The sequence below is a fragment of the Drosophila yakuba genome, chromosome 3L (assembly GCF_016746365.2).
Source record: "Drosophila yakuba strain Tai18E2 chromosome 3L, Prin_Dyak_Tai18E2_2.1, whole genome shotgun sequence".
NCBI lineage: Eukaryota > Metazoa > Arthropoda > Insecta > Diptera > Drosophilidae > Drosophila > Drosophila yakuba.
The window spans coordinates 3,230,417-3,284,585 of NC_052529.2; the positions used below are offsets into that span (position 1 = coordinate 3,230,417).

Sequence of the window (54,169 nt, forward strand, 5' to 3'; positions counted from 1 at the left end):
AGCAATTAACACAACAACACGGCCGCGTGAAAAGTCACTCGAAAGTTACACTCACATAGGCTTATACTTGTAGATATATCTAGCGGTAAATCCCACTCGGTTCCGAGCGGAGGAGAGCCGATGGCGCCCGAAGTCAGCCGAAGGTGCACGAAGTGGGCCGAAGGGAGCCGAGTAAATCGTTGAAATAGACGAATTCAGCTGGCAGGGCACAGCAATTCAACGAAATACTCTTTATTCGAACGACAACGGGATCTCTTGTTCAGTAGATCACCAGCCTTACTCCGACGTTTATTACGAATTTTCTCGGTGACTCGGTGACAACTACAAAACTGCGTGCGGTGCTGTAGAGATTTTCGCTTGAGAGGAAACACAAATCATAATACTAGAAACGCGAACCGATCGCAACATTAATTTAGAGAATACAGAATCGAAAATCTGACCTAGCAAACATGTCGTCATCGCAGGCTGTCCGCTCCTCGAAATACTCCTACCGGGCCACGTCCACCGGACCCGGTGCCGCCGATGTGAACATCGAGTACATCCAGGACCTGAGCTCGCTCTCCCGCTTGGAGGTAAGGATCGTCCCGTCCCGTCTCGGAATCGAGATCGCAATCGAAATTGGATGCGGATTGGATCGGCATCGGATTAGAGCCCGAAATCCCAAAATCCCCAAAAGACGTTGGAATTTCGACCAGGGAATAGGAATACGAAATGCGTGTGCGCCAAATTTCTTCAAAATCTACGAGAATTTCTCTCTCTTGTTTCGGTGTCTGTGTAGAGACTGAAAAAGAATCAGAATATAATCAAGAAAAAAATAAGAAAAACAAACTAAGAAACCCGAAAAATTCATCTACACTCTATATCAAATGCACATATATACCGTAGATATATATTCGTGTGTTAAGTTCTCGGCGCGTTCTTGTGTGTGGAAATATAGAAAATTCGGTGAAGCAAAATTCTAGATGTCTATATGTATCTAAACGTGTCTGTATATACATATGCATTGCTAAAAAATTATGTAATGGCCACCTCTGGGCAATACATATACTCGTACATGCGAAAACATCGAAGAAAAATGTGTGAAGAAATCAATGCTGTGCTGTAAAGTGCTTTTTAATGAAAGTTTCAATCAAATCATATGAAATAGAAATAATGAGCCCATAAAAGATCACACTCAATAAATGTATCCACCATTTTCTTGCAGGACAAGATCCGTTTGCTCCAAGATGATCTTGAAGTTGAACGTGAGTTGCGTCAAAGGGTGAGTAATTCCAGATGGAAATATAATTAATAACAAAATATTATACTATTTTTTTTTATTTGTACGTGGTATTTTTAAGGCATTAGTATAGATTTATGTGGAATATTTCACCAATATGTAGAGTTTGAAGCTTTTTATTCCCAGGGTCATTGGGCTTTTTTAGTAAATAAAATGATCGGCTGATGAAATCAGCTTGAGAGATATGACATATCTGAGGAAGTTAGAAAAGATCAGTTCGAATTCCCTGAAACCCAATGGAAATGAAAGCGCCAGGGAAAAGCATTTTTTACGTTTTCGCCTCGCAAATGTCACCCTAAAAACAGCATAAATATGTGGAAAGCCAAAATAAAATCAAAATAGAGAAAAGTAGCAGAAGCGATAGAACCAATAGAAAAGTCAGCAAACAAATGCAAATCTAAGAATAAAGTACCCTTCGTAGAGTTTCGAAAGTGTGAAAGTAAATGATAATGATGTGCATTGAACTTCAATCGCTTTCGTTTTTGGCTTTTCCTTTCTTGCGGAGCATTGATAAATGATTTTTCCCCTGACTTTGCAAACACAGCGGCCGCCGCAAAGACAAAAAAGTCAGGAATAGCCAGATAGCCAGAGAAAAATGGGAAAATTCGCAGGCCGAAAGTGCACTTCATTCAGCGCGATCCTCTTGGGCATTACAAATTTAGAAAATGCGAAGAGCTCTTGCCGGAATGGAATGGGCTGGCCAGGAATGTTCTTAAAATTTGTTAAAAAATCAAATTTAATTACTTTGTGCCTTATGGATTAGCACGCACTCGCACACAGATACACCGCCCCCCACCAACACACTCGCAGAATATATGGAACAAAATGGCTAAAATTAGCGCACGACATTCAATACAGAGAAGCGAATGATTAACTTGAAAACAACCAAAATATGAGCAGAGAAGAAAAGAAAATAAAGTAGCCAAAAAGCCATCATCATCATCACCATCTTCACGATCAGCAGCGGCAGAGAGGAAAATTCGCTCACTCGCTCACTGCGGGAAAATCTTCCCGTTTTCTGTCTGTGGGCGTGTGTCTGTGGGAAAATTAAATAATTTTCATGCACATTAAAAGTCTTCACACCGCCTGGCATTCTTCCTACATATCCATACATGCATATATAGGCGGCAAGAACATGTATCTACAAGATACATATGGCGCAAATGGATTTACGGCCCGTACTTACGTGGCCTTTGTGGCAATCGGCAACTTTTTGTTATGCCAAATGAACGGACAAACACATGTTCGCCTAGGTATTATCAAAAACATATGTACATGTAGAAACATATTTAGCGAATGATATTAAAAAGATTTATCAGACCAATGCGCTCTCAATTTAAGCCTTTCACATTTTAGTTAGCTGATTTTTTATGATTGCTTTGGACAGCTCCAAATACCAGAAATCCCACTGGCCGCATCTAGCACATCGCTTTCATAAAATAGCATTTAATTGCAATTCGCAAAATTGACCAAACGAGGTCGTCGACAAAGGCGAAAAGCAAATGTTTAGATTCCGAGGGAGCCAACAAAAAATGTTTCTGTTCAAGCGAAAAATGTTCGAATGCCTTTTTGGAAATGCAATCTAGAAGAGCGGTGTGCGACCGCCCACAAAAGATATATACGCATATATAGACGCATATATCGTGGATGCAATCGGACTATGGCTACACACCTCTGCGTGGAAGATTTCTTGGCAAGATGCCATTGTTATTTTAGGTGTTGCATGTGCATAATTATTTTTGACTGATTAATGTGATTTATAATTTTTATTATGGCCCGTTTGAGTAGCCACCAGAGCATGGCTGGCGCAGGGTATTTATAGATATTTTGGATTATACCAAGTCCCCAATGGAATCTCTTCTAATCCTATGCTTAATCTCTACTTAATTCTTCAAATTTCAGATCGAGCGCGAGAAAGCCGATCTCAGCGTTCAGGTCATTCAGATGTCCGAGCGTCTCGAGGAGGCCGAGGGTGGTGCTGAACATCAAGTGAGTACCAAGTGCTAATCCGATAATATATCCAACTAATTGATATATCCAATTCCAATCCCAGTTTGAAGCCAACCGCAAGCGCGACGCTGAGCTGCTGAAGCTGCGCAAGCTGCTTGAGGATGTTCATCTTGAGTCGGAGGAGACCACTTTGCTTTTGAAGAAAAAGCACAACGAAATTATCACGGACTTCCAGGAACAGGTTGAAATCCTAACGAAAAACAAGGCCAGGTAGGCATCCTAACGCCATCGATGTCCCCATTTCCACATCCATTTCCATTCCATTGACCCAGAAACCATACCATATCCAAAACATAAACATCTCCATACCGAGCTGTCATGCATTTGCAGAACATATTTATTTGCCCCCAATGATGATGATCAAGTGGCGTCAGCTGGCGCTTGCGGACATTTCAATGTCTCAAGATCTCGTGCAGTAACTAAACAATACAATGCCTAACCTTGCGCTGCCCCGCTGACCCAAAAAAAAAAACTACAAAATAACAAAAACAGAGAAAATCGAAGCAGATTATAAACCATTCATCAAAATGCCATGACATGCGAAATGCAAAGCAGAAAAGTTAAGAAAACATAAACCTGCATGGCTTGCAAGTTCTATTGGTGCAAATTGCGGCCAAAAAGCCAAACGTATGGGAAAAAATTCGAGAAACTTTCGGTTGCTGGCCGCCTCTCATATTTCCAAATCGATGCGAGCGATTTCCAAAAATAAATTCCCAGGAATTTCGAAATCGCAGCAATTCAAGGCTATCCAAGAAGAACTAGTCACGTAGATTAATAAGCTTTCGAATAAATCAAAATCAACTTTGATCCCAAGCCTTAGTTACCTTAAATCAAGTTCAAAGTTGAGTTTCTTTGCGATCTTTAAGATTTCCACCTTTAAAAGAGGTGCGCCCGAGTTTGCGCACTTCCGTTTCAAGACAAGGACGGAAGGTCGGAAGATCAAGCAGCCGTCCCACTCTATCGAAAAGCTTCGCAAAGCTTTCGCACGGCGAAACTTTCTTCCATATGTTATGCCCACCACCCATACCATATTTTCTTTCTGAGCGGAAATTTATTTATAGAAATTTTGAAATTTTCATCCACATTCTTGAGCAGAGAGGCTCTTTGTTGCTGTTGCCATTCCGCTCCCACCGCCTCCCTGCATCGCTACCTCTCGCTCCCACTCACTGCCTCTCGCTCGCACCAATGCTCCAACCCAAATATGTCTTTGATTGAATCATATAGAAAATGTGTTTATTGTTTTTGTTGCTGTCCCGCTCCGACCCATCGCGCATTATGGAAATCCGATACGTGTTTTGGCTGGCTTCTCGACTTGTGGGTGGGAAAGGTCGGTTGCACCGACTCTGGCCCCCTGACAGGTGGAAAAGCTGGCAAATGCCACGGGTTGCACACGGAAAATTCGATCGATGCTCAAGGCGATATGTAAAGGGATTACTTTGATCGATCTTTAAATGCCTTAGGTATTTAGTTCATATACAAGATAAATACTCAAACTTATATAAAAGATAAATTCACAAATGTATCAAAATTGTATCAAATAATTGAAATTGCATATCGATTTTTGCCATACAAACAATGATCAGATTAATTCCTTTTACATATCCCCACTTTCCGTCCCAGCTTATGCACATTTATTTTACCAATCAATTATCATAGCTTGCTTCCAGGCAGACCCAACATGATCTTAACCCTTGGCCTGCTGAGCCTTCGACCAGCGATCGATAATCATTTACTGAACTTTCGATCGGTGGCCGAAGGCTCGCAGATCCACCCGAGCTTGCTAGCGATTCACAGCCCGGCTGATCTCACAAACCATGCCTAAGTATCGGGAATGTGATCGTAGACGCCCAAAACTAAACTGGAGAAACCTCTTCTCCCTATTTTTAATCGAATGCTTGCAGAGCCGAGAAGGACAAGGCCAAATTCCAGACCGAAGTCTACGAGCTGCTCTCCCAGATCGAGTCCTACAACAAGGAGAAGATCGTGTCGGAGAAGCACATCTCCAAGCTGGAGGTCTCGATCACCGAGCTGAACGTGAAGATCGAGGAGCTTAACCGCACCGTGATCGACATTAGCTCCCACCGATCCCGCCTCTCGCAGGAGAACATTGAGCTGACCAAGGACGTCCAAGATCTGAAGGTCCAGCTGGACACGGTCTCGTTCTCCAAGAGCCAGGTCATCTCCCAGCTGGAGGACGCCCGCCGTCGCTTGGAGGACGAGGACCGTCGTCGCTCGCTGCTCGAATCCTCTCTGCATCAGGTTGAGATCGAATTGGACTCGGTTCGCAATCAACTCGAGGAGGAGTCCGAGGCCCGCATCGACTTGGAACGTCAGTTGGTCAAGGCCAATGCCGATGCCACCTCCTGGCAGAACAAGTGGAACTCCGAGGTGGCTGCCCGCGCCGAGGAGGTCGAGGAGATCCGTCGCAAGTACCAGGTGCGCATCACCGAACTGGAGGAGCACATCGAGTCCCTCATCGTCAAGGTCAACAACCTGGAGAAGATGAAGACGCGCCTGGCCAGCGAGGTGGAGGTGCTCATCATCGATCTGGAGAAGTCCAACAACAGCTGCCGCGAGCTGACCAAGTCGGTCAACACCCTTGAGAAGCACAACGTTGAGCTGAAGAGCCGCCTGGACGAGACCATCATCCTGTACGAGACCAGCCAGCGCGACCTGAAGAACAAGCACGCCGACCTCGTCCGCACTGTCCACGAACTGGACAAGGTCAAGGACTCCAACAACCAGCTGACCCGCGAGAACAAGAAACTGGGAGGTGCGTTTTTGACTACTATTGTTCCTACGATATAATAATAACCTATTCCACTTTTTTAAACCCCCAGATGATCTTCATGAGGCCAAGGGCGCCATCAACGAACTGAACCGTCGCCTGCATGAATTGGAGCTGGAGCTGCGTCGTCTGGAGAACGAGCGCGATGAGCTGACCGCTGCCTACAAGGAAGCCGAGGCTGTAAGTATTCGCAAACACATTTCCAATAATTATATATCATTTTAATAACTGGTGTAATATCATTTTGTAGGGCCGCAAGGCTGAGGAGCAGCGTGGACAGCGCCTGGCCGCCGACTTCAACCAGTACCGCCACGATGCCGAGCGTCGTCTGGCCGAGAAGGATGAGGAGATCGAGGCCATTCGGTAAGTCACTGATCGGGGATGGGAAACAACTTGAATTAGATCCCCTTTTTGGAAGTAGCCCCACGCCACTGCCATGCGAGTGACAGCGAGAACAGACGAAGGTTTTCGCTTCCCCTGCCAAAGCGGAAGTCGCGAAAAAGAAAACACAAACACCAATCAAGGCCCCAAGGGGGAGGGTAATTATTCGATTGATTCGCTTTCCAATCGCTTTCCACTGCCAACACAATTGATAGTGAACTGACCCATTTAGCAATTAGCAATCAGTTCGAGTTCTTTAGTCGCACAAAAAGCAACGGCATTAGTTTTCTATTTCGGCAGCCAGGCACAAGATCCTGATCCCACGGAAGGTTCACAGGCTCAGCTCAAGAAGTGGGTTTCATCCATCTGGTTTTCCAAACCATATCGATTTTCTAAAAATCCGTATTCAAATATTCCGCAGAAAATTGCGCAGTTGCTGTGATTACACAATCAAAGTGGGTTCATTGTTGAAAATCGAAAGATCCCATTGAGAAGACTTTCGAGTTGCAGAGTGGCTCTACAGCAAGTGGTAGGTTTTTGGACATCTTATCATTCGCGTTGGTGGTCAGTGAAGGTCTGTGATCTTATATCTTTGGCAGAGATCTATCTATCTTACTCATTAAAAGAAAAGTGTGCATAATGCTTGATTTAATTAGCTAATTTTACACACGTTTCCGGTGATTAGAAGATAATGTCTCTCAACTTGTACAAATGCAAATATTTTGACTCGAAATGCTGAAATAACTTAACAAAGATAGATAAAAGAACATACCCAAAAAGAACATTTATAGTATGTCTTTTTTTTAACATTTTAAATGATGCTTCACCATATCTTATTCGTGATAACATTCCCTAGTTCTTTTGAGTCCTCCATGGCTATTGCATAAAATGCCTTGCTATTATGACATTGTCTATGAGCACTCTGCCAAAATGAATCAATCATAGCCGCACATTGACTGCCAACAAATGATGATGATAATGATAGTGATGATGATGTTATTGTCGTCATTATTATGCTCATACCTAGCCCGATGCCAACAGCTGAAAGCAACGAAATGCAATCTTTTTATAGATTTCGACAAATTTGAAAATTTATTTGCAAAGCAGCAGCAACTGCCACTGCCGCTGCCAACCGAGGAGAACCCAAGAGACCCGAAGCTACAGAGGCGACAAGGCGACACACAGAGGCGGCGACAATTGTAGCTTTAATGAGAGTACTCTTAAGAACACACACACATTAGTGCATTAGACCATCGCAACCCCCTTGAAAAATTCCCAGCCCTTGAACATACCCTTCCTAAACCATGGCCCTAGCCCTAAAACAAAGACCTTCCCGCTTCCGTCCGACGACGACGACCTATGAGGATAACTATGGCTACACGATGAACTTCTACCAGCCCATGCTGGACTATCTGGATGCGAAGGCCAAGGGACTGGAGGTGAAGAAGCCCCACCTGCCGTGGGTCAGCGAAAGGGGGCTGAAGCAGTACCGCCCCTCGAATGCGGTGCGACAATATAACGCCGACGAGATCGTCCGATTGTCGCGCACCTGCGCCGCTCGGGCCGACGAGATATTGCTTAGCTTTCGGGCCCAGAAACGCTCGCCGTTCAGTGTACAAAAGTTGGTCGACGCATCGCGAGTGACCAAGCACCTTGAACCGGACACAGTTGTCGAAAGATCGCGCCAGCGCCGCCGCCGCCGCCAGGAGGAGCTCGAGGATCTGATCAAACGCGACACTCTTAAGATATTGCAGCGCATCCGTAAGATTGAATTGGATAACGAACTCGACAAAATGTCGGACGATTTCAAGCGCTCGATTCGCGGCAAGTCCGCCAGTGCCATTGCCCAGGCGCTGCTCTCCGAGTCGGAGAAGAACATCAAGACGGCCAAGAAGGAGGAGGAGGACTACATCGCCCAGACCCTAGTGCGCTCGAGTCGCGCAGTTTCGCGTGCCCGTTCGCGTTCCTCCTCCCCCCTCGATGGCCAGTACCGCGCCCATGCGCTCCACATCGAGCTTATGGACGACCGGCTGGTGGACAAGCTGGACCATCGCGTCTCCTCCTCGCTCCACAATGTGAAGCGCCAACTGTCGACGCTGAATCAGCGCACTGTGGAGTTCTACGCGGACAGCAGGTGCGGTATACAGGATAAGTGCTGGATCTGTCGCAAGGTCCTGCGCACCCATCCCAAGCTCAAGGACTATAGCTACGTGTATTGGAAGCACTAGGTCCCAGGTCCCCAATGTCCTTAGTCCCAGACCCAGTCCCAATCCCCTTCCCAATTCCAGTCCCTACTTTCGCTCATTTCTTCATTCGATATCTTAGATTTCAAGCACAAGCTATGTATCTAAAAGGATATATTTTGTGTTTCTAGATGAATAATCGAGGAGGGGAAAACCTTTTAAAAATCAAATATATGATTTTTAGAACCCTCCATTTTGCTTACTTTTCATTACACCAAACAGCTCTTTACAAATACGAAAAGCCATGAAGTGGTTCCATATATTAATCTCGAGATATTAAAAGATCCGTATTCAGAAAGCCACAAGAATGTGTTAATATCAAGTGCATCTATCTGCGTTCCTCTGTGCACTTCCCATCCGGGCAGTTTGAATAAATGCGAACATTTTTGAATTGCAGCTCAATTTTTTGTCTGAGCATCCTAGAATCTCCTCCCTCGACCCGGCAATTTGCCATCTCTATTTGTCTGTTTGTCGTTCCTCGTCTGGCACAAAATGTATTTTTGTTTCAAGAGTTTTTGCGATTTTCTTCCACTATGTTGGCCATCTCTCCCATTGTGTCTGTTGTGCAGTCAAACGAAAATTATTTATACAGAATTATGCGCAGCATATTTGTCCACAGCTAATTGCAGAAGATCGCCAGCAATTTGGTCATTAATTACAAACTTTGTGGGTGTTTCTTGTGCTGGGCATCTAAACAAACCTTTGAGTGGGAAAATCTTTATAGTATAATCGTTCTTCTAATTGGATGGATAATCAACGCTCTTATCTATATATTATTTCAAGTTATGATAATCCTCATATGCCAAGTTAATCCAAATCCAAATCTATTCATCACTTCCCGCTGAATTGAAGACTTTTTAACCCGGTGCTATCATATTTCGCACCCGCACCTCAGAAATTTCGAGGCTGTCAGTTTGATTTGCGCGTAGATGGTCCGACCGACCAACTTTTTCTTCGGGTTTGTCCTTCAAATCGAGATTTATTTTATTTTCAACTGAAAAGAAAACTGATGCGCATGACAGCAAAAACAATCACTAGAAAAGGCGGCGCAAAAAAAAAAAAAAAAAAACAGAACAACATTAGACACAGCAAATATTTTTGCGTAAACATTGAAAACAATGGTGGGGAAAAATTAAAATCTAAATGGGAATGCTTAAGCTTTCTACCTAAGACACTAGAAAGCCAAATACCTTGGCAAGACGACAGCAATGGGCACACACACATGATTTTCAGATTAAGTAACCCACACAGGGCGGCTATAAGAAAACTTAGTATTCAACTAAACCAAAATAATCAGCGGAATTAGGAAATACTGAGTGATGGGGGACGCCAACGCTAATATGATTATATAACCAGGGAAGTGGAAGTGATGCTGCCAGTTGAGCATTATAAAGTTACTCCTTCAAAACTCAAATGTTGTTAGAAAGAGTTGTACCAACTATGTTTTCAATGGTAATATGTTCAATCACCACAGAAAATGACTACTGGCCAAAAAAATAGAATTCAGTCATAAATCACTTATCACTAATTGCAACAGGTACACCTCCTTGAATTAAATTAGAAAGTGAATCAGGTAGAGTATCAGAAGCGCAAACACAACTCAAATTTAGTTGGCATCGGTGCACCTTCGCCCAAGAATAGACGCATGATGCACTTACCCCAGAAACAACAAAAAAATTAAATTTAGGGGCAGAAGGAACTAACATAGTCGGCAAATAGTTTGGCATGTAAGACGCAGCTATTTGTGACAAGTTCGATGTCTTTATCATGCGTAAAAATACACCGAAATTCGCGAATGCAGCAGCCAGCGAAACAATGAAACAATGAACATTTTTGACAATGCCAGAGCACCTGAGTTGAGTTGAGTTGAGTTGACTTGAGTGGTTGAGTGCCCAAGTGCTGAGTGGTGCGAAAAATGTAAAATTGTGGGTCAGGCATTGGGGCCAAAAATAGAGCCAGCAAAGCGAATCGACGGAGGGTCATTGTGTGGCAAACTGGGGCTACTTCTTGGTATCAATTCAATCGATTGATTGATGGGCGATAAATGTGTCAAAGTTCTAATGAATGCATCCAATTTGTAGCAAGCAGACCTCCATCGAGATCGAGCAGCTCAATGCCCGCGTCATCGAGGCGGAGACCCGGCTGAAGACCGAGGTGACCCGCATCAAGAAGAAGCTGCAGATCCAGATCACCGAGCTGGAGATGTCCCTGGATGTGGCCAACAAGACCAACATCGATCTGCAGAAGGTGATCAAGAAGCAGTCGCTGCAGCTGACCGAACTGCAGGCCCACTACGAGGATGTACAGCGCCAGTTGCAGGCCACCCTGGACCAGTATGCCGTTGCCCAGCGCCGTCTGGCCGGACTCAATGGCGAGCTGGAGGAGGTGCGCTCCCACCTGGACAGCGCCAACCGTGCCAAGCGCACCGTGGAGCTGCAGTACGAGGAGGCTGCCTCCCGCATCAACGAGCTGACCACCGCCAATGTCAGCCTCGTCTCCATCAAGTCCAAGCTGGAGCAGGAGCTCACCGTGGTCGCTTCCGACTACGAGGAGGTGTCCAAGGAGCTGCGCATCAGCGACGAGCGCTACCAGAAGGTCCAGGTGGAGCTCAAGCACGTCGTCGAGCAGGTGCATGAGGAGCAGGAGCGCATCGTGAAGCTGGAGACCATCAAGAAGTCCTTGGAAGTCGAAGTCAAGGTGCGTATCTGGGTTTTTGGCTATCACTAACTTTCACTGGGTTACATTTGCTTCTATTCTACTACCTATCTGGTGCTATATGACTCTACCCATTTTGTAATCCGCTCCAGAACTTGTCCATCCGCTTGGAGGAGGTCGAGCTGAACGCCGTCGCCGGCAGCAAGCGCATCATCAGCAAGCTGGAAGCCCGCATCCGCGATCTGGAGCTGGAGCTGGAGGAGGAGAAGCGCCGCCACGCCGAGACCATCAAGATTCTGCGCAAGAAGGAGCGCACCGTCAAGGAGGTGCTGGTGCAGTGCGAGGAGGACCAGAAGAACCTCATCCTGCTGCAGGACGCGCTGGACAAGTCCACTGCCAAGATCAACATCTACCGCCGCCAGCTGTCCGAGCAGGAGGGTGTTTCCCAGCAGACCACCACCCGGGTGCGTCGCTTCCAGCGCGAGCTGGAGGCTGCCGAGGATCGCGCCGACACCGCCGAGTCCAGCCTGAACATCATCCGCGCCAAGCACCGCACATTCGTGACCACCTCGACGGTGCCCGGATCCCAGGTGTACATCCAGGAGACCACAAGGACGATCACCGAATAGAGCACCACGCTCCGCACCGAGATCATTTCATTATCAAAACGCCAATCGAACCGAACCGAACACAACCCATCCGAGTCCAGGAAGAAGACCATCTGGCTGGCGGATGGGCAGAGTTCAGAGTTCAGAGTGCAGGACGAGAACGAGAATTGCGTGAGAAAGTTTTTATAATTTAAATTTTTTTGTCAACCCCCCAAACGCCGCGGCAGCGATCAAGAACCCAGTGGACTTCGGCTGGGGGGCTCGTATAGGCTACACACTATAAATACATAACACTACACATCCTATCTATATAATAATAATACTATTTTGAAGTTCATGTAATTTAATTAAAATAATGAACCTGAAAACCTAAAAACAAAATAAAAACAAACCAACGAAAACTTGGCAGAGTTTTGCTAGCGATAGAGATATATACATATACCACATACGATATATGATACTTGTACGTAGAGAGAGATGAGAAATGAGAGATCATGAGAGTTGGCTGAACAATAACGTTTGATGGATATGGAGCCCATTTGAACGAAAAGCACCAAAACTTAATAACTTGAAATGGAAATGGAGTTGATAATCGTCACCAAAATCCCACTAAGCACGCCACCGCAGCATCGAGTTAACCGAGTTACAACCGCTTCTACTATTTGTTTTTAGTTCACTTTATGTTTAGTAGGTAAATATCTGTGTGCTCGTAACGAATTTGAATTTTACATTAAATCAGCATCAACAAAACTGAGCAATTTTCACATTTTTTACTTTGTATCTTGCAATAAAAACGAAATTCTATTCATAATAATAACAATAAGAAATTGTAAGTGAAATTCGGCTTTACTAATGGGGGTCTTCACTTCAGTTCTACGTGTTGTAGCTGTGCAACTTAGTGGACTTCAAGTTTTGCAGTTTTTCTTGGCCAACTTGAGTGCTAAGCAGAACATAAAATGCGAACTTTTCATTTCCCAATAAAGTTTCGATAAAGTTTGCTTTCCCAGCCCAATAAATAAGCTCCATTTAATTATATTGCTTTAAGCTATCACTATTTATTAACACTTTATGAGCTATACAATACAAGCTCTTAGATGGCCACAACACCCAGTTTGGATTCGGTTTTCAGAACCGCCTTCTCGCCATAAGATCCGCCGTATGAGCTCTTCGAGAAGACTGAAAGTTAGAGATAGAAAAGAAAATAAGTACGGTGGCATTACAGCAGTGCTCTGAAGTTATAGGAAAATCAATATAATCCAGGTATGAACTCCATATGGTTGCTTAGACTAGGAACCCACCTGGATCGACCTCAGCCACGAAGGAGCGTGGTGGCAGGGCAGCGGCGTAGAGCTTGTCCAGAGGACCGTAGGGCTTGACCAGAAGTGGACGACCCTGCTCCCATCCGTAACGGTTGAGGGCATACCAGTCAGCACCGTCCAGCTTGGCGGCGGAGGCAGCTGCTCCGGCGGCGTTGGTCAGGGCGGAGGCCTGAGCCTCGGCGGTCTCGGCAGCCTTGACCACATCGCCGTAGCTGGCGCCGTATCCGGATCCGCCGTATTGCGGACGATTGGCCACGGCCAGGGCGACGCAGCAGGCCATCAGGCAGAGAAGGCGAAGGGTGGCGGACATTTTTTTTTGGTGGTGGTGCGAGGAACGGACTGTTTCGAAAACTAATTAACCAGAGCGTGTGTCCAAATTGCTTTTATAGCAACACCATTTGAGCTGCTCCGCGATTTGTGAGCTCACCAGACGTGACCAAACCACCTCGATGACCAGTCACCAGTCAGTTCGGGGGGGCCGCCACTGGCAGCATCTCCAGCCCCCTCCGCACCCCTCGGGCCCAGGGCGATAAGGCCACGGGATCGTCTCCAATTTCTATGCTCATTGAAATTGCGCGCCAAATTGCGGCACTGCCCCGGGAACCCCGAGAAGCTGCTCCATTGATAGCGACTTCCCCCTGCTCGGCACGCTCTGTTCGCTTCTGGTGTGTGCGGTATCGGGGCTTTGGCCGTACTCCACGGCGATCCGGCCCATGCACGCATCGGAAATCGGGCCAACTGGGGTTAAGCCACCGATCAATGAACACCAACCGGAACCAGCAACGGCGAAAAGTCTTTGGGCGTCGGGAGAACTCTTATTTTAAAGCCTAACAAAATTTCGGAAAAGTTCATGGTTCTTAGTAACAATTCACTTCAAAATTAGGAACATTTTGCGTAGGTTTACAGAAGATTTTATGTTGTAAGTTAGATTAATTTATTGTATTACATCAATGTTGTAAGGTCCGCATTTTAATAAGTACTTTGTTCTTTAAATAAATGCGAAGTATTTATACAGACTTGGTCTAAGTTTTTAATCATAACTTACCACAATACAAAATCTGAAATTACCCGCTACTAACAAAAACAAATAACTAGTGGACTTACTTTGCCTAGTACAAAAGTATCTAAAACTTGAATTCACTTTTAAAATAAATAAATCTACACATGGTATTCATTTCACCGAGAAGTTTTCCCAAGAATTGTGCCGCACTCGAAGCCAGAATTTTAGCCGTGATTCACCGCTCGACTGTCGAATGTCAAGCGATGGCCAGCAGCATTGAAGCTCTTGGCCAAGAGTTTGGCCCCAAACAAGTCAGCAGATGCGATTGCTTAGCAGCCAGAAAATATATGAAAATAAGCGCGGCAATCGGCAAACTGGGCAAACTGGGCAAACTCGACGAACTGTGGCGCTTTCTGGCCACAAGATTATTGACTGACTGACTGACACAATAAATAATTGAATGTTTATGGCTTGTGACACTTCGCTGAGTGATTTGCGAGCGAACCGGAGCAAGCAAATCCGGAGCACGTTTCCGCCAAGCCACTCAAAGACATTCCCGGTGGCGGCTGCAATCAAATGAACCATGCTCCACCCGCTCTAAACAGCTGCTGCAGCTGCAAATGAGCTCGAAAACCCAAAAATTTGTTTGCTCATAGATATAAGCAATAGCTAGAAACCCCGAATAATATATACTAAAAATATTATGATTTTTTCTTCTGGTTTATTATGTACACGATCAGGCTGAGATCAAGTATCCGCCAGGTTGGCAGGGGATCAAGTATCCGCCAGGTTGGCTGGGGATCAAGTATGCGCCTAGTAGCCGCTGCTGCGGGGAGCAGAGTACTGGCTAACGTACTGGTTGCCATACTGGTTGCCATACTGGTTCTCGGGCACGAAGAGCTTGGCCACTGGAGCAGCGGGGCGGATGGGCAGGATCACCTTGCTGTACTCCGGGGGCGAGACATAAGCCTTGTAGTTGTTCTGGCCAGGGTACAGCAGGGTGGCTCCGGCGGGCTGGACAGTCCAACGGGGTCCGTAGCCGGCACGACGGTAGTTGCCACCGTTGTAGCCACGTCGCTCACCGCCATATCCACCGCTGACCTGGACGGGGCGCAGGATCTCGGGGGCATAGCTGCCGCGGTATCCACCGGCAATGATCTCCACGGGGCGCTCATAACGCTGCTGACCCTCGGCTCCAGCAGCGGCTGCTGAGCTGGCGGCGGAGGCGGCGGAGCTATCCTGACCGTAGGATCGTGGTCCGTAGCTCTGCTGGCCACCGTAGTTGGCGTAGCAGCTGCCCACGATGCAGGCGCAGAAGATGACGGCCAGAGTCTGGAAAATGAGGAAAACCACCAGTTAGCATGGGTCCGGAAAATGAAAGAGCGGCAGGGAATACGGAAGCGGTATTCAGGGACACTTACAGCGAACTTGTTCATGGCTATGATGTATGGGTTTTGGCACAGTTGACAGAATTAACATATTAAATGGCCAAGCACACTTCTTTATATAAGCAAATTCATTGTTGCACTCGAAACGTGATCTCGCCCAGAAATTTATCACGGCTCAAGAGCTGGCTTCGCCGTCTCTTCTCGGCCAGTTTGCTGGGCTACTTTCTGTGGATTTCTAGCTTTTCCTAGCCAGATATCGGGGCTCCACGTTGAGCTCGTTCCAACTCGAGCAGGTTGCTCACCGCAGCATCATATCGCCCACATTCGGCGGTCGACCTTCGTTGGGGGTGGCCGATGCAGATGCTCCGAATGAGGCCCAAAATCAATAAAGGTTTATTGGCGGGTTTGGGCTGCGTGAGGGAACGCAGCCAGGTTAATGGGATTACGGGCCAACAACGGGTTCCATCAACTTGCCACCAATTATAACTTATATGGATATCAAGTTCTTTCCATACTTTCAAATAAACAAAACCATTTACTTTCATGATGGCTTGTAACGTTTTGTTTTTGCTCTGCGACATATAATAAACTTATTTTCCCTAGTTTAAGTATTTTACCAAAGATTTTCGTTTTTTTCTGAAGATTTTTTAAGAAATAGTTTTTAAGGGATTACTGATTTGTAAAGTCTCTAAAACTCCACCGTTCAACTATGTGCCTTGAAGTGCATAGTTATTCTATAAAGTGAGATTCTCTGGAGTAAATAGCTGCCCTACTTTGGAACCCATCTTGTGTCTGGAATAATAATGACCCACCGCCAAATCGTTTACCCAAGTGCGCTGAAAAGTATGTCACAATGCAAAACACAATACGGATTTCTGTTCGGTATTTTCCATTGCGTTCAAGCTGCTTTTATTCGCTGATTCTCAGAGTTTCGCCATGACAGCCACTCGAGGAATTGAGCAAGGAGTCGATAGTTTAATTCACTGCCGTGGGACCAGGAATTAGTAGGCACGAGGTCCGTAGCTGTTTCCGATCTCGTAGCCGCGAGCACCGTCCAACTCATAGGTGGGAATAGCGTACTGGCCGTAAGTTCCGGGCTTCACGGCAGCGGCGGCTGCGGCGGCGGCGGCAGAGGCACTTCCTCCATTACCCTCCGATTTCAGGGTGCGGGGATAGCTGTTGTAGCCACGGGCGGGTCCGTAGGCGGGTCCATAGGCGGGTCCGTAGGCGGGCACCTCCTCGTAGACGACGCGCTGAACAGCACCGTAACCACCATAGCCGCCACCATAACCTCCACGGTTGCCGTACGCTGGGCTGGCGTTGATGTAGGCGAACAGGGCCAGGGTAACACAGGCGATCTGAAGGTGGGAAAAGGGGAAATCCGGAGGATCAGATGGCTGCCACTCCTTTTTGGGGACTACCACAACTTACCAGGTACTTCATGGTGAGTGCTTAGTTTTGTTGGTTTGGGGTAATCAATCAAACTATGATTTACCGACCAGAAACGCCCGCTTTTATACGCGAAATTTAGCCTGGACATTTACGTGACCTATATACACTAGTTATTCTGTTTCAGCCCAGAAATGGCATTTCATAATAGTGGCATTGCCCGGCTGGAATATACTCACATTTGATTTATGTACTTCCATATACTTGTTGTCGGGCCATTATAAAATCGCTTGGTTACGCGATGTGCTATTCCACCGGGCTTTGGTTAGTGATAGCTATACGAACACGCGACTCTCTCAATTGGGACCCACGAACGCGTTTATTTTCGAATGCACTCCAAAATTTGTTGAAGTGAACTTTATGTTTTCCACATTCTTGGGGTAATGGTTTCCAGGTCGGTTGTGCCCGGAACTGTGCTGCCCCAAGGGAGGATTCTTCTAGAACTGGTTCTAGCCGGTTTTCCCCACAAATGATTTAGTCATTCCCTTAAGTGAATAAAGCATTAAAATATAACTTAGAATTTTATTAACAATTATATAAAAATGTTACACAAATTAAAAAAAAAAACATTTAAAATAGTATTTCATGCGAAGCCATGTTAAATCAAATGCAAAAGTTTCTTTGATTTTGGGAATTATAATTGTAACTTGGCTCAACAGATGAAGTAATTTTAGTTTTCAGCTTTATTTGACTTGGCAATTTTTCTTTGGCTCTTCAACCATTTTCAGCATTTTCAGTTAACAACGAGACCAAGAAATTTTTGCTGGCTCAAAGTATCGCATGGCATTGCAATGAACCGCAAGTCAGTGCCAATTCAGCTAAGATAAGCAGATCCAAACTCTTGGCCCGAAACTAGAAACCCAGCAAGAATGATATACTCAAAATTTAAGTCTTGATGTTTTGGCTTTTATTATTATGACCTAGTTCCTTATTGGAAGTTAAGTTGTTGGTTCACTGTTCAACGTTATCCCACTTAGTAGGCGGGCCTCTTGTAGCCCTTCTTTCCAGCGGCCACGGAGCTGGCAGCAGCGGCGGCGGAGCCACCCTTCACCTTCTCGCTGTGTCCGTACTCCTGGGGCACGTAGCTGGTGGGGGGATACTGGGGCTGGGCGTAGCGTGGAGGCTCCTTCCAGACCAGAGGAGTTCCAGCGCTAGGAGCGGCCAGGGCGAGCTTGGCGAGGGCAATGGCCTGGGCGTCGACTGGTGGGGCACCACCGTAGCCGGAGCCGGAGTACTGAGATCCCACATTGGCACCGCTGTAGACAGAGGACACGGGCACAGGCACCGACTCGTAAGCACCGCCATATCCTCCCTGGTTTCCGCCGTATCCACCGCCGTATGCGGGAACGATGGCCTTAACGGTCAGGGCAGGCTGCACCTGGTAAGCATAGCCACCGACTGGGGCACCGTAGCCACCACCGTATCCGCCACGGGCACGTCCATAGGAGTTGGCCGAAACGGCAGAGATGGCGCAGAGGCAGATGCACTAAGGGATTCAAGAAAAAAAAACAATTAATGTGGGTATAACTTTAAATTTAGGGCTTTAGGAACCAAGAAAAGAAAACTCGAATGATATATCATTTATAAAAATATATTTAGTGATATACCATTGTAAGGATCATTCTGAATTACCAAAGAATCATTTGGGGTGTCAGTAGAATTTAAGACTTACCATGAACTTCATCATTCTGAGGCTGAGTTGGTTAGTTGATCGATGCGAAGGTAACTAATGTCGCATTCTGGCGCAATGTTTTGTTTTTATACCAGATCCAGGCTGCAGTCCAACTCTTACGTGACGAATATGATGCAAGTTTCGGCTCTCCGGGTGCCCGGAGACGCAGTTCCAGGCCCCTCGGCTCTTTGTCCAGCAATCTTGAGACGCCGCCGGAGACGTGCAGCCAGGCCGAATCCGTATTGGCCAAAATGCTGGCTCTCAATTCGGGCCGGTCCAGATAGCAGGCGTCTGTGCTTACGCCATCGTCTACCGGAGACGAGACCCCATTACGTAAGATTCCGACCGCATGACTCTTCGTGCTCCGGATCCACATAGTTTCGAGCACTATTGCAGGTAGTTTGCCCCACGGTGCGGACAACTTGACACCGATTTTTCAGTGACACAGTGAAGTCAAGGCAGTGGCCTGAAACTTCTGCTGCGTTGGTAGAATTTATATACAAAAGCAAAAAAAATTGAGATAAAATTACAATAAAATTATAAACACTTAACCGTTCCACTTTCCAAACTGCCGCACTAAGCTTTTTATAATATTCAAGTAAGTGGCGCTACACAAATTGTGAATGGCTCATAGGCGGGCGCAAACGTTTAATAATGAATAATAAATTATTTAGATGTTGGCCAGGCTCAGGGTCCCAGCAGCCAGTAGCCAGAGAACGGGTGAAAACCATCTTTCTCCGTATGCAGTTTCTCTGCCAGATTGCTTTATTGGGATTTAAACTAGTTGCTTTGCGCTTAGGAATTAAGTAAAAATATTATTGTAAGACTGGGAACTGGAACTAGCAAACGACACGATAAATATTAAATAGTAACAGTATTCGCAATGTAATGCAAAAGTAAGTCGGCTAAAACCTCAAGCCAAGATTGACGGATCTGAACATCCATCACAAGTCCGATATAGCTAGCTTGTTGAACAAGATATTCAGCGGAGGCTAATCTAGATAAACGACACGTTTGGGCCAGGGCCCTCAGACTTTATAAGAGCCGAGCTGCCGATGATCAGATCAGAAAACTGGCTCCAAACGTTTGCAAAATGAGTAGTCTGCGTTGCAAGGTGAGATGAGATGATTATGGTTTCATCGGGATGGGTACATTAATGGTGATTTCGATCTGCAGGTCCTACAGTTGGCGGTGCTGCTTGTGCTTGCTGCTTTACAGATGGGAACAGATCATTTGGAGAGCGACGATAATTGCGGCTGCGGGCGGCGGGGCTGAGATGAGACATCAATAAACAAGCGACGAGCAATGCATACAATTCGAACTGTTGTGGGTTCTGGGGTAAAACCTATCAGAAGACACGTACGGCTGGTCGCGGGGCCAGCTGTGTTTCGCACATGGCCCGTAGCCGGGCGAGCAGCATGTGCAAATGCTTTAAGCAAGCTGTCGACGATTGCTGGGCCCCTAGGCCATGTTTCCCAGTCAAGGTTTCCATATACATGCGCTTGTACAGCTTTGACAACTGCTTGGGATCCTTGCCGGCCAGCGTGAGCTTCGTAAGTGTCTTCAGCGCATTCTGCAGGCGGCTCTCAAAGAGCGTCAAATGGCCGGCAAACTCGTCATCGGCCACTTGGCCACTGTTAGTATCGATGACGTGGGCAAATATGAGCTGACACTGTAAACAAATTTCCAACGCCGCTTGCATTTGCTTAATCTTCTGTGCGGTGTGGGTGGAAACTGCCGAAAAATGGAAACAATGTATTTCTTAACTCCGGGTAAACTTAAAAATGATATACTCACGTTCGGCCAGAAATTCATGTAGGGAAATCCGTTCTAGCTGCACCACCAACAGGTCTCCCACCTCCTTAAGGCTCTCAAGTATTTGTGTGGCCTTCTCGTAGTGGTATTTACAGAGTTGTAGAGTAGGTTTCGGCAGCTGAGAGAAATCACAACAGCCATGAGAACGCAGCTGCGAGTAGTGGAAGGAAGCAATCCTGGAAGTCAACAATATTTTATTTCCCATTTAACAATATTGCAAGTCGAAGTCCTGGACCTACCTTTTGTGTATTAAGCCTGATCGGAAACTGTATAGTACTTGGCGCGCTCCAGCGTGTTCGACATCGCAAAGTCGCAATGATTTCTGTAGCAATTCCAGCACTTCTTTAGAGGCGTCAACGAGGCTGGATTTGTCTGCTGCACTATGGTCCTGAAGTTGTTTGGCTAACGTAAATGTGGCAGTGGATAATTCCCAATGGACGAGGTCCCATAGTTCGGGGTTTGCTTTACGAGTATCCAGACAATCCTTGGCCTTTTCATAATAGCTGAATGCCTCGTTATAAAAGGCTTTTTGGCTATCTAAGGTAATAGCGCTAAATGAAGATGATACAGCATGAGTTAAAAACAAAATGAGTAATGTATAATACACTACCTTTCATTGGGCATAGTAAGATGGGCGCGCAGGCGCATAAATCGACCAATATTGCAATATAGAAAAGCCAAATTGACATTATCTTCTACGGCAGTGAAGGCTTCTACGCCTCGACGTAGGCAATCATAAGAGTTGACTGTTAGCTTGACATACAACGGCTCGGAAGGATCTGCAGTTGGACTGTCATCTGCTTGCTCAGTTCCAGCGCCCTTTGTGGACTCCTTCTTCTTCATTAGCTCACTGTACTCCTCTGGAATATATAATTTGTATCAGTTTGTGTATATTTTAAATAGTTCTGCTACGCACCTTGAGCCCAGTACATGTACTTAAGACCTAGCTCGTTCCGCACGTTTCCTAGTCGCCGAAGCAGTTCATTGCTTTCCGCTTTCTGAGCATGCTCCAATGCTTGCTCGTAGCACTTGCAGCTGTGCAGCATCACTTGCTCTACGTTGTTAGAAGGTGCCAAGGAGGGCAGCTCGTCTTCTTCGCTTTCCAGTTCCTGCGCCAACTCTTCTCCAATGACGTCCATTGAGGCATCTCGTTCCTGAAACTGCTGCACATACTCCTCAATGCTCTCCCAGTTTTTCGACATCTGGAAAAAGCAGTCACCTGCCCGGCCTAGCAAGCAACTGTACTGCGAAACCACATTGGCCATATACTTGTTAAGCACCTGTTGGCAACGACAGGCCAGCTCAATGGATCGCAACGTAGATCCGTACCGGCGAGATTCGTAGTAGTGCTCGGCCAAGGTGGCGAATGTTAGGCAGGCCTTCTCCAACAGCAGAAGCTTTAAGTGGACGTTCCAGGAGCCGAAATGCTGTGTGTTAAACTTGGCACTCATCTGCCGATTGCTGGCATTGACGGATTTGGACTTGGCAGTCGTGGCAAGTTCCTTGGACTTGCTGCGTTTCGCCCTGGAGTTTAGTTTCTTCACAACTGGTGCCGGCTGCTGGCTCACTTTAAGCTGCTCATATGGTAGAGGAATGGCGCTACAAGGCTTTGCCATGTTCGGATTTTGCTCCTCGTGTAGAATGCGACGCTTTTCCTCTTGCTTAGCATTTGTCTCCGACTCCTTGAGTTTTTCCTCTTGACTTCCATTGAAATACTGCAGGCAGGATAGTCCAGCACTAATGTGCTCCAAAGAGAAGCTACACCGCTCAGCAGTGGTAGCTATTAGAGGAGCAGGCTTGGACTTCTTGGCATGAGATTTAAAGTCTCTTAGGGCATCACAAATATGACGCACAGCGACGTTAGCTCTGCCACCGCCCTGCTCGCTACTTTGGTAGCTCTTCTCACTTGGGTAGTCTAGTAGGTCGTCTTCATAGTCCTCCTCGTCCTCCTCTTCATCGTCATCATACAACGATTGATCATCTGAATCAACTTCCTCGAACTTGGGCGCCTTTGGATCGATGCCCGCCGGCACATGTAGATCCGAGAGTATGTAGTGGGAGGAGCTCACGATTTGTGGGTACTGTTCCTTGGGCAGGAGCTTGATGCAGTTATCCAGCAATGCACGTATGTTGCCCGCTGCCTTGGGACTTATGTGCGGCAGTGTGTTCTTCATGTTCCGAGCTACTGAATAAAGCAGCATTCCCACCGGGACGGTGAAGGGATTAACCTGCTGCTGGGGCGGATCTTTCTCCGACTTTTCAGATGCCTGACTTTGGCATAAAGTAGTTAGATCGTACAATTTGACTACGTCGTCGTTGCGCCCCTTGAAGAGCCAATAGGTGTGACCCGCCTTGGTGGCATTGGCCTTAAGAAAGGCCAGAATGTTCTGCGCAACGTTGCGAACCACTTGAGGCGAAAATTGCGAGTTCTCCAGATACGGCAGGTCCTCAGTCTTGATGATCTCGTACTTTTGGACAATGCCATCCAGATGATAACACATCACCACCTCTGGCACATTGCACATAAGATTGTCCAACCAGTAATCGATTCCGGTTAGCACATTTATGGGCTGAGCGGCATCCCTCAAACGCAAGCTGATGCACGGCCTGTTGGGTCCTCCAAATATGGGCATATCCGTGCCGATAAGCATGCGTATATCCTCAAATGTCCAGACTACGTTTCTATTAAAGGCATGGCTGGACTTCGGATCTGGCACGTTCTCCTCTATCTTCGGTTCTGGAAGAACTGGTCCCGTGATGGGCAATCCCTGTTTGCGGCTGGTTAATTGTGTGGGTGTAGTAGCCACATCGTAGTCCAGCTCATCACCAGTTTGCTTCAGGCTGTGATAAAGGAACTTGGACAGTAAATTCTTTGTTTGCAACGCTTCGCGGGACCGCTCCTTCAGGCAGTAGTTATGCTGTGTATCCCCATAGGTCAGGACGTGCTCCAGAATGAAGGATCTTAGCCACTTCCAATCGTCGTCCGCCTTTCGCAGCAGATACTTCTGGATGTCGAACTCATCCAAGAGCAGTGTGTTGCCCACCTTGTGCACAACCATGCTAATGGCACTCTGCGCACTGTAAGGCAACTTAAGCAGCTGCTTGATGTTCTCCGCGTCGCTGACCACATCCACCTCTCCCACGCAGTCCGGAAACATCTGGCCCAGTCGAAAACTGGCGAATCCGGCACTTTGATAAAGGGCCTGATGCAGTCCATGGCTGCTGTGCGACGTGGTTAGCCAGTTTAGAGGCGGAAGATTCAAGTTGGTGTTGCACTCCAGCCGCTTGAAGTGGGCGGGCACTGGTACGGGAGACAACTTAATCACCGCCTGGCTTTTCACCACGTCCAGCTCGTGTGGCCCAATACTCCTGCACGGTTCAATCTATCGAAGTAGAGGTGTTATTTATTAAATTTTCACAGCTCAAGATCTCACCTCTTCATTTCTATCTTCCATTATCGCGCTGGCTCATTGGAAACTCCCTGAAAATCCAACCCCGTCGAATATTCAAGAAACTTCGAGCAGATGTGTTTTTGTTTTGCCGGCTCAGCTGAGAGCTGTGGAAATTATTCAACACTAAAGGGCCGGCGCTGCCAACTTAGTGTAAGCACAGTTACATGGGAGTAGCAAAAGTTGAAACATTTATAGTTACAGGGTTTTACTCAAGCTACATTTTAAGTCTTATTATTTATGGCACACAATAGGATAAACTCTTGACTGACTTGTGTTGCAGTGCTTGCTCATAACTTAAGCATATTTTGCATTTCAATAATTCTTTGTGGAAATATTTTTCATATTTTGGAAAATCGACCCCTCTTTTACAACGCTGACCAAATCCAATCAGCTGACTTTCTGTAGGTTGTTATCCAGCACTGCCATACTATTTTGTTTTTCATTAGTAACACGATTTATGACAGACTATTGCAAATTTTCACGATTTTGACCAAGAACTGACATAAAAGCATGACGCTGTTTGTGCTCATTGCCCTGCTCAGCTTGCTGAATACAATCCTGCCAGATTTCATAAAGAACTACGTGAGTACCAGCCGCATGAGAAAAACCCCGTGCTCAAACTTACCCTGACCCGCAGCTCAAAGTGTCGCGATTGTGGGGCGTAAGGAACTCCGCGGAAGTCCGGCAGTTGCAGACAGAATTGGACGCCGCCCGGGAGCAAGTGGAGGTGGTGAGCAATGCAGAGCATTCCGGAGAGTACGCGAGGACCATCAAAATCATGCGCGCCGAGCGCAAAGTGTCAGAGGCGGAGGCGAAACTGAAATCCGCCCGGGGAATGGAGAACTTTATGCGGATGAGCATCGATACGGCCATGTTCTACGGATCCAAGGTGCTGCTGTCCGCAATAACCGTGTTTATCAGCATCCGGAATCGAGGAACGCCCGTCATGATCATCGATGAAGCGATCAGCTTGGCTCCGTTCACTGGTCTCCTCAGTTTTCCTACTGGCGTGGCCAATGCCATCTCTGTGCCCGCCTGGGCATTCTCCTGCAACCTGACATTTCGCCTCATTTACGGATTGGTGAAAAATCGTGGGGCGTGATTCAATCCCTCCATTTCATTTAGCTCTTAAAAAGCGCTTGAAACTATGTACTTTGTTGGTTTGCTAAGCTTCATCACGCATTAACCCTTAAATGTAAAGGCCCAATTTTATGTAAACACATCAAATAAATGTATTTTCACACAAGATTCACTTTAAATCACGCGCCTTGGTCTGGGAGTGTTTTCCAGCACTGCTCGTAAACATAGTGTTGCACAGTGTTCGCTCTAGATGAGTGCGTGTCATTTTCCCTATCCAATTTGTTTGGTGTTTTGTTAGCCGCAATGGACAAACTAAATGAAAATGCCCGAGAGCGAAAGCAGATCAAGCTGGGCGAGATCGACACGGGCCCCATACTAGTGGCCCTTCTGCTGGGCTTCATTGCAGTGGGTGAGTACGCCACGTGGAGTTGGCCTTTTGTCCCCGGGAGTCTCACCTGATGTCTGAAATCACATTCACGCATTTTCTCTTTTAGCCATCTTTGTGATCCTGCGAAGGCGCTCGGCTGGCCGCAAGGACTTTCTGCTAACTGGTCTTAGTGAATCCGGCAAGAGTGCCATATTCATGCAGCTGATCCATGGCAAATTCCCGGCCACTTTTACTTCCATCAAGGAGAACGTCGGAGATTACCAGGCGGGCAGCGCGTCTGCCAGGCTAGTGGATATACCCGGACATTACAGGGTGCGCGACAAATGCTTGGAGCTATATAAACATCGTGCCAAGGGCATTGTTTTTGTGGTAGACTCGGTTACTGCCCACAAGGATATCCGTGATGTGGCAGAGTGAGTTTTCAATTGCTGTTCAACCCAGTTCCCATGCTAATCTCGTCGCTTTTCCAGTTTTCTGTACACCATCTTGTCAGACAGTGCCACACAACCCTGCTCTGTGCTAGTCCTTTGCAACAAGCAGGATCAAACCACCGCCAAGAGCGCCCAGGTCATTAAAAGCCTATTGGAATCGGAACTCAACACAGTGCGCGATACCAGAAGCCGCAAACTGCAATCCGTGGGCGATGAGGATGGCAGCAAACCCATCACATTGGGCAAGCCTGGACGGGACTTCGAATTCTCACACATCGCACAGAATATCCAGTTCGCAGAGGCCTCCGCCAAGGATACTGAACTAAATACCCTCACCGATTGGCTTTCTCGGTTGCTGTGAATTGGGTACACAAAGCTCTCAGACTGAGAAAAACTGGATTCCTGAAGGAAAGAATGCGGAACACAAAACAACAGATTGATATTTATTCTACCGCTTAAAGCCATCAATGTCGTATATATGCTATGCCTATATATACCGCTGTTAGTGTATAAATCCGTGCATTGTTAAATATCCTCTTCTCCAATCCTTTGCCTTCTGCCCATTTTCCCGTCTAATTTTAGGTTATTGTGGAAATTTTTATACTTTTAGCATTAATTTTTCGGTAGATATGTGATAAAGTCATCTATAAACCGATTAAAAAAGAAACCCAAATGTGTTATTTATTTTTTTACGCAGATACTGATTGTGGGATCACTAAAGGCGTAACAGATAAGTTAGTCTTTGCGGAAGTGTTATCTTTAAAAATTAGAATGGAGGAAAAGGTTTTATTCACTTTTAGGAAATACCGCCAGAATTCAAACTGAGTTTATGTGTATTGACTATCGATACCTAGCGATATGTTTACATTTTTAGTTCAATTTCCAAACACAGTTTTGGAGTGGCGCCACTTTTAAAGCATGTAAAATGTTGCGTAGAAATCATGTAGAATTATCACAACGTTTACTTATTTTGAAACTTATTTTGCTCTTTATTAATAAATACGCTAAAAAATTCAAAATAAATCAAAATAAAATTTTACCGTGGCTTGGAATAACAATAATAATAGTTCTATGAAATAACAATTTATTTTTAATTGTTACAGAAATGCCAACAGTCTCATCTTTACTTAGTGGAACCCACTTACACATTATTTAAAAAAGCATATTATTTGAAAAACAATGGTTTAGCTGCTGCCAAAATTTTCTTCCCTTTGTTTCAACAGCTGTATTTTATTTGACTATCAAAGACGGAAATTCATGAAAGGGGTTTAGCCAGCTGGTGGAGCTTGTGCTGCTTTTTAGATCCCCACTAGCAGTTGGCATCCAGTTCCAGGCAAAAAGCCATACTTTTGGCCAACTGTCCCAGCAACGAGAATTATTGTTAGATCGCTGAGCAAATGTTTGGCGCATGCGCAAGCTTTCAAACCTTTTTCGCGATTTGAGACCTTTGGCGAGGCGATCCAGCTGAAACAGCTGTCGACGACGAGCTCGGGCCAGCCAGCCCATCGAGTCCATCAAAATCAATCCATCCATCGAACGGACCGAGATCAAAAAGCCGCCTCGAAAATCAATGAGCTGGCCTGCCCTCGACTCCGCTGACTAGATAGAGTTTCTAGGCTGGCTGATTTCTAAGAATCGGTAGCTTTTATGCCTTTAAGATTTGCCGAATTTCTTGGGGAAGTGAGCTGAGCGGATGTCCCTGCTCGCGATCGATCGATCCTCATCCTGATCCTCAGATCTTCAGATCCTCGCCTGGCAGCTGCCATCGATGCTGGAAGTGGTTAACTGGCCAGCTTCGTTGGTGGCCACTCGCGGCGGATTGATGATGGACAAAGCTGTGAATTTCGGGGAAAAGTGCGATTAAGACAAAGGCGGGTTCGCGCATTTTGAGTGCTCAATGGGCTCGCCTAATCTGGGGATTGTGACTGGGTTCGGGCTAAACACTGTATATTCCCCACTTCCTCTTGGGGTTTTTCTTTCATACATACATCATACATACATATATGAAGCGATGGGTTTCACAGAATTATTGTGAATGAGCAGAGTGCGATAACTCATTTACGAGTCATTTACGTTTGATAATATAATGTGGCTTTACTTTCTTCTAGTATTACTACTGCTACTTACTTTTGGATAAGATTATCGTGTCACATGTTAGTTTAGCTTTCAGCAGACTTCTTCACTTCCTGTCTAGACCCCTCGATCCCTAAAATCAGATTCTGATTCGGTGTCATGTGCATTGGAGCACGTGCTACACCCGAAAAAAAGAGCAGGCGGCGCAAAAAGTGTTCGAGAAATGCAAAGTGCAGCCAGAGCCAGACTTTTTACAGCTGCAGACGGGCTTCAAGGAGTCGGAGTTGGAGTCAGAGTAGGAGTTGGAGGCAGAGTTGGAGGCGAAGGGAACCATATGTTGCAGACACGCTTTAGCCAAGCGGAAGGAGTGCCCCTCTGATCCTCGATCCGAATGCCGGGGCGTACACAGTAGCTGCGAATTATTCACGACTGATTAGGCTGGAAAACGCAACAGGCAAGTCGAAAAAATACATACGATATCCTCGAACAGATCCAATTACCAGAAATTCAGAAATCTTTTTTCATTTTTTTTTTGGGCCAGAGGTGAAGCAAAATTCGCTGGAAGGCAGACAGACATTTTTGAGGTTAGACGGGGGGGCCAAAAATATTGAATTACGATCGCATCCCCAACCGTTAGTTGACCAAGAAATAAGAGAAAAAAAAACTAAATATATTAAGTTGAACTTGACTGGGCAATAAATCTGCGATTTTTAGAAAGTCTTTATGCGATTTATGGGCGGGCACACGCCTCCCCCTTCCGTCACACCCCGATGTTTTAATAAGCCCGCTCGCAATTACGGATATAAAGTGGGGTGGGCAAGGTCTATAGGGCACACCTACCTATATGGGTATGGGTATATGTATCTCGGCAGATGCAGCAGGCGCCCATTAAATTTTTATGTACACAGGCGCGACGTTTTGTGGGTTTTCACGGGCGGCCAGAATGGAAAAGTGAGGAAAGTGAGTGCGAAGCGGTCGCTCGCCGTGCACATATGCAATTTATTTTAACACATCGTTAAAGCTCAAAAAATAAATCTTGACGCGCCGGACACTGCAATTATCACCTCTGCATAATCAGCACTGCCGGACAACTGGACTGGTGGACAGGTGGACCGGTGGACAAGTGGACAGGAGGCCGAGTCAACGAGGTGAGCACATCGAACAAGGAGAGCAACGCATGCCCCCGGGTGGGGCAGCTCCTCCGACAGCTGGTTGCAGCACAGCCCAGCAAGCTTTCATTTTTTCGGTAACAGGAGCGGCATCATTAAACTGAGAGAAAATGTGTTAGCAGAAGTTGGTTAGATAATGCCAGTTGGCCACAGTTCATATATGGCTAACCATGATATAGGTTCCAAACATAATGGTACATATATGATTCTTAAATAAAAATAATAATTGATTTTTGTTTCAAGTGATTATATCCATTATACAATCATTCATTTGTCCATCTATCCATGTGGCATCAATTTGTATGCGAACTTTAAGCTTTTAAGTGATTTATTAAATATTTTCTCGCTGTGTGGTGCATCCGCCCAGCCCACGCGGCCCAAGTTGTGGCAGCAGCATAATGGCAGCCCATTTAGCACCTTGTTGACGCGGCATCTAATTAAATGGTGCGAGACAAGAGGACCAGCCCATCTTTGGATTCGGGTTCGGTTTGCCGGCTTAGTGCGGATGGAATGGGTTGGATGGTTGGCTTGGGTTGGGTTTGCTTTGGGTTCCCTTTCAGCTAATATTGAGTGCAATTTCCATGTAATGCCAAATTGTTGCGCCTTGTTGTTTGGGCTATCACGATGCTGCGAATGCTGCTGATGCTGCTGACGATTATGATGATGATGATGATGGTGATGATGGTGATAATGGCGGACACTTGACGCCCGGAGTTGGCCGTCAGCACGGGGAATTGGCTGTGGGCAATCGCTTTCAACAACTGCAACACTTTCTCATCGCATCACACAAAGGCATTGATGATTATTTTTGATTTCTGTGCATACATCTCTTGATTAATTATAATGCCCACCGATCTGCAAAAAAAGGGGAGACCCACCAGCGGCAGCTGCGAAATCAGCCTGGCAAATTGGAGCTTTTGGCGTGCCATAAACGTTTTTACTTCTTCTCATGTCACGACGCCTGTGCTCATGGATAATTATGGGTTTACTCGCCCATTCCCCGGGCTTCAAACTCCACATCCCAGATCCCAGATCCCAGATTCAGTTTCCCAGTTTCGGTTTCAGGTTCAGGTTGAGGCTCAGGTTCGAATGGATTCAGTGCGTGCAGCCAGTAGCCGTTGGAATCTGTGGGGCAAATTGTTTGCATTGCCGCAGTACATATCCATTGGATGCATAAGCCTGGGATCCAACACCGTGGCTCTTCGTGTCAATTGCACATCACGCGCTGTTTCATTAAGTTTATTTTTAAAGGAAATTATTTTTAAACGCAATAATTTGTTGCGCCGGCGTTTTAGGGGCTACCAAAATGAATGTGGTTAAGGGTATTTCTGGACTGCCCCCCATACTTTATTCGCGATGGGGGACTGTCCGGTGTGGTAAATTTAGACATTTCAAGGTTGGTATTATCCGCCATGGAAAAGAAAGTTGGCTCTGCAGCTGGATAATTATGGTCCTTTGGCAGGGAACAAGAATTTCTGGCGGCCTGCGAGCCTCAGTAGAGTAATTGAATTTCGTTCTATATATCCATACAATGTCAAACAATTATTAATGTTAATCAAGGAAGTTGGTCTTCGATAAATGAATGTTGCATAAATATGGCTGCAATAATTATAATAAATATATTTAAGACAGGCATAGTATATGAGTGCTTAGGATAGTGATATCGCACTCTTTTTTATAGAAATACTTACACTCTTAACTCAACACCATCGAAAGTGGCCAACGACATTCTACCAGTCTTTTGGTTTTGGCCATAAACAAGTGCGGCCTCCGTCATCTAAATGCAAATGCGCAACAAATTCACTTAAACGCGAAGGACAGACTTTGGGGGGGGGTGGTGGGGTGCCAGAGCTTGTGGCATGGACTCAGCGTTGCGGCACGCCACTGCTATCAAAGTAAGTATTTTGCCTTTGGCAAATTAATCACTGTAACAGGGCCAAAAGGGGGGGCGCAGCCAAGACGAGGCTACGTTCAGCTGTCCAAAGCGCCGCCTAAAATATACATAATAGATGACTGGCCAGAGGCGGTGGAGCCAAGGGATCTAAATGACAAGCCATGATAGTGCCATCAGTTGTACAGTATCTACACAGGGTAGTATCTAACTAAATGCTTAGAAGTATGCAACAATGTAGGTCATTTTATATGGCATACTTTTAGACACCTTCATAATTGACTCAAAAACTGTAGTACTACTATGCAATACTTCTGATTAAGTCAGATATTTGTAGTTCTAATAAATAAGCAATAAACGGGATATTTAAAACTTTGATGATCAAGAACTATAACTAAATGATTATTAATTGGAATATTCCGCTTTTCAATTTTGTATATTTGGTATATTTCACTTTACTACTTGGAGACTACTGTATTAGTCGTAGTCCCCATTAAGAACCCCCCAATGAATCCGCCCCATCTTTCCACACCTCTGTGCCGCGTTCTTCGCCTGTGTTTGTGCAGCGGTCACACTTTTGGTTTTCTATAATTTCAGTTTTGAAACGAGGCTTGGTCGCTGGATCTATAGTATAAGCCCTACCTGCGGCCCCTTTTCGGCTGCTCCGCCAGTCGAAAAAAACATGCGCGGTCAGTCGTGTGCGGCGTAAGGCAACCAAATGTATCGAAATGCAACCGACCGATATAATTGCGTTTTTTCGTGAATGTATACACAGCACATACACGGCGGTATACGGCGGTATACGGTGGTATTCAGTGGAATACTCGTATCGCACATTCGAGTGTATTCACATCGACTCACTCACATGGTTGGCCGAGCGACACGCGCAGCGGCCTTTTCATATGTAAAGCACATGATTTTCCAATTGGAAAATTAGTCGTGTGTGCCGGGTGGTTCGCGCGGGGGGTGTTGCGGATGAGGGGTGGCTTGGTTCAGGGATGCCGAGCAATGGGGGGTGGTGGTGGTGGTGGTGGTGGTGATCCACCCGTGATCCACCATTCGGTAGCGCACGCGTGGGCAAGGCAGCCAGCCCAGCATAAAGGAGGCCGGCTAGCGAGGCGCAACCGAAAACCAAGCCATGGAAACGGGCTTAATGCCTCAGTAATTATAGACAGGCATTCGCCGAAATTGGCCAAGTCCGCCAAAAAAAAACAAAAAAAATGTTGGCATCCGTGCCGTCCTCAAGAGTCCCGATTTCAGCTGCTGACCCCCAAAAAGGACCACACACACAGGCAGAGAGTCCTAGGATCGGGCTAATCGCCTCCTGGAGCTGGCTAATTGGGGGCTGTGGTTATGTTATGCGGTTATGTATGTTATGTTGTCCAGGTTCTTCGGCCATTCTTATGATTAATGCCAACGCAACGTCGTGTGAGTTCTTCACCTGTACACTGAAAGAAATGGTTGGAAAATATAGAATATGGTACAAATAAACATGGTACTGCCGGAAACTAAGTTACCTACATTTGTTGGCAATTTTAAGGCAGTCTGGATGAAAATTTAACGAAAACAAAAATATGAGGGAAATCTTTAAATTCGAACTGTTTTTTAATTTCTAAATGTAGTATTTATTTTCCCAGTGCATTCGAACTGAAAGCGAAACTCATGCCCACCCAGGTGGTCGCCGTAACTGAGGGGAGAGAATGAAGTGCGGAGCAGGTCGCACGCCAGATACAGCTACGCAAACTCAGATACAGATGCATTTAAAGATACATCTACAGCGAAAGATGCTCTTACAGATACGGATACCGCGCACGATTGATGGACTTCACACGTAGGCCGAGAGCGAGCGAGTTGATGGCTATCGCGGCTCACACATTATCATCGGACATCGCATCGCCGTGTGGGTCGCTCATCAGTCAAATTGGCCATTCCATTCCATTCCTACGGCCAACACAACATTGTTCCCAACGATCTCTGTACAAAAAGGGCCAAAATAACGAAGCAAACGACGCGCGGCTGTGCAGGAGATCTAAATTATCGTCAGGGCTGGCAAGGATTAAAGCGATTGAGTCATTGGGCTTAAGAGATTGCAGATAGAAATCTTTACGGGTTTACATGCTCAGACCTTTATATCCCTTATTTAAATGAATATATACATTTTATTTAATATTTATATGATTGTGCATTTAATTATAAGGTACGCTAACTTCATTATCATAAAGAAAATCACTTTCGTTGTTATTAAAAGAGCTTGGTTTACCAAGTCTTCCAAACAGTTGAGCAATTAAATGATTAATTAATAAAATTGGATTCCCAGTATCCATAATAAAGTACGATGATTAATTCGATTTGAAGTATTTAATGATAAAGCAATTTAATTTAATCTAATTTGGCATTGTATGATTATAGTAATTAAGTGGGTTTTGCGTGTGAATTGAAATCAACTTATGTTAGGTATTTGGAAATATATATTTCTGAAAGCTGTTTAAAGATTTATATATGATTTATTATAATCATTAAGTCTGTTTTGCGTGTAAATTGAAATATATAATAAATAGGTATTTCATTAGTTACTAATAAAATGGCAAGCCATCCCTGGCACTTGCACAAATTGTGTGGAAGTTATCATCAGCATTTAGCATTTCGCATTCGGCATCCCACATTGGCGTCCTGCCGATTTCCGTTTGTTTCAGCTTGAGTGCAACATGACACTAATTAAGTTCTGCGGTTTGTGACCATATCCCCAGTATCATCCAATCCAAGGCCCTTTCTTTTTAACAGAGAACCCCGAAGAATACAAAATTCGAGTGGCATGCGCGTGATTTGTTTGTTTCGCATCGCCGGGATGCTTTTGCAAGTTTGCCGACTCGGCGAATGCATATTTCTTTTTTCGGGTGCCTTTTTGGTGGCATATTTGTTCGGTTAATATGTAAAAATCCGCTCGATGCGGACTTTGCATCTGTTTCCAGTTTTTTTTGGGCCTTTGTTTGCCATTTGCCGCCACGGCACGGCATATTCACTCGATTGCAACTGAGTGCTGTGAACGCCAAGTCTGACAGACCTTAATTCCTTTTTACGGTCATTTTAATATCCATCAAATCGGATCGCTGCCTCGCTTGCAGCCTCTATACGCTGGCTGCCTTTCCGCTTCTGACTCCGATTGGCACCCCCCTCTGAAGTGTACCCCCGGTTTTTCACGGTGCAGCATTTCGCTCACTCGCTCGCACACTTACCATAATGCTGTCGATTTTCCATTCTGCCGATTTGTATGTGTCTGATGCGTGCTTTGCCGCTGTCAGTGGAGCGTTAATAGTGGCACGATGTATGTACTTAACTTGTACTTTCGGCACCGAAAGCGAACTCAACTCAGCCGGCCAAGGCTTACGTAAGACCCCTCGATCTGGAAGTGGATGTATCTGGTGGAGATGGAGTTGCAGCTAGAGCTGGAGTTCCTAATGATATGGATCTCGGCGGCTACACGATCTGACTGGCTTGGCACGCCTAAGTAGCATGAAGACTCGGACGAGAGCGCACTCTATCATCAATCATTCAACCTTTGGAGGCTTCTTTCGGTGAGAACTCAAGGCAATTTCTGCAATTTGTAAGCCCTAATTTATTTAACAGCGTGCAGTTTGAGTAAGTGTGGAAAAGAGGTAGCTAAGAGTATTATTATATTCGTTTGTTGTGCCTAAAATTATATTCAAATGCAATAAATGGCTGGAAATCTTGAAATTTCATTCCAGATTTTTAACTTTACTCTTTACTTGTTCAGCTAAGTTATTTATGTAGTAATTTTGTAACTTTATAATACTAAACTATTAGGTAAAATTTACAACAGATCGGATTCGTTCCTTTTCTTTGTTGAGCAGCCCCCAAAAAGTATGCTATAGTTTTCGAAGCTATGTATTCGTTTCAGGAATTTTTTGGACATGTTCCCTTACGTTATATTTCTATTTACTTAACGTAAATACTCGAGTGCATATAAGATGATATTTTCTTTCAAAAAGCTCTTGCGTGCCATCTTAATTATTAATTTCATTTTAAAAGTGTGAAGCCCTGAGATCGTTGCCTTCTTGGCCAGTGGCTAGTTTCAGACCCCATCCCATGGCATCTCGGCGTCATGCTCATGATAGTCACACCGTAATAAAAAACAAAATTCCTCAGCCAAGTAAGCCTCGTTTACTTACCGCATTTAACACGAGCTCCGAGTGCCGGGGTGTTGTTTTGGTTTTGGCCACGTTTGACTGCCGGCGAGTACGAGTGCCGAAATGGCAGCCAAGCGTGAAGGACGTACGCGCCACAAATTTGGTGGCCCAAAGCCGCAAATGGCCCAAATCGGTACAAATAGTGAGCTTGTGCAGCCAAGATCGTGTGGCCAATGGCTATTTCGGCTCTAAGGTCTCAAGTTCACGCGAAGTATGACCGATGAATATTAATGAGTCATTAATAGTCTGCCCTGTCAAAATATCAATTATTCAGGTATTTAATATGTACATATTGTTTTACTTAACTTTATTAATCTGCATAGTGTTATGCGATTCTTAATTATTTGTTAGATCGATATTAGAATTTTGTTTATCAGATTCTTGTTGCAAAGTCAATCTCTTTTTATTGAACTCCTCTGGCTTTGGAATTTTTACGATTGCCAATGGGTTTTTACTCACCACCATCGATACTCGACCCGAAACCCCAACAATGTTGCGGCATTCCAAGCCGTTGGTCATTCCCACACAGCAGAAATATTCCACAGCCAAAATGCAGAATCCGAAACAACGGCGGCGGATGATAATGAATGGGGCGAAGCCAAGCGAGAAACCAACAGAAATTAGCTACGACTTGTGAAAATCGCTACAAATGCACTTGCGGTTTGGCATTTACGAGCTTGACTTCGGCTTCAAAGGGCCGGGGATTCCGGATTCCAGCAACCCTCTTCGACCAAAAACCCCTGCACTGGATCCCCGAGCGTGTGTCCAAAGTTATTTCGCAACATTTCTGGCGGGGATCCAGGCGATATGACCACGTCTGGCTGCCATGTGCAAATGCAAAATGTATGCAAATGAATGGAAAAACCGCCTCAAAGCAAAAGCCGCCGACAAACCGCGCGGATGACGAGATGACGCCGTCGCCAAAAACCAAAAAAAAAAATACAATAAATACGTACGAAAAAAACGTAAGAAAATGCCAGTAACATCAACCAAAAAAAAATAAAAAAGGAAAAAGGGAAAAGAGCTGGCTGCAAAAAAGCGATGCGCATGCGTAACGAACAACTTTATAAAGTCGGGATCTGGTGGGATCTTCGGTTTTTTGCGAGGCTGCGGCGTGAGCGGCTTGTTAGCTGATTAGTTTTGGCTGCCGCCGCCTCTAACAAGTACTATACATTCCACATAACGCCGACCGCCAGATATCCCAGAGCCACAATCGCAGACCCTGCCTTTTGGCATTAATTAATAACATCCGGCGCCCCAATCGAATCACGGAGAGATTAAGGGCGCCCTTTGAAGAACCGAAGCCTGAATGCTCTTAAATAAATTTTGAGTGCGTCATGCGATTATTGAACTGCAACGGCAGCGTTTTTTTTAACAACAGAATGAATATAAATTAGTTCTAATCATACAGTGAGCCTATTTATAAACAAGCCTTTGCAAAAGATTTACTAATTTCGTAATTTACTCACCGTTAATCTGGAGTACGTGAGCACTTTAATGTTTTGCTATCATCATTAAGCAAAAAAAAACAAACAATTTTCAAATGCTTAAGTGCGTCAAACAGCTGCATCATACTTTTGCTGTATAAATTTACCCTGTTAACTTTATGATACTCAACTCAGATTGTGATTAGATTTAGCAAATATCGTTCAATCATCATAAACAAATTACGCTGAGAAAAGGGGGTGCGCTTCAAGTGGACTCTAAAGCAATTTCCAAAATACTGTACTTAATGACCGTGAGTTAGGTACTTTTAAACCTTTAAGAAAATACTTTCAGTCTTAAGATTTTAATAAACAATAGTAGGAATCGTTTGGCTCAATGGTAATACTTTTCCTACATAGGGCATTTTATAATATATGTTGGCCCTTTTCTTCATAAGATAACTAAATCAGTTTGTTTGTTTTTCGGGACCTGTTTAATTACCCGGCGCAGAGCGTCCAAAATCTCGATCCCGATGGCGAGTGGTGCCACACACATGGTGGTCCTCCATTCGGATACAGATACAGATTCGGATGCGGATGCCGCAGGAACAAACAGTTTATCGCTTGAATAACATAATTTCGCTTTTGCCGGCGACGCTGGCGATGAGTCTGCAACTGGAACACTGGGCCTCTGGTTTTTTTTAGTTTTCAGGCGGTCTGGATGGTTGGGAGGTCGAATGGCTCGATGGCTGGAAGGCTGGAAGGCCGGCCAACCGCAAATCTGCGACCAAAAATTGAGCAATTTGAAATTCAATCAGTAGCCAGGAGACGTCTACTCTCTACTCTCCACTCGCCGTGGATGCAGGCAAATTATAGTAATTGAGTGAGCGGCATCAGACTGCAACTGCCACAATGCGGCACATGAATGGGTGCAGGAGTGCACTGAGAGAAATTTGGGAGCTGGGAAAGAAGAGTAAAGTTGTCTTTATCTAGAAATGATCTAAAACAGATGTCGGATATACATATATCTATTATTTAAAATAATTGGTATATGGCATCATTTTCTATATTTAAATTAGATATCATAGATCATAACAATCCCTAAGAACAGTGGATAACATTATTGATAAGCTTAGTACGATTTTATATTTTCTATTATTATAGAGTGTTTTTCTATTTTCTTGGATTATGAAATCATGACAATTTCCATTACTTCTTAATTCATTTAAAATTCAAGCTTCCTCCGTCTTGCCAAGTTTTCTACGGTTATTGATTTCTCTCCGTGTAGTTTTGGGTCCTCACTTTCTGAGACCCTGTGGGGTCGTGACTGTTGGCGGTCGCCTCACACGAGGTCCAGACTCGGGAGTCGGGAGTCCGGAATGGAGGCAGGATCCCCATGCAGCTGGTCGAAATATGGAAATGAGCTGCGGCTCCAAGCGAAAGCGCACGTAAGTGACGGCCCACCGTGGTGGATGATGTACCATGTACCTGTGGAATCGACAGCGGTATCTGTTCCTCTGGCTGCACGCGATCTGGGATGCGGATCTGCAGAAGCCACTGCGATTTGAAACCCATGAGGCTGCATTATTTATGGCCATGGAGTGTCTTGTGGCTCTTATCGGCGTTGGGAAACACTTAGAAGTGGGTCAAGTTTATCGAGCGCCGTGTGGAAGGAGCACTTATCTATTACCGAATAGTGTTGGCTCAATTTTATGGCCGTGTTTATCGTCTATCAGCATTTCCCTATGATAATGATAATTCCGGCCTTGTGGCTGCGCGTGGCATCAAAGTAATTGCGGAATTTCCCCCGCTTGTAAATTGCTCCATTTGGTCGGAGTCGCGGCATTCCATATTCCATATTCCATTTCGCGTTTTACTCTGGGAAATTTTCGTAATCATTTTTCTCGTTTGTGGCTGGTTTTTATTTGGGTTATTCTGTCGGCTTTACTTTTATGCATATATTTTATTTATGCATGAAATTGTTAGTCTATTTGTCGAGTCTTGCCCTCCGTACGCATTTGTGGCGAATTTGTTGTTTTCGTTTTGCTAAAATAGCAAAGTCAATGGGAGTTTATTGCCCGAATGGAATTTTTTCGTGCAATGGACAATGGACAATGGCAATGAGGAAAACAAATTAAAATAAAATAAATAAACCTATTTAAAACCGAAATAATATATTTATATACATTTACTTAAAAATAGAAATTACCAAGTAAAGGCGTAATATATTTAGCAGCTCGTACTGGATCAGATTTTAATGAGAATCAAACTAAGTCAATGTTTATAAGGCGTAAAAATGATAGACATAAGTTCTGAGGAAATTAAAGAATATTTCTATTTATCAGCTACAACAACCTTAATTTCAAATTTCAATGTCAATGAACAACTATTTTTCTGTTGATAGCACAAAAGTGGAACTTCCTATGATGGATTCAATCGATCTTGCAGGTGGCATGACATCACAGTGACATCAATCGGTATCAGGAGCCTTGGACGTAGCATTCCAAAGACCTTGTATCTGATATGTGGTACCTCTTCCAGCCACCGACGTCATAAGCAATAACAATTAAGCAGGCCATTTACTGTTAAGCGAACCTCAGAGTTATCAACACCACTTCACACCCAGCAAAATGAATTGCCCAGAAAAGTGAAAAACAGAAAAATGCTTAATGGTTAATGGAAACTAAGGCAGCGCGCTGCATAGTTGGTAAGTTTATTCAAGCTTGTACATTTTGGGGCGTTCAAATTGACAACGTAAATTGCGAAAAACACAACGCAGAGCGGAAGAGGAGGGGGAGGGGGAGGGGAGAGATCCCCTTGAAGACCGGCGAACGTGCAGCGACTTCACACTTTCAAAGTAATTTTAACACATTTCAATTAAAAAGGGAAGAGGACCGCCGCCTTTTGCGTCCGCGGGACTTGTAAAATTTAATTAAAAACCCTTTAAGGATAACCGCACCGGCAGTGAGAGCACGTAACGCCCGGTTATTTGGTGTGGCAGCCTTAATTGAAGGTGCCCCCGATTCCCGATTCTCCATCTCCGATCCCTGATCACCGATCGTGGTGCTATCCAGCGATTTGGCAGTGGAAACGCTATTAAAAGGGGGCTGTCATAACCATCATAAGCAGACTCTTGGAACACCAGGACAGGAGTGTTATTGTTTTCGATTTACGACAACCATAAATCAATAGCTTAATTGATAACTTGACGCTATTTACGATGACACAAATTAGAATTTGTGCGGACAGTTTATGGCACGAAGTCAGTCGATGGTGAATGCTTGATGGTTGATGGTTGATGGTGGGGGTCGGAAAACTGGGAAACGGGTGTTAATAGAGCTGACTTTTCACAAGTGCCCCCACCGGTGCGGCATTGTGAGTGTCGAAATTTTTCCACACTCATGGAAGCTTTCCAGCTGCCCCATCTTTCATTCTTTCATCGGCGCCAGTCACGTTTTTCTCGAACAAAAAGCTACGGAAGATTTTCAGCGCACATCTCCATGGAACGTCATCATTATCAGCAGGGCGTTGCTAAGCAATCAACACACTCACACTGCTGTGTGCCATAAATGGGCCTTATCACGGATTCAACACCCAACACCCACCACCCACAACCCACCCGCCCCCCACCTTTGAACTGAAACCCGGGGGGAAAGTCGGCCGACGATCACGACGCGATCGCCTGCAACACGTGATACCGCTGAAGGTCGCGTGACAATAACGAAATAATATAAGTGATTTATGTACGGGCATCGGTGTGAGTTTGGCTATGGGTGAGTATGTATGGGTGTACGTACTCGGCCAGTCATCGCTTGATAATAATAGTGATAATGATAGACGGACGGACGGGCGATAAGGGGCCGTCGGGCGAAAACAAACTGGCACAACAGCAGCGAGGCTTTTTATAGGGACCAATCAGCGGCTCCAAGTTGCGAGCGGCGTGCGACGTGCGCGGCGGCGATAAGGCCCCCAATTCAGACCCCAAAAAAAGAAGACGGGGGCCCATCGAAAGTGCTGCGAATACTCTGACCTGGAAGGGGTCCTCCACTCGCAACTGGCCGCCAGATAGAGTCGCAGATGGAAATCGCCGCACTTTGATTTATTGCCTCGAGCACTTTTACCCCATCGCGATAGAGGCAATCTGGGAATGTGATTTCGAAAGTCTACAATCTCAGAAGAATGCTAGGATGAAGTATTTGACGTACATATACGGAGGTTTTTCCCAAGAATATTCTCGATGCCTTTGGTTTTTAACTTTATTCAGATATAAATCACTATATAGTAGGTTTATTCCAAATAAGTTAAAACATTTGATATCGCAATGAAATTACTAAATTTATTAACAGATAAGTACATCTGATATATTGCTTGATACTTGGAAGTATTATATACTTATATATATATCTTATAAATTATTGGCCATAAAAGATGTCGTAATGCATTTAATTGCTCCTTTTTCTACTTTATTTATTTATGATTTATGTGACAGATAGAGCATTGAGCTATAGAACTTAGAATGGCTTTAGATAATGGTGTTATTGTTTTTGACTTGAGCACTTTTACAACTAGGAAAGTTTTGCAGTAAGAGTATTTTAGCATCGTGTTATCAATAGCAAAACGAAATTCGTTTCATTTGTTGTGCGAAATGAACACAAGCAACACAAGCGATCCAACGAAACAAACAAACAAATAAAATTTGAAATGCCATGGAAATTTCCCCAAAAAGCAAAAAAGAATATTGCCCAATGGATGTTTTCGGTGATGATTCTTTGGAAATCATATGCCATTTCCATAGATGCGGATGCAGAGATGTGTGTTGCGTTGTCGACTATTCAGATTTTAGATTCTGGAAAGTACCATATGTATACATTATCCAGGTGCTTACGATGTCACGGCTTTCGTGGCTCCATCGACCAATCCGATAGATCCGATCGATCCGACAGATACGATAGCTACGACATTCCTCCAGCTACCGTTGAAAAGTCGTGAAGTTCGAACCAGTTTCGGATGATCGGACTGTCACAGATGTTGTTGCTGCCATTTGGTATTCGGTACTCGGTACTCGGTATCGGTATCGGCATCTGTATTTGTTTCTATAATACCATTGACGTCAAACGGACTGGAATGGACCATCAAAACAATTAATATGGAATTAGAAAAGTCTCGCGACGTTGTCCCCACATCTGGCACCAAGTCGGGCTTAGGCTGATCTATGCTAATTCCCCGCCCGGGCGGCCATACAATATTTATAAGGCGAAGATGCTGAATATGCTTCCTCCCTAAAACTACATAACTCAGTCGGGTTTTTATAAATATTCATTGGATATAAAATACTCGTTGCTGTGGCGCTTCGAAAATTATTTAAAAGCCTTCTTGGGAATATTCCTAGTATTTGCGATGTTGATTCAGACATTACTGGCCTACATTTTATTTGGCGGAAGTTGGATTTCTATCGGAAAAAGCATGATTAAAAAACAGTACATAGATTAAAAGGGGGTTCCTACATATAACCGAGATTTTCCACAAGTCATCGTTAGTAAGCCAAAAATCCCAAGCCTTTAGCGTCTATGTTCATTCACTTCAGCAAAATACAAGTTATTTCTATGCAAATAAAAAACCACAAAATATTTGTTCTCATATACAAGAGCCCAAAGCCACATATATTCGATAACTTAACAACTTCAAGCGAAACCCATAAATTCAATTCATCAACTCCACCCAAAAGCAAGCCAAAACTCTGCCCCAAAAGTGATTCTCAAATAAAATCGAGGATATATGAGTATGTGTGGATGTCTGGCACATATTGAAATGCGGCAGCGAGAACCAGTTGGGAAATTAGACATCAAAAGGTTCTGGTTTATGGGGAATGTCGCGTGAAAAGAAATACATTTATGCAAAAAATCTGGGTAAAGAAATATTTGCGAAAAATACAAATAACCATTGAGGCCAACAAAAGGGGTGAATTATTTGAAACTTGTTTGGCTGACGCGGCCTTTTATTAATAATCTTAATGAATGTTAAACACTTTTATCACAGCAAATGAAACGGTGAACGAGGCAGGGGGCGTGGCGGTGGTGAAGGGGCGGCGTACAGCACGCGTCATTATCAAATGCCTTGTGATTACTGCTGGCGCTACAGTTTTTTCTCTTTTCGCCGCACTTGCGTCAGTGGAAGTTTAAGGTTTAAGGTAAATATATATTCTGATACTATATAATATGTAGTGCCCGCTCATATATATTTAATTTCCTAGACGCTTTGCTTGACTTCCATTGAATTTCAGTTTGCACCCTTCATATCGGTCGATCTGTCAATATTTGCAAGTCACTTTCTTGTTTGTTTTGTTAAAAAAGAAAAAAAAAAGGAGAAGGGGCATTAAAACAAATATTTCTGGAGATACAGATCCACTGGCTTGTTCAAGAGTCGTTGACGCTCGTCGACGCGACTCGTCGCACTGAACTCGGTGCGAAAAGCAAAACGCTGTCAATATTTGCACTCGGGCACTGGGTGTGACATTACTCATACGCACCGTTGGCACGGTCGGTCGCATTAGAACCTCCAACCTCCAGCCTGCAACCGGCAACAGGCAACCGGCTAATTAGCTGCCATTTCCGACTGCACAAACAGTAGGGCAGGCCAAACAAATATGGATACGTAGTCGTATTCCTATTTGTTTGCCCACTGATTGCCACGATCGGTAGTTTGAAAGTAGTTCGCACCTGCCACGCATCCCAGGGCCCCTTTTGCATTTACATGGAAATCAAGGCTGTACGGATATTTACATAAATTGCCATTGCCCAGCAGCCCAGCCAGCGGATGAGTTGGCCTCAGTTAAAGTCTGGGGATCTCATCTCATCTGGGTGCCGCCCTGCGATCCAAACCGAACCGATCCCGATCCCGATCCTCTGTCCCTGCCTTGTGTATTGAGTTGTTATGGCCAACGCCTTTGTTTGCCCTGCACCATCTTGGCCCTTGTTTTCGTTTTTTCATTGTTGTTGTCGACGTCGTGTGCGGCGGCTCCTGTTGTTGTTTTTGGCCAGAAAGAGCCGGTTGGGCCCAAATAAACACCGAGTCCAGCAACTTACTCCACTCCACTCCAAAGGCGACCCTGGGCTGCATGCTGGTGTTTTGAGTCATAAATTGCTATTACCATGCAGTTTATATTTTATATTAGCACTACTAAAAATAAATGCATTTTAAAATGAAACACTTTCGGACTTGTAATGTTATGAGACTGCATAAATCCAGCGCTTTAACTAAGGAAATCTATTAGACAAACATTAAAACTATGCAGAATAAAATCATTATATTATTATTATAACTTCTGATTATATATAACTTCAAACTGCAAATAGCAGTTAGCATTCTTTACCATATATTTCTTACCACAAACTGATAGTTTCACTTGTTTGGACCACTGTGACATCCACCGCCATTGCTGCCGTCCAGAGGGCCTGGTCCTTTGTGTGGATCGCAGACGACCGGTGGAGAAAATTGTTCAATTACACAGAGGCTCTCGATCTCGTCGAGACAAGGGCTACTTGGGTAGTCGGAGACCGGCGACGACTGCGATTTGCATTTGCAGCGAATCGAAGCCGAAGCACCGGGATGTCGAGATACAAGATGCAAGATGCAAGTTGCAAGAATGGGATGCACTGGAGGAGCGAACCCTTTGCATCTCATAATTGCATGCGACTTGATGCACGTTAAGCAAGTTAACACCCAAGTGCAGCAGCTGCTGCGACTTTAATTAGTTTTGCAGCCCGTGAGTGGGAAAGGGATGGCCTGCGAGCGGGATAGAGTCATTTTTGAATAATGGCCGCTGCTGCAATGCATTAAATTGTCCATCGATTATGCGGCCCCATCCAAAAAAAAAAACCTGCTGGATGCCGCATCAAGAAAATGGCCACCAGGCGAGCTCAAACTTTCCACCACTCAAAGATAAGACTTGGCAATACCCCTTGACAAGCACTACGAGTAGTAGTAGTAGATAGTAGACACGATGCCAGTTGGCCATATAGTTTTACCCCATGGTTACTGCGTCAATCAATTAACAGATAGTAAAAGCCATGCACGTCGCAGGCGATCGTTTAAGTGGCTTAGGTAAGGGTATGGTTTACATGGCAACAGTCGATCGATCGATCGCCAGTTTGATTGCTCTATGTGCACGGCAAAAACAATTGGCTCCAGTGCTATACGTCTTATTGAAAAGATTCTAATTCAAAATAAACTACAAATAGATAGATATTTTTAAGGAATTTAAAATACAAATTTTCTTAAATTCGATCACTAGCAACTACTTTCTTCTACGACTCAAGATGCTGTTTCTTGGGGTATTTTTCTTAACAAATCCTAGATTTAAAATGATTATTATTGTATAGGTAGGCATATTATTTCCCCCAGTGTGGATACTCCAATCGATCGATCCGCGGAGCGATCGTGCCAGCCTTGCACGGCTAATATTGACTGCGACTGTCTAATTGGGGCGCTTGGAGCATTGGAACCCGGGCCCAGACGACTGTGGCTACGTGATTGTGTGTCTGTGTCACACGACCAGCCCCACCTCGCGATCCCCACCCCACCGCAGTTACAGCGCCCCACCGACGACCTCCACACACCGCAAACACCACAAACACCGCGAACACCGCCCAGCTGCCACCCTACCAGCGTCAGGCGGTGATAAGAAAATCCACTTGACACAACTCGCGGCGAGCACAACAAAATAATTATTGATAAAAGCGGCTCTACGACACATATGTATGTATATGTGTTTATATGTGTGCATGGATGTTGCACAGGCAAACAGCACATATGTACATACATATGTATGTAGGTTTACCCAGGGCGAAAATAAGAAAATAACAAAAAACTACAACGATTCATGGAAAATTTTTCAACAACTCGCAGTTCATTGCTTTCCCCCCGATGGGCGGTGGGTGGTGGGTGGTGGGTGTTGGTTATACGGTATACGGCATACTGTCGGTGTAAAAATAGCACTATTTAGCAGAGAGTAGAGTCCGCATTCGTCATGGCACACGCAAAAAGTCATGCCCCTGCCAGCTACCTAGATATAATCTATTTACGTGTACGCCACCTATCTCTGCATACAGTCGTATGTACGTACGTCCGATAAGGACGGCTGACGTCCCCCTACATTTCGAAAAAAAATATGATATATGTATGTATGTATATATAGCAAATATAGCCGTGGCGAGCACGGGTTTTGGATCTCATGATAAGATGGCGGCAAGGGGCAAAAACCTGCGACGGCGGAACAGTCACGCTCCTTGTGATAAGAACTTCGGGGGGACTTGGTCAATTTCCCAAGTGTTATTGACTCGCTGCCGCGGATTGGCCCGGCACTCAAGTAGGCTCGACTGCCAAAGATAAACAACCGTTTGGAGGTGGGCGGGAGTGGGGTAGGGGTTGGGGGTGGAGTGTCAATAGGGTGACCAACGGGGTCTGCAGAAGTCATAGACTGGAACGATATGGAAAGACCCTGATAAGAACCTTGAAATATCTAGAAACTAAATAATACTTCGTCGTCAGCTCAGAACGCTGTCGTCTTTGTAGAACTAAATTAAATAAATAAAAGTGGGTGTTTTTCTTATTTTAAAATAAGAAATCTGCCAAGGACAGAAACTTAGGACATACATATTATATTTATAAAAAATATAAGCTACACTTGTGCAAGGTGCGACTTAAATATATTAAAGTTTGATTTAAAGTAGCTTCTGTTATAGTACAGTAAAGGCATTTCCGCTTTTAAAGCACATGCAATTTTACTTTGACCCCTGATTATTATAACTTAATTCCTGATGTACGATAACAGCCAGAACCCTGAACAAACTGATTAAACCTTCCGCAACGACCTCAATAACACTTCTTTAACTGATCGCTGCACTGAGCAAAAAAGCGCCTTTGTGTGCCGCAAGTCACGTGGTGGTTCACATGGTTTTGCCTCAAATTGCCGCCGCAACTGTGATACGCCATATGAAATAGATGAATATGTCGGTTGTTGGTTGTTGGTTGTCGGTTGAGATACTACCCCCCATATCGGTAATACTGCGGCAGCCGAGTAGACCCAAAGACCCAGATAGCCAAAGGCCCTCAGAACACAAGTGTGCCAAAGTCCGGCGCAGAAGTAAGTGTAGTGTATTGTCTGCCATAAATTCGAGTGAAACAAACAGAAAGTCGGCACTCGGCGGAAAGCTGATTACACAGACGGCACTCGAGGAGTCCAGGAGTCACACTAAATGAATATTAATAATCCGCTAGCTACTAAAAATAAACCATCAATCATGAGGGCATTCGACCAGCGGGCGATTTAATCTAATCGCATCTAATGTGGCGTCTAAGTAAACAACTCGAGTATTCGAACGCTAATTAGGCTGTCGAATGTCATAAAGCCAAGAGGCACCGACTCGAGCCAAGGGGCTTATGATGTGTCCATTTCTGTGGTCGTGCTCGACCCCAGAGCACCCATTCCAAAAGCCAAAAGCTAAGGCTCCCCAGCTGCAAGAGCTCGGCCACTCAGCGCGCTTATCAACACAATTGAGCCAGTTGACCTCGACCATTCCAATTCCCCCCGGGTGGCGATCGATGATAAGTCGAGTTGAGTCGAGCCGAGGCAGTTCCGCCTTCTGTAAGAACCCCTCGAATTGGTGCTGGAACCCTTGGCATCTGGTCATCAGGAAGTCGTTCGCCACAGACGGTGACAAATCTCGAGTGGCGGCGAGTGCTATGTCAAGTGGCGGGTTCCGAGAACTCAAGCCCACTGATTAGTCAGTTGGCTAGCGAAACCAGTCGGTTGGCGGTGAGATCGAGTCCGAGATCGAGATCGAGATCCAAAGATCAACGCCAGCCACTATAGTGGCTTCCAGCGAAATGCTGATTGATTCCTGCTAAACGGAAGTGCTTTACCCCTACTTTCTGCCAGTGTACCTCCCCTTCTTCAAGCAGCGGTCTGTCTTGGATTTTTGGAACCCCGAGTCGGGCGCTTGACCTTTGGCCAAAATGAAATGAAGGCATGTCTGGCACGAGTGGCAGCGAAGCTTTGCGCTAATGATGATTACCATAACGAATTCAGAGCTCGACTGATCAAATGACTGAGTGACCAAGCGACTGGTTGACTAAATGACTGTATGACTAAATGACTGAATGACTGAATGACCGACTGACTCTGATCGATCGACGTTGTTTTATTTCGACGGCACGAGCTGCCAGCACGAGCAGCACGCTCAATTGGGGCTGTGGCTCGTGTTGCTGATTGCCGGCGGAGCGATCAGCCACCGATCACCGACCGCTGACCGCCCCTGCACCACCCCCCCCCCCCTAGGTCCGGACGCCCCGCCTCCAAAAACACAGCCCCCTGATAATCATCTCGTGCGTCAGCAAAGCCCGAGCACTTTAGACTCGGAGCCGATACTGCCAAAGCCCATGAAATGTCTGTGTGATGCCGTGGCTTGGCGTGCTCCCAAGTTCAGAAACACCGCCATCCTCCTCCAACAGTCCAGCAATTCGATCGGCCTATTGACCATTCACTAAGCTGCAAATTAACACTGGCATTTTTATAGATTTGAACTTTCTAATTACCACACTACGCGCACTTCCTTGGGTGGGCCGATGGGTTTTGTTTTCGAGCAAGCGAACTTCGACCAATTAATTCCGCGCTATTCATCGAGTTTTAATGTATGCAGCAAGAGGCCTAAATTAATTTCGGGAAATACTTAAGCAACTCATTAATGGAAAATTCACGTTCTCATTCATATTTATGCTCACATTCACATGGATGAACTGGAGCAGAGAGATACAAGAACTACCAACAATTAATGATAGTAAAGTAGTAAAGAAGTTTGGTTTGAATTACCCTAAAGCGTAACATTTGTTAACAATATATGTAGAAAATATTAATTTTAATAACACTTTTAACTTGAACTAGAAAACTGACTTACTGAATATAAGTAACTTTAATTAAAAGGGAAATTTGTTTAATTAAATTTAATTTATACCATTTACCTGTTTTAAAACTGCGGTCAACAACGATTTGTTCAACAGAAAATACATATTATGCTAATAAATTATAATTGCCATAAATTGATAAATACATCAATGAATTGGAATTTATAATTCTGCCTTAGCGTTATATTTAAAACCAGATAAGAGCGACCGATTACGAATATCTATTGTTTTTCTCAAATAATAATTCTATACTTTGTATAGGAAAAGTTTTCATAAAATTAGGATAATGTGTCAAGTACATTTAGGCAGTAATTTTAGTCAGCGATAATTCAATTAATCCCCAAGTACATTTGAGAATTATTTGCTGTTTGCTGAAGCTATCGCCGCCGTTTGGCAGTGGCAACTCGTGATAATTTGTGCACCGCCCGGTGGCTTCGGATTCAAATTGGAAACGCCATCATGCTCCATTAACCCGCAGGTGCCCATCCCCCCCCAAAAAAAAAAATAGCGATTGGGGGGCGATTGATTGATTGTGGCGACTTGGAGGGGGGGAGGCAATGGGCGGCAGGCGGTGGGTTGGCGTGCGAAGCGCTTTCGCGATCAATTGCACGTCGCTCGCTTAAAAGCGCTCGGCACTCTAGCGCCGACTCGCTCGCACCCGATTGGCCCCCATTTACCTTTCGCCGCTGACGCCGGCAGCGGCACGTGCCGCACAATCTTGGCGCGGTTCCATTGCTCCCGCTCGCCCCCTAGCCCCCCCCTTCCGCCACCTAGCTCATCCCCTTCGCGAGCGGAGCGGAGCGGTCTCCGTTTCCGTCGCCGCGTTGTTTGTTGTTTGCTCATGAGCTTTTGTTATTTTTCCACCCGCTGTTGTCGCCATGCCAGATCTTCTCCGGCCTATATATACATATATAATTTTATATATATATGCATATATTCCCGATTCCCGGCGCTATCTCAACTTTTAGTAGCCCACTGGATAACTGTCTTTCGGACTTATCAGCGATGAGAGTAAAACCACTCAGTTTTATTTTGGAAATATTATGTTCTTTTTACAGATGAAAAATATTTCTAAAATACAAAAATTAGTGTCAAATAATAATAAATAAGTTTTAAAAGCTATCCACATGTGTAGATGGGTTCTGTTTATATATATGTAAATTTGTGATATTTATATATATTTTAATTATTATTTTAAAGAGTAGTATAAATATTCTATAATATTGGTTTAATTACCACGACATTTTCTAACAATTTATGGCATACATATTTTATTTATTAAGTGATACTACCATTAACTAGTATTATTATTATCTGATCACTGAGCATCACTAATCTGATTCCATGAAGCTGGCGCGTGTCGAGAGCAGCATGATACTCTATATATTTTGGCTCACCTTACTGGGTCACAGCGTTAAGCAATTTTCCCCCAACAAATTTCACTTTTTCAGCATAAGTATTTTCTTTTTATTCGCTGCCCTTTCTTTTCGGCTCGCTTGCGTAATTGGCGAGTTAAGTGACCCCATTACGTTACGTAAGCATTGCACTGACTTTGGATCGAAATTCCGACTCAGTTGACATTGTGCAGTTTCGATTTTCCTTTATTTGTTGTGACTTGAGAACTCATCGATCTGCAATTAAAGGGAAGCAGACACCCTACACTTGGCTTAAAAAAAGAAAATAAAAACATAAATTTTAAGCTTTATGACTGATATTATTGTAGCATTATTATTGGCTTAGATGTCTTTGTTTTGCGTAGATCAAATTTTATAATCAAAATTCTTCGAAAGTATTCATTAAATAATCATGTCATGGAAATATTTATATTTTATTTTTAACTTTCACTTAACTACTATGAACACTGTCAATTTGCATTAATATTCTATTACAGAACAAGCTGATGTAATAAAAATTAGACTTATCGCAACAGTCATAGTGGTTATTCCATTTTAATTGCTATTATACAATAGCTTTCGTAATACAATTAAGACAATTATCAATTGCCAAGTAATTAAAACACGTAATTTTAAATCAACGGCTAAGTGCGCTTCTATTTAAAATTTAAATGATTTAACGCCCAAATAAATGCCCTTTTGTGCCAAGGAAATTCGCAGGTAAGTGCTTGAAAATTCGTCATAATACGGTTATCCCCAACTGAAAACGCCTCTTCAGGTTTCACGAGCTCTTAAGCGAATTCGGTTCAATAATACCATTACGTAAAACCATGGTAAAAAACAAAGTGTGACGTTTACACGTGCCCATTTAAGCCGAAAAAAATGCGGGCCAGAAGGAACTCGAGAGGCTTCTTACGCAACATTCTGCATTTTGACAATAAACAACAAAGAAAAATGCAAAAAAAAATTGTTGATACTGAAGATTTTGTGGCGACACGCAGATCATACATAGCACGCGTTTGCGAAACTCTGAAAAGAGGTAAATAAAGACGCTCGAAGTTGTGGACTTTTGGCAGTGAGCGTAAACTGAGCCATAATTACCAAAACGTGCCACGATTAGCTGCTCACTAACTGACTTCTTCCAAGAATTCGACTGTTTGGAATCCAGGCGCGTTTCGTTCTCCGCTAATCGAGCTTTAGTTGGCCCAATCAATCACTCTATAAGTACACAGAACAAAGTATCTCAAATGATGGTCAATTAGGTATCAGTATCTTGATAAATGCCAAGAGTGCTTTAAGTGAGCAAAAAACTAGAATTGGTTTTATAAAGTCATATCTTTTACCATCTTACTAATAAAAGAATTTTAACCTGATGATTGTAACCATTATTAATATTTAAGAATATTTTAGGAATATATTAATACTTTTATGTGCACAAATGCAGTGGTCATGAGCTTCAATGAGCTGATAAAGCGGAACACACACGCGTTACACTATTTACATGCGTATGATTTATGGGGCGTTTTATCTGCTCGTGCAGCTACTTCAGCTATGTAATTCTGTGGGGGAAAACCAGCACGACTCGACTCCCCAGCGGGCTGGTGGCCATATCCACTCCTGATCCCATTCCGGCCCCCATTCCAGCCCCCATTCCGATCCCCAATGGCAGTGACACCTGTTTGGCAGTTGGCGGGTCGCCTGCATTATCATATTCGAGTATCGCACGGTGGCGGCGTTTCTAACATCAATCAAACGCCCACACTCACAGTTAGGTACTGTGCGATTCCACGGAGCTAATTGACAAAGCGTCAGCTGCAAATTAAGTGTCGGAAAATGGCAATTACAGTAGATATTATTCCTCAAAAAAGGTTTTTATATGCAGCTATTATAAAGGTATACATAAAATTTAGTTATTCTCTGTGAGTATAACCATCCTTGCCTATTCAAGGATAATATTCAATAATTTTTGTAAATTATATTATTAGTGACTTAAAACTCTGCAGAATAAAACATAAGATATATAACATTTAAGTTACTAACAGCTGACTAAGCTTTTGGTCCATAATATGATGTTCTATAAGCTGGAAAAAGTACATACTTATATTGTATAAATAAACAAAAATTCCCCGGTGACCTTAAAAAATCTATAAATTAGCCATAGAAATAGAAGTCCAGATCTGATCAAATTTGTTAATTCAATGCAAATCTGACCTAGGAAACTGTTCTTACTAGACAAGAATGTCGCCCATTATCCATACATATATCCACATGTCAGCAGACTACAGTAGACTATATACGGAGTGTGCTGGGAATGTCGCCGCGAATTCCACGAAGTGGAATACAATCGAATGGAATAAAAAATAGATGGAAAAAATACAATAAACCACAATGAAGCGTGTGAATTCAGCTGCAGTCGCGTGGACTATGACAGGCTTATGACAAAAGCGCGGCGCGTGTGGCTCAAAGTGGCTCAGAGTTGTTCGGCGGTTCAGTGGCTCAGTGGCTCAGTTGCTCAGTTGCTCGGTGGCTCGGTTGTTCGGTTGCTTAGAGTGGCTTAGAGTGGGGCCCGTCTGTGGAACACTTGCCCCACTCCCCTGTCGGTGATCCACCGAGTCGAGCATAGCCAGCACTTGGAGTCTCCAACGGCATCTTCGACTGGTTTTGTCTCAGGCGCTGTTTGCTTTATTTTCCAACCTTTATTTATGATTATTTTTAACTCTTAGTTTTTGTTTTTGCATTTGGCTACGACTTTGGCTTTGGCTTTGGCCAACACACGCTTGTTGGCTAATTTTTCTTGTGGCTTGCTTTCTTTTTTGCGGCGGGGGAATTCCAGAAACGTTCGCGATGCGGTCTGGTCCCCCCTTTTTTATTTTTTTTTAACCTCTTGGTGGTTAACATTTTAATGCCAAACAGCCAGACAAGCGACGACGGATGGCACAGACTCGACACGCTGCAAATTCTAATTAATGACAGTTTTAGACATTTTTGCGCTAGACGGCGCCAAAGACAAAGCGAACATAAATAAACCAAAAAAAAAAGATAACTATAAAAAAAAACTAAGCCCGACTCGAATGAGCAGCATCTAAAAAATATCGATTTTGAGTGTGTGAGGTGTCTGTGTAGTTTTGAGACCCCAGGGCATGTCTGGCCGAAAATCTGTTGAAAGAAGCAACGGATCGTATCGGATCGGATGATCGTGTTATATAAAGAAGGGTTTTTCTAATGCTTAAGAAGAACTAATGATCGATGTGTGGACTCAGCTCAGCCTGTGTGGCTAAATATTGAAAGTTGAGCGATGTTTTAATTTTGTATCTTCCAAATCCATCAAAAACAAATCACTTAAGTCACTTGAAGTTTGTCGTTGCTGAAATGATATAGATGCTGTATACATATACACAAAAGGCAGCTGTTACTAGGGAATATATTCTATTTTACATGATTTCATCAATGATCTAGGCAAAAGGCTTTGGGAAAATAACACCATAAAGGCAGCCTAGTTCCGTGTTGTAATCGAATCGTAATCCAAGTGACTTCCGCCATGCATTCATGGCATTGCTCAGTGGTATTCCGAGATTCCCAGAAAGCCAAACAAGTCGTCCGACATCCTGTAATCTGTGATCCGCAAGACTGCCAGTCATCGAATTAAATCTAATGGGAGTCACTGGCAACTGATGACTCACAATCCACAACTGACTTGGACTTTATGGACTTTCTGGGTGGGTGGCGTGTGGGAGCGTCGGGAGGTGGGCCATGCGATCCGACAAGGTCGTTGCGTCAGCGTTCCACGATGACGTCGGTGCGCGTACTTTGCTCCGCCGCCGGCTGATTGCATGTGGCCGCCGTCGGAGTCTCGGCCTCTGTCTGTGACAGGTTCTCAATCTGCTTGCCATTCCAGCGCTTTCGACGGGTAACCACATACACCAGATACACCGCTCGCCCGGCTGATAAGCTGTTTACGACGATCGACGTCTTGGGCCTCGGCAGACAATCAGTCATATATTACTTTATATATATATATATTAATGTGTACATACATATGTATGTACATGTGTGGCTTCTCGCATGCCGGCGTCTTATCGGAGTGCTCACTGTGCGAG

At 44.6% G+C, this 54,169-nt stretch overlaps 8 protein-coding genes and 1 long non-coding RNA gene across 10 annotated transcripts; 3 read left to right on the forward strand and 6 right to left on the reverse strand.

The window, feature by feature from the left end:
• Nucleotides 1-227: 227 nt before the first annotated feature.
• Nucleotides 228-12,722, forward strand: LOC6532664 (paramyosin, short form). 2 transcript variants are annotated; one of them, XM_002093372.3, is made up of 9 exons: nucleotides 228-572; nucleotides 1,205-1,261; nucleotides 3,182-3,268; nucleotides 3,333-3,499; nucleotides 5,191-6,062; nucleotides 6,130-6,257; nucleotides 6,328-6,440; nucleotides 10,783-11,398; nucleotides 11,509-12,722. In XM_002093372.3, the coding sequence occupies exons 1-9, from the start codon at nucleotides 450-452 to the stop codon at nucleotides 11,983-11,985; spliced, it is 2,640 nt and encodes an 879-aa protein (XP_002093408.1). In that variant the 5' UTR covers nucleotides 228-449; the 3' UTR covers nucleotides 11,986-12,722. The 2 variants fall into 2 exon arrangements, with proteins under 2 accessions (XP_002093408.1, XP_015049518.1); XM_015194032.2 differs by lacking the exons at nucleotides 228-572; nucleotides 1,205-1,261; nucleotides 3,182-3,268; ... (2 more) ...; nucleotides 6,130-6,257; nucleotides 6,328-6,440 and adding exons at nucleotides 6,686-6,809; nucleotides 6,880-6,987; nucleotides 7,531-8,592.
• A 272-nt stretch (nucleotides 12,723-12,994) lies between these two features.
• LOC6532665 (chorion protein S16) lies at nucleotides 12,995-13,647 on the reverse strand. The gene is made up of 2 exons (XM_002093373.4): nucleotides 13,263-13,647; nucleotides 12,995-13,140 (listed from the first exon to the last, which is right to left on the reverse strand). Exons 1-2 carry the CDS (start codon nucleotides 13,591-13,593, stop codon nucleotides 13,055-13,057), a joined length of 417 nt encoding a protein of 138 aa, XP_002093409.1. The 5' UTR covers nucleotides 13,594-13,647; the 3' UTR covers nucleotides 12,995-13,054.
• Nucleotides 13,648-14,984: 1,337 nt separating this feature from the next.
• On the reverse strand, nucleotides 14,985-15,798 carry LOC6532666 (chorion protein S19). Its single transcript, XM_002093374.3, has 2 exons — nucleotides 15,705-15,798; nucleotides 14,985-15,615 (listed from the first exon to the last, which is right to left on the reverse strand). Exons 1-2 carry the CDS (start codon nucleotides 15,717-15,719, stop codon nucleotides 15,097-15,099), a joined length of 534 nt encoding a protein of 177 aa, XP_002093410.1. The 5' UTR covers nucleotides 15,720-15,798; the 3' UTR covers nucleotides 14,985-15,096.
• A 745-nt stretch (nucleotides 15,799-16,543) lies between these two features.
• LOC6532667 (chorion protein S15) lies at nucleotides 16,544-17,199 on the reverse strand. The gene is made up of 2 exons (XM_002093375.3): nucleotides 17,103-17,199; nucleotides 16,544-17,029 (listed from the first exon to the last, which is right to left on the reverse strand). The coding sequence occupies exons 1-2, from the start codon at nucleotides 17,112-17,114 to the stop codon at nucleotides 16,673-16,675; spliced, it is 369 nt and encodes a 122-aa protein (XP_002093411.1). The 5' UTR covers nucleotides 17,115-17,199; the 3' UTR covers nucleotides 16,544-16,672.
• An 805-nt stretch (nucleotides 17,200-18,004) lies between these two features.
• Nucleotides 18,005-18,946, reverse strand: LOC6532668 (chorion protein S18). Its single transcript, XM_002093376.4, has 2 exons — nucleotides 18,793-18,946; nucleotides 18,005-18,606 (listed from the first exon to the last, which is right to left on the reverse strand). Exons 1-2 carry the CDS (start codon nucleotides 18,805-18,807, stop codon nucleotides 18,094-18,096), a joined length of 528 nt encoding a protein of 175 aa, XP_002093412.1. The 5' UTR covers nucleotides 18,808-18,946; the 3' UTR covers nucleotides 18,005-18,093.
• A 578-nt stretch (nucleotides 18,947-19,524) lies between these two features.
• On the reverse strand, nucleotides 19,525-24,237 carry LOC6532670 (erythroid differentiation-related factor 1). The gene is made up of 6 exons (XM_002093378.4): nucleotides 24,042-24,237; nucleotides 21,524-23,990; nucleotides 21,218-21,467; nucleotides 20,847-21,158; nucleotides 20,590-20,783; nucleotides 19,525-20,526 (listed from the first exon to the last, which is right to left on the reverse strand). The coding sequence occupies exons 1-6, from the start codon at nucleotides 24,060-24,062 to the stop codon at nucleotides 20,141-20,143; spliced, it is 3,630 nt and encodes a 1,209-aa protein (XP_002093414.2). The 5' UTR covers nucleotides 24,063-24,237; the 3' UTR covers nucleotides 19,525-20,140.
• Nucleotides 24,238-24,473: 236 nt separating this feature from the next.
• Nucleotides 24,474-25,305, forward strand: LOC6532672 (guided entry of tail-anchored proteins factor 1). Its single transcript, XM_002093380.3, has 2 exons — nucleotides 24,474-24,641; nucleotides 24,697-25,305. Exons 1-2 carry the CDS (start codon nucleotides 24,570-24,572, stop codon nucleotides 25,159-25,161), a joined length of 537 nt encoding a protein of 178 aa, XP_002093416.1. The 5' UTR covers nucleotides 24,474-24,569; the 3' UTR covers nucleotides 25,162-25,305.
• Nucleotides 25,306-25,359: 54 nt separating this feature from the next.
• On the forward strand, nucleotides 25,360-26,625 carry LOC6532673 (signal recognition particle receptor subunit beta). The gene is made up of 3 exons (XM_002093381.4): nucleotides 25,360-25,548; nucleotides 25,634-25,940; nucleotides 25,998-26,625. The coding sequence occupies exons 1-3, from the start codon at nucleotides 25,443-25,445 to the stop codon at nucleotides 26,317-26,319; spliced, it is 735 nt and encodes a 244-aa protein (XP_002093417.1). The 5' UTR covers nucleotides 25,360-25,442; the 3' UTR covers nucleotides 26,320-26,625.
• Nucleotides 26,626-50,395: 23,770 nt separating this feature from the next.
• On the reverse strand, nucleotides 50,396-51,404 carry LOC120321417. The gene is made up of 2 exons (XR_005561024.2): nucleotides 51,174-51,404; nucleotides 50,396-51,101 (listed from the first exon to the last, which is right to left on the reverse strand). It is a non-coding gene; the product is annotated as an uncharacterized LOC120321417 (long non-coding RNA).
• Nucleotides 51,405-54,169: the final 2,765 nt, after the last annotated feature.

What these genes read in the sequence shown, in the direction of transcription:
- LOC6532664 (XM_002093372.3), top strand. Translation starts at nt 450, where the DNA reads ATGTCGTCATCGCAGGCTGTCCGCTCCTCGAAATACTCCTACCGGGCC. An exon ending in CGAGAACAAGAAACTGGGAG is followed by an intron (nt 6,063 to 6,129) that starts GTGCGTTTTTGA and finishes TTAAACCCCCAG; the next exon opens with ATGATCTTCATGAGGCCAAG. An exon ending in CCTTGGAAGTCGAAGTCAAG is followed by an intron (nt 11,399 to 11,508) that starts GTGCGTATCTGG and finishes AATCCGCTCCAG; the next exon opens with AACTTGTCCATCCGCTTGGA.
- LOC6532670 (XM_002093378.4), bottom strand. Translation starts at nt 24,062, where the DNA reads ATGGAAGATAGAAATGAAGAG. An exon ending in GTACATGTACTGGGCTCAAG is followed by an intron (nt 21,468 to 21,523) that starts GTGCGTAGCAGA and finishes TATATATTCCAG; the next exon opens with AGGAGTACAGTGAGCTAATG. An exon ending in ACATGAATTTCTGGCCGAAC is followed by an intron (nt 20,527 to 20,589) that starts GTGAGTATATCA and finishes ATTTTTCGGCAG; the next exon opens with TTTCCACCCACACCGCACAG.
- LOC6532673 (XM_002093381.4), top strand. Translation starts at nt 25,443, where the DNA reads ATGGACAAACTAAATGAAAATGCCCGAGAGCGAAAGCAGATCAAGCTG. An exon ending in GCTGGGCTTCATTGCAGTGG is followed by an intron (nt 25,549 to 25,633) that starts GTGAGTACGCCA and finishes TTTCTCTTTTAG; the next exon opens with CCATCTTTGTGATCCTGCGA. An exon ending in GATATCCGTGATGTGGCAGA is followed by an intron (nt 25,941 to 25,997) that starts GTGAGTTTTCAA and finishes TCGCTTTTCCAG; the next exon opens with TTTTCTGTACACCATCTTGT.
- LOC6532665 (XM_002093373.4), bottom strand. Translation starts at nt 13,593, where the DNA reads ATGTCCGCCACCCTTCGCCTTCTCTGCCTGATGGCCTGCTGCGTCGCC. An exon ending in CGTGGCTGAGGTCGATCCAG is followed by an intron (nt 13,141 to 13,262) that starts GTGGGTTCCTAG and finishes TCTAACTTTCAG; the next exon opens with TCTTCTCGAAGAGCTCATAC.
- LOC6532672 (XM_002093380.3), top strand. Translation starts at nt 24,570, where the DNA reads ATGACGCTGTTTGTGCTCATTGCCCTGCTCAGCTTGCTGAATACAATC. An exon ending in CAGATTTCATAAAGAACTAC is followed by an intron (nt 24,642 to 24,696) that starts GTGAGTACCAGC and finishes CCTGACCCGCAG; the next exon opens with CTCAAAGTGTCGCGATTGTG.